The 72089-nt window shown below is 42.0% G+C and overlaps 2 protein-coding genes across 2 annotated transcripts; both read left to right on the top strand.

Moving 5' to 3' along the window:
* Positions 1–33375: 33375 nt before the first annotated feature.
* LOC123125840 (UDP-glycosyltransferase 91B1-like) lies at positions 33376–34782 on the top strand. Its single transcript, XM_044546288.1, has 2 exons — positions 33376–33560; positions 33744–34782. The coding sequence occupies exons 1-2, from the start codon at positions 33376–33378 to the stop codon at positions 34780–34782; spliced, it is 1224 nt and encodes a 407-aa protein (XP_044402223.1).
* Positions 34783–38266: 3484 nt separating this feature from the next.
* LOC123123322 (cleavage and polyadenylation specificity factor subunit 2) lies at positions 38267–45223 on the top strand. Its single transcript, XM_044543811.1, has 18 exons — positions 38267–38557; positions 39063–39231; positions 39376–39472; positions 39547–39673; positions 39753–39868; positions 40189–40283; positions 40366–40517; positions 40785–40842; positions 40908–41015; positions 41416–41668; positions 42164–42345; positions 42524–42619; positions 42729–42827; positions 43216–43347; positions 43685–43729; positions 44221–44385; positions 44533–44607; positions 44963–45223. Exons 1-18 carry the CDS (start codon positions 38409–38411, stop codon positions 45059–45061), a joined length of 2217 nt encoding a protein of 738 aa, XP_044399746.1. The 5' UTR covers positions 38267–38408; the 3' UTR covers positions 45062–45223.
* Positions 45224–72089: the final 26866 nt, after the last annotated feature.

Raw genomic sequence — 72089 nt, 5'->3', positions numbered from 1 at the left:
GATGGGGATCAAGGTGTCGAGCCGGTGACGATGGAGATCATGACGATGCTTTGCAGATGGATTGCATGAGATCTTTATCCTTTATGCATCTTATTTTGCTTAGAACGGCGGTAGCATTATGATACGTCCATTTTGAATCATGTTTACCTACTGTTATTTATATTGTTTTTATGCATAATAATGCTTTTTGGAGTAATTGTAATGCCTTTTCTCTCATAATATGCAAGGTACACACAAAGAGGGAGAATTCCGGCAGCTGGAAATCTGGACGTGGAAAAGCTACGTCAGGCCACCTATTCTGCAAAACTCCAAATGAGTTGAAACTTCACGAGGAATTTTTATGGAATAAATAAGAAATACTGGAGCAAATAACTACCGGAGGGGGGCCACCTGGTGAGCACAAGACACCAGGGCACGCCTGGCCCCCCAGGCGCGCCCGGGTGGGTTGTGCTCAGCCTAGCCCACCTCCGGGGCCCATCTTCTGGTATATAAGTCATTTTGACCTAGAAAAAATAAGGAGAGGACTTTCGGGATGGAGCGCCGCCGTCTCGAGGCGGAACTTGGGCAGGAGCACTTTTGCCCTCCGGCGGACCGATTCCGCCGGGGGAGCTTCCCTCCCAAAGGGAGAAATCATCATCATCATCATCATCACCAACAACTCTCCCATCTTGGGGAGGGCAATATCCATCAACATCTTCAACAGCACCATCTCCTCTCAAACCCTAGTTCATCTCTTGTGTTCAATCTTTGTACCGGAACTATAGATCGATTGGTGCTTGTGGGTGACTAGTAGTGTTGATTACATCTTGTAGTTGATTACTATATGGTTTATTTGGTGGAATATTATATGTTCATATCCATTATGCTATTTTAATACCCCTCTGATCATGAACATGTTTATCACTTGTGAGTAGTTACTTTTGTTCTTGAGGTCATGGGAGAAATCATGTTGCAAGTAATCATGTGAACTTGATATGTGTTCGATATTTTGATAGTATGTATGTTGTGATTCCCTTAGTGGTGTCATGTGAACGTTGATTACATGACACTTCACCATATTTGGGCCTAAGGGAATGCATTGTGGGGTAGTAATTAGATGATGGGTTGCGAGAGTGATAGAAGCTTAAACCCTAGTTTATGCGCTATTCCGTAAGGGGCCGATTGGATCCAAAAGTTTAATGCTATGGTTAGAAGTTATTCTTAATACTTTTCTCGTAGTTGCGGATGCTTGCGAGGGGGTTAATCATAAGTAGGAGGTTTGCTCAAGTAAGAACAGCACCTAAGCACCGGTCCACCAACATATCAAATTATCAAAGTAGCGAACACGAATCAAACCAACATGATGAAAGTGACTAGATGAAATTCCCGTGTACCCTCAAGAACGCTTTGCTTATTATAAGAGATCATTTTGGCCTATCCTTTGCCTCAAAAGGATTGGGCTACCTTGCTGCACTTTTTTTTTTACTATTATCGTTGCTTGCTCGTTACAAATTATTTTGCTATCGAACTACTCTGTTACTTACAATTCCAGCACTTGCAGACATTACCTTGCTGAAAACCAGTTGTCATTTCCTTCTGCTCCTTGTTGGGTTCGACACTCTTACTTATCGAAAAGGCTAAAATTGATCCCATATACTTGTGGGTCATCAAGGCTCTTTTCTGGCGCCGTTGCCGGAGAGTGAAGCGCTCTTGGTAAGTGGAAACTGTAAGGAAAAATTATTACTATGTGCTGAAATTTATTATCACTTGCTACTATGGAAAACAATCCTTTGAGGGGTTTGTTCGGGGTATCTTCACCTCGAACAGAACCACAATTAGTTACCCCCAACCTACTGCACCTACTGAAAATATTGAATATGAAATTCCTTCGGGTATGATAGAACAACTGCTAGCTAATCCTTATGCAGGAGATGGAGCCGAACATCCTGATATGCACTTGATATATGTGGATGAAATTTGTGGATTATTTAAGCTTGCAGGTTTACCCGGAGATGAAATTAAGAAGAAGGTTTTCCCTTTATCTTTGAAGGGAAAAGCATTGGCATGGTATAGGCTATGCGATGATATTGGGTCTTGGAACTGGAATTGGTTGAAATTGGAGTTTCACCAAAAAAAATATCCTATGCATCTAGTTCATAGTGATCGGAATTATATATATAATTTTTGGCCTCGTGAAGGAGAATGTATCGCTCTAGCTTGGGGGAGGCTTAAGTCAATGTTATATTCATGCCCCAATCATGAGCTCTCAAAAGAAATTATCATTCAGAATTTTTATGCTTGGCTTTCTCACAGTGATCGATCCATGCTTGATACTTCTTGTGCTGGTTCTTTTATGAAGAAGAATATTGATATCCGGTGGGATCTTTTAGAAAGAATTAAATGCAACTCTGAATATTGGGAACTCGACGAAGGTAAAGAGTCAGGTATTAAGCTTAAGTTTGGTTGTGTTAAATCTTTTATGAATACAGATGCTTTTCAAAAGTTTAGCACTAAATATGGACTTGACTCTGAGATAGTAGCTTCCTTTTGTGAATGTTTTGCTACTCATGTTGATCTCCCTAAAGAGAAGTGGTTTAAATATCACCCACCAACTAAAGAAGAAATCAAAGAACCGGTAATAGCTAAAGATAAAACTATTATTTATAATGTTGATCCAGTTGTTCCTACTGCTTATATTGAGAAACCACCTTTCCCTGTTAGGATGAAGGAACATGCTAAAGTTTCAACTGTGGTCAATAAAAGTTATATTAGAACACCTAAGCCAGCTGAACAAATCAAGGTAGAACCTATTGTAGCTATAGTTAAGGATATCCTGGAAGAAAATATAGATGGGCATCTTATTTACTTCTATGTTGAAGCTGCTAGAATTGCCAAACCTGATAAAAAGTATAAACATAGACCTGTTGTTGGCATGCCTGTTGTCTCAGTTAAAATAGGAGATCACTGTTATCATGGTTTATGTGACATAGGTGCTAGTGTGAGTGCTATTCCTTTTACCTTATATCAAGAAATTATGAATGACATAGCACCCGTTGAAATAGAAGACATAGATGTTACTATTAAACTTGCTAATAGAGACACCATCACTCCTCTTGGGATTGTTAGAGATGTTGAAATCTTGTGTGGGAAAATAAAATATCTTACTGATTTTCTTGTTCTTGGTTCCCCACAAGATGACTTTTGTCCCATTATCTTTGGTAGACCCTTCTTGAACACTGTTAATGCTAAAATAGATTGTGAGAAACATACTGTCGGTGTTAGCTTTGGTGATGAGTCTGATGAGTTCAATTTTTCCAAGTTTAGTAGAAAACCTCATAAGAAGAATTGCCTAGTAAGGATGAAATTATTGGTTTGCTTCTATTGTTGTACCTCCTACTGATCCTTTAGAACAATATTTGCTAGACCATGAGAATGATTTACATATGCATGAAAGAAATGAAATAGATAAGATTTTCTTTGAACAACGTTCTCTGCTTAAACACAATTTGCCCATTGAAACTCTAGGAGGTCCTCCTCCACCTAAAGGTGATCCTGTGTTTAAATTAAAACAATTGCCTGACACTTTGAAATATGCTTATCTTGATGAGAAGAAGATATATCCTGTTATTATTAGTGCTAACCTTTCAGAACATGAAGAAGAAAGATTATTGAAAGTTCTAAGGAAGCACCGAGCTGCTATTGGATATACTCTTGATGATCTTAAGGGCATTAGTCCCACTCTATGTCAGCACAAGATTAATATGGAACCTGATGCTAAACCCGTTGTTGATCACCAACGTCGGTTAAATTCGAAGATGAAAGAAGTGGTAAGAACGGAAATATTAAAACTTCTGGAAGCAGGTATAATCTATCCTATAGCTGATAGTAGATGGGTAAGTCCTGTCCATTGTGTCCCTAAGAAGGGAGGTATGACCGTTGTTCCCAATGATAAGAATGAACTTATTCCACAAAGAATTATTATAGGCTATAGAATGGTAATTTATTTTAGAAAATTAAACAAACCAACTAGAAAAGATCATTACCCTCTGCCTTTTATTGAGCAAATGCTAGAAAGATTATCTAAGCACACACATTTTTGCTTCCTTGATGGATATTCTGGTTTTTCACAAATACATGTTTCTCAACCTGATCAAGAAAAGACCACTTTTACTTGTCCTTTTGGAACTTATGGTTATAGACGTATGCCTTTTGGTTTATGCAATGCACCTGCTACCTTTCAAAGATGTATGACTGCTATATTCTCTGACTTTTGTGAAAAGATTATTGAGGTTTTCATGGATGCAATGTTGGGGATATCGCTTATCAGGCACTTATCGGTAAACCCATAATAAGGGGTAAATCGGCCAGTTTATCGGCATATCGGCCGATTTATCGCTATATCGACTGAATTATCGGCCAGACACAGGTAATCGATAAATCAGCCGATTTATCGGAATATCAGAAGGTATCTTGAACAGTGCATGGATTACTTTTCCGTTTATGCGAAGTCTTTTGATGATTGTTTAAGCAATCTTGATCGATTTTTGCAGAGATGTGAGCAAACAAATCTTGTCTTGAATTGGGAGAAGTGCCACTTTATGGTTAATGAAGGTATTGTTTTGGGCCATAAAATTTTTGAAAGAGGTATTGAGGTGGACAAAGCTAAGGTTGATGCAATTGAGAAAATGCCATGTCCTAAAGATATCAAAGGTATTCGTAGTTTCCTTGGTCATGCTGGTATCTATAGGAGATTTATCAAAGACTTCTCTAAAATTTGTAGACCTCTTACAAATCTTTTGCAAAAGGATATTCCTTTTGTTTTTTATGATGATTGTTTAGAAGCCTTCGAAACACTCAAGAAAGCCTTAATTTCGGCACCTATTGTTCAACCACCTGATTGGAACTTGCCTTTTGAAATTATGTGTGATGCTAGTGATTATGCTATTGCTGCTATTCTAGGACAAAGAGTTGATAAGAAACTAAATGTTATTCATTATGCTAGTAAAACTCTAGACAGTGCACAACGAAATTATGCTACTACTAAAAAAGAATTTCTAGCAGTGGTGTTTGCTTGTGATAAATTTAAATCTTACATTGTTGACTCTAAAGTTATTGTTCACACTGATCATGCTGCTATAAAATATCTTATGGAAAAGAGAGATGCTAAACCTAGAATTATTCGATGGGTTCTCTTGCTACAAGAATTTGATTTCCATATCACTGATAGAAAAGGAGTAGAGAACCCCATGGCTGATAACTTGTCTAGATTGGAGAATGTCCTTGATGACCCACTACCTATTGATGATAGTTTTCCTGATGAGAAGTTAGCTGCAATAAATGTTTCTCATAACACTCCTTGGTATGCTGACTATGCTAATTACATTGTTGCTAAATACTTACCACCTAGTTTCACATAACAACAAAAGAAAAAAATCTTCTATGATTTAAGATATTACTTCTGGGATGACCCACATCTTTATAAAGAAGGAGTAGATGGTATTATTAGACGTTGTGTACCTGAGCATGAACAGGGACAAATCCTATGGAAATGTCACTCCGAAGCTTATGGAGGACATCATGCGGGGGACAGAACTGCTCACAAGGTATTGCAATCTGGGTTTTATTGGCCCGCTCTCTTCAAGGATGCTCGTAAGTTTGTCTTATCTTGTGACGAATGTCAAAGAGTAGGTAATATCGGTAAGCGTCAAGAAATGCCTATGAATTATGAAAGGGAACGCGACAGAAAACAAAAAAATTCCGACCTAAGCACCAGCCCAGGACCACTATGGAGACTGCATACATGGTTTGATCTTTTTCGTTACCGACTCGTAGCGCAGCGGGAAGTAGAGTCGATGACGATCGGCGGTGCAGATCCCCGCAGCTAGGATTTACAACCTCCCAACCGCGAGGATGTATACCCTCATCTGCTCCTCAGACAGCCCTCCGGGAGGCGGTCGAACAGCCCCCCGGACGGTGTCGCGGACAACCCTTCGGGAGGACCTTCGAAACTCGAACGGTCACTCGGACAGCCCTTCGGGAGGACCTTCGAAACTCGGATGGTCACACGGACAGCCCTTCGGGAGGCACTCACAAACTAAGACCGAAACTACGATCTCTCTACAGAGTTGCACACATACGGTGTCATCTATCCGGTAGGGCTTCGCCGTCCAGAACTAGTTCCTGCCGGAACCCAGACAGCCTTACGGCTCTACGAAACTCTTTTCGTGGGAGGGAGAGAAGAAGCCAGATAATGCATGGCATGTGTATGAGAGCAAGGGATGAGTGTGGAGGGCTGCCCCTCCACCTCTATTTATAGGACATCCCAAGGGGGTAGGGTAGTTTCACAAAAAACCCAAAATGCACATGAATGAAGTCCTTCCACAAGGACCTAGGAGTGAAACCAAGGAACAAGAGGGTCCCCAAGGGGGGATACCCCATGTGGCCGGCCACACCCCCATGAGGGGCCCAAAAAATGGCTCATATCCTTCCATGTCATCCCCAAGATCTTTTGGAGCAAAGCCCCAAAAGGTGGCTTTCCATAAAGTAACCATAAAGCTGATTTTCACTATTCACGACGACATTTTTCAGCGTCTGATCGAACTGAAAATATTTATGTGGGCTAAGGACATTTCCAGTACCCACTAAAATGATTTTCAACGCGTTCCGAAACAATTCCGGTTTTAGTGATTTTCATCTGCGAAACGCATCTGAAGTGGCTCCGGCAGCTCCGGAACATTTCCGGTTTTTATCTCAGAAAATTCCAAAAAGCTTCCAGAATGATTCTGGCATCCTCCAAGAATTATCAGGCATGTGCCGAAACCAATTTGACTTAATGGTGTATCCCGAAACAACTTTTCGGTATCATCGAAACTTATCCGATGACCTCTCTCTGCGGTACGATTCCGCTGTCCGAAACTTTTCCGGTGATTTTCTCTCAGACTCCCTGTCTATCATTCAGCAGATAGATGACCCTTAAGCGTGTGACCCTATAGGTTCGGTGAAGTATAGACATGACCCGGAACCCCTTCCGATCAATGATCAACATCGGAGCCGTGGACACCCATATTGACCCCTACACCCACACGAATAAATATTCGAGTGAACCTCCAGTTGCCGTGTGCTATTCCTGTTGCTTCGCGATATGTTACAAATACCCGAGGTGAGACATGTTGGCATTCTCATGGATCAACAACTTGTCCACTATGCTAGTTACCTCGTTACCGGTATTGTTCTCTTTTCTCGTTATCGTGTTCCGGCATCCCCGTGATCAAATCACAAAGTGTCTGGCCAGACGATGATGGATACCGTAACACCGAGAGGGCCCAGAGATATCTCTCCATCATCGGAGGAGCAAATCCCAATCTTGAGCTATCAAGTTACTTGACACACTTTTCCATGAACCCGTAAGCCGCCGTAATAGCCACCCATTTACGGATGACGTTTAACAAACCCCAAAGTTCATGAAGCAAGCATGAAGAAACTCGATACTCTCATGGTCTAAGGAATCATGCAAACGTTAACCATCTCTGTGTTATGTACCAATAAACTTGTGACGAATGAATCTCATAGCATAACATCAATCCGGGTCGATTCAACACAAATGTTCTCTTAACATTGTGCCCTCAAAGTTGCTGGCATAGACATGCCCATGACCAGGAAAACAGAATCATCATGCAACACTTGAGCTAGTCTTAGAGGCCAGACTAGGAATACTTCTTACCGTTTATTATTCCACACGTGCATTTGAGTCTTCCTCCGAGCCTCGTGGATATTGCAGACTCGAGAATCATTGCAGTTATAGCATGGAACATAAACATAATTATGAACTCGGAGATAAATAATATCATTTATTATTGCCTCTAGGGCATATCTCCTACAGACTCCCACTTGCACTAGAGTCAATAATCTAGCTTATGCTAATGCACTTCACACCTGTGGCACACCGGTGTAAATATGCTTCGCTTGTGGTATAGCCTGATGTCCAACGGATTTGACGACTTCAGTTCCATGTGTATCTTTGCATGTCCTCGCGTTTTCACGTTTTCACAAAATTCATATTTTGTGTGGACTTGGCTTTGTATGTATGTGAATCACAGGTCAAACCTGGATTCCTCAGACTGAGTTATGGAGCAACTACCTGCAGTAGTGTCCCATTGTCAAAAGCCATCTTGGAACTATACTAAGTTCATGAATGAACTATATGATTCAACATCTTCTTCGTCGCTTCTAAAGCGTCAACATACTTAGCCCTTGTTATAGAATTCGCCACAGTAACTAGTTTGAACAAATTCCAACTAACTGTGCCACCACATTGTGTGTTACACAAAACCCTTAATTTAAATCGAAAATCGCATGGAGAAAAGATGAAGACTCTATCGATGTAACATTTTACAACGAACTCTTCATGATCTCTGCTTGCGAGAAAACCATGTCATCAGTACTTACTCTAGTACTCTGTGACATCTTTCACTGTTGTCCCATGATCAGTAATTTGATCACTTTGGTATCCATACTCGCAACACCTTGGGAGTATCGGACATATCTGGTTGTTTTACATACCATGGAATACATGATTAATCCAAACACAAAAGTGTGTGGAATCTGCATCATGTATTTTACTCATCAGTGTTTTGGGACACCGAGTCTTGCAAAAACTCTTTCCATGTGACTTTGGCAAGAATCACTCCTTGGCGTTTTAAATGCTAAAAGGTTTTAGCATCTTGTCAATATGTATTCATTGCTTAGCCCCATTAGGTAAATCTATCTCCATATATCATCATGCCTAATATTGAGGCTATTTAGCCTAAGCACTACATTGAAAAACTATTTTCAAATGAAGTCCTAATTTGTGTCAAGAAATTTATTTCCAATTACCAATGTGCCAAGCACATATGGTTTTTAGAAATATTATTACGCTCCCACTTACTTTCTTGAATTACAAGCATCTTCGTTACCCATTGATGAAGTCAAAACCCCTTTGACCATTTCATCAAAACACGAAGATTCCAACTCCATTTTGCTCTCTTTTGTCCATCGCTGGAACTTTGAAGTTTGCATACCTACTAGCTTCCTCTGGATCGACAAATTACTTTGGACTGTATCATATACAAGTCCTAGCTTTCATTTCCATCAGATGGAAATCCTTTTATCATCCATGTTTCATATCTCATGATTGAAATATGTATTAATTGCTAGTTCAACCCGAACCGACTTTAAGCATCGCTACGATGAAAACAACCTCATCGTATTATTTCAACAAGTCGAGCTTTATGGATAAAACATTTTATCCGTATCAGTTTTAAGTTCCATAAATATTCGTTAGACTCTAAGTCTTCCGAAAGGTGTATCAAGGTTTTAATCTTGAATCACTTATATGGAAACTAACTCGGGTTGTATTGGCATTTAGCCAATTCCGGAGTCAGGGCCCATCAACGCTTCCTTGTGTATCGTAGGTATAATGTTGTCTAACAACAATATCTCGTTTGCGCACCTGAGAGGTTTGCACGAGCCTTGCCTACGTGGTTCAGCTGCAAGTTCGACCGAAGTTCATACATTTTATTGTAGAGACTTCTGTATCAGTCGCAGTAGGAAACTCTGAAATTTCTTCCAAGGTCTCTTTCCTTTGATCTGATGAAGATACTGTTTATCTCGTCGAGTTGCACTATTCTCCCACTCACCTTTTAGAAAGAACCATTCTCTTTAAAAGCACACCGTTTCGCGGCAAAACTATTTGCCTCGGTATAGTGAGGGAGGAATACCCAACATTTTGGTATAACCTACAAAGTAGCACTTGTCTGATTTGGAATAGGTTTGTAACCTTTTACACAAGCCCCATATTCCAAATGTTAAGAAAAGATATAACATGGTTGGGCGTACCATACCATGGCTTCATTTCAACAGACCCGATGTAGCTCTTTTCAGTGTAAAAGCCGCAGTCTCTAAAGCATGACTTTAAAAGGGATAATGGCAAATTTATTTATGTCATCTTTGACCTTACCATGTCATAAATGGTTTGATTACATCTCCACGGACTTTCCACTTGCAGTGGTGTTCCGGGAGGTGCAAGTTTATGAAACCCCTTTCACAACTCATCAGACATTCGCTAAACATGTAACTCAAATATTCCTTTGTGCAATCAAATTGCAGAAACATAATTTTCTTGTTACAATAACTTCTACTTCATTTTTGAGAACCTTTCGAATGATTTCAAAAGATCCAGACTTACGTCTCATTAAGTAAATATCCATATATCTACTTGAGTCATTTCTGAAGATAAATAAATCCACCACTAACAACACTTATCGGACTACACACATCAAATGTATGATCACTAATAAGTTTGTTGTTCGTTCCTTATGGCCTGTGAACGGTATTTTAGTCACTTCACTTTTCGGAGGAAAGTTGCAAGTGTCAGATGATTCAAAATCAAAAATACTTCAAAATCCATCATAATGGAATTTTCCATGCGGGTTTCTCCAATGTGACCAAATGTAGTGCCACACTTGTGTGGTATTCTTTTAGTCTTGCGACATTTAGCGTCAGTGTTATGGATGTATCATATTACCCTCAATATTCATAACATACGTCCCATCGATGATGGAAGTATGGCCCTTATGTTATTCATAATACTTAACAACAATTGTTGTTTTTATGAACAACTCTTTTGCAACAAACATTGTGCAATGGGCTAGAGTGTATGAAACTCTAAAATGAATTATGAAAGTAAACCCAGAGGTATTGTATTATTATCAATATTCATAACATACATCTCATTCATAATGAAAGTATGGCCCTTGTGTTATTCATAACATCGAACATAAAAAGTTCTCTTATGAACAACCTTCTTGCAAGATGCCTTATGCAATGGGATAGAGTTTGTAAAACTCTAAATGAATTATGAAAATAAATACAGACGGCAATACACCGATGGAAGGTATAGTAACATTTACTATGTTCCTTGTGTATACCTTAACCTCATTTCTAGCTAGTCTTTCAGGCCATAGTAGTTCTTACATCGAGTTGCAACAGAATGCAATCGAGCGGGCATTTTTGTGATGAACTCACAATACCCAAGAATTAGTGATTAACATGTTTAACCATAATTCGCAAGAACTATATCTTTGACCAGCCTTCTATACATCAAAAACTTGTATGACATTCATACATGAGCTGGATATTCCAGTCTTCTTTCCTTTTGCCTTTATACTTCTAGCAGTTTAACTGTTAGTATTTCTCCTACTCTCAGAAGAAGCACCCAACTTAAGAGTGGCATTAGCCCCGGACTTCCTAGGCGTGTAAGTCATACTAACACCCTTTGGACACTTCCTTTCTCTTTAAGTTGTTGTTTTATTCACCTTTCATTATATGACAGGCGTTCTTCTGGATCCCTTTCCCAACAGTCAAATGCATAGTAAACACTTTTACTAATACTTGCAAACAAACATTGCTTTGTTTGTATCTGAAAATAATTTTCAGTTCCATGAATATCATATAACTATCCCAACTTTCGAAGTTTGGGTTTCATGGAAGCAAACATATTCCACTTGACCGTAACAGAATTCTAGCTTTTGGATCAAAGGACGAGAGTCACATGATCCATAGCATTAGCGGGAGGATACGAAAAGCATGCGATAGGACAAAGTCCTTCTCGGCACTTTTGAGGACAATCCTCATATTACGGTACCAATCGTAAAGTTTTAACCAGATATTTAACAGCTATTCAATTTTAACAGGGAAGGTGGAAACGCGAGCCATTATTCTACAACTATTTTGCATATAACACTTAGACAATGTTCATAATTAATTGCACTAAGAATTAAACATGTTAATTCAACAGTGCGCTCCCACTCAAATCAATATCTATCAATATTGATTGTGAGTGATACAAGACCCACATTTCAATTGTTCGCCATTGGTGTAACACCACTGATGACGAAAAATCTCAACCGGTAGGCCAACTTGCCAATCACATCTCTATGTGACTCTTGTTCATCTTTCGATGCATGTGTTCCGAGCTCATGACGGTCATGCCTGAACGTCAAGACAACCAAGTGATCTCGCTGCGAGGTCTCAACTCACCCGCCTCACACTTCTCTAATCGTTCGTACCCGTGTGACACGGCGCACCCCGAAAAGATAGGTGCCGTGACGATGCTACACTTGGGAGAACACTAACTACTTGGTATTTTAAGTGAGAGATCACCCTAGTAAAAGCGACTACCGCGCAATCAAGAAGGGTGCATCATAAGGGATAAACATCTCAGGCAATTCATAATAGCATGATATGGTATAGCCCTTTCTGACGGAGAAGTCTTTCATTTCTTCGTCTTCGGCATTCGCGTCGGTGTTCACCTTCGCGAAGATTGCCACCACCTTGTCGATGCACCAGATAATATTGCTATCTCTATAGCTAACAAAATAATGCATTACAACAAGGTTGACACGCAGGTCATTAAAGTGCAATCATATGGCTCCAACCATCATGCCGAATCATGACACGCAGGTCATGTTAATCAAATTACATCATATAGTCATCTCATACATAATCGAAATAGTATGAGCACTGCTATACCACATCATATGCACATCCTGCAAAACCAAGTTAGACGCCTCTAATCGGTTTATGCAAAATTTATTTTACATGGCTTCTAAGGTTTTGACTTAAACCGCAGCGACCAACGTTTTATCATCAAGTATGATTATTCAAGTTGCTAGATTAACATCTCGGGGTGTATGAAACACGGGATAATTAAATCTCGAGCCCCATACTAAACTTCGTCATACGCATGACCCCCGTGCAGATCATATCTGCAATGCCCTTTCATCTGCGAATTTCATCTTTCTTTTGACTACGGCAGAACCCAAAGAACTGATAGCACTTCCATGATCAATCAGGATCACGGATTGCCAGAACTTTGTCAAATTCCACCATGCTGTCTCGAGATTGAGCAAACGCAAATTTAGGGAAGCAACAAGAACCTCGGGTAACAGATTTCATCTGTCACCCGCATAAATAATTTTCAGCAATAGATCTCATCTACTACCTAATTATATTATGCAATACCCATACATCTCCATGTATTCTAGATCGAAACCTCCATCTACGCATAGCACGGCTCTTGATGCCACTGAAAGGGAACGCGACAGAAAACAAAAAATTTCCGACCTACGCACCAGCCCAGGACCACTATGGAGACTGCATACATGGTTTGATCTTTTTCGTTACCGACTCATAGCGCAGCGGGAAGTAGAGTCAATGACGATCGGCGGTGCAGATCCCCGCAGCTAGGATTTACAACCTCCCAACCGCGAGGATGTATACCCTCATCTGCTCCTCAGACAGCCCTCCGGGAGGCGGTCGAACAGCCCCCCGGACGGTGTCGCGGACAGCCCTTCGGGAGGACCTTCGAAACTCGGACGGTCACACGGACAGCCCTTCGGGAGGCACTCACGAACTAAGACCGAAACTACGATCTCTCTACAGAGTTGCACACATACGGTGTCATCTATCCGGCAGGGCTTCGCCGTCCAGAACTAGTTCCTGCCGGAACCCAGACAGCCTTACGGCTCTATGAAACTCTTTTCGTGGGAGGGAGAGAAGAAGCCAGATAATGCATGGCATGTGTATGAGAGCAAGGGATGAGTGTGGAGGGCTGCCCCTCCACCTCTATTTATAGGAAATCCCAAGGGGGTAGGGTAGTTTCACAAAAAACCCAAAATGCACATGAATGAAGTCCTTCCACAAGGACCTAGGAGTGAAACCAAGGAACAAGAGGGTCCCCAAGGGGGGATACCCCATGTGGCCGGCCACACCCCCATGAGGGGCCCAAAAAATGGCTCCTATCCTTCCATGTCATCCCCAAGATCTTTTGCAGCAAAGCCCCAAAAGGTGGCTTTCCATAAAGTAACCATAAAGCTGATTTTCACTATTCATGACGACATTTTTCAGCGTCTGATCGAACTGAAAATATTTATGTGGGCTAAGAACATTTCTAGTACCCACTAAAATGATTTTCAACGCGTTCTGAAACAATTCCGGTTTTAGTGATTTTCATCTGCGAAACGCATCTGAAGTGGCTCCGGCAGCTCCGGAACATTTCCGGTTTTTATCTCAGAAAATTCCAAAAAGCTTCCAGAATGATTCTGGCATCCTCCAAGAATTATCAGGCATGTGCCGAAACCAATTTGACTTAATGGTGTATCCCGAAACAACTTTTCGGTATCATCGAAACTTATCCGATGACCTCACTCTGTGGTACGATTCCGCTGTCCGAAACTTTTCGGTGTCCGAAACTTTTCCGGTGATTTTCTCTCAGACTCCCTGTCTAGTATTCAGCAGATAGATGACCCTTAAGCGTGTGACCCTATAGGTTCGGTGAAGTATAGACATGACCCGGAACCCCTTCCGATCAATGATCAACATCGGAGCCGTGGACACCCATATTGACCCCTATACCCACACGAATAAATATTCGAGTGAACCTCCAGTTGCCGTGTGCTATTCCTGTTGCTTCGCGATATGTTACAAATACCCGAGGTGAGACATGTTGGCATTCTCGTGGATCAACAACTTGTCCACTATGCTAGTTACCTCCTTACCGGTATTGTTCTCTTTTCTCGTTATCGTGTTCCGGCATCCCCGTGATCAAATCACAAAGTGTCTGGCCAGGCGATGATGGATACCGTAACACCGAGAGGGCCCAGAGATATCTCTCCATCATCGGAGGAGCAAATCCCAATCTTGAGCTATCAAGTTACTTGACACACTTTTCCATGAACCCGTAAGCCGCCGTAATAGCCACCCATTTACGGATGACGTTTAACAAACCCCAAAGTTCATGAAGCAAGCATGAAGAAACTCGATACTCTCATGGTCTAAGGAATCATGCAAACGTTAACCATCTCTGTGTTATGTACCAATAAACTTGTGATGAATGAATCTCATAGCATAACATCAATCCGGGTCGATTCAACACAAATGTTCTCTTAACATTGTGCCCTCAAAGTTGCTGGCATAGACATGCCCATGACCAGGAAAACAGAATCATCATGCAACACTTGAGCTAGTCTTAGAGGCCAGACTAGGAATACTTCTTACCGTTTATTATTCCACACGTGCATTTGAGTCTTCCTCCGAGCCTCGTGGATATTGCAGACTCGAGAATCACTGAAGTTATAGCATGGAACATAAACATAATTATGAACTCGGAGATAAATAATATCATTTATTATTGCCTCTAGGGCATATCTCCTACAAATTATTCACTTGCTGTTGAACCATTTGATGTTTGGGGATTTGATTACATGGGACCTTTTCCTTCCTCTAATGGGCATACTCATATTTTGGTTGTTGTTGATTATGTTACTAAGTGGGTAGAAGCTATTCCAACTAGTAGTGCTGATCACAACACCTCTATTAAGATGCTTAAAGAAGTTATTTTCCCAAGGTTTGGAGTCCCTAGCAATATTTAATGACTGATGGTGGTTCACACTTTATTCATGGTGCTTTCCGTAAAATGCTTGCCAAGTATGATGTTAACCATAGAATTGCACCACCATATCATCCTCAGTCCAGTGGTCAAGTTGAACTTAGCAATAGAGAAATAAAATTAATTTTACAAAAGACTGTCAATAGGTCCCGGAAGAATTGGTCTAATAAAATAGATGATGCACTTTGGGCTTATAGAACAGCATATAAAAATCCTATGGGTATGTCTCCTTATAAAATGGTTTATGGAAAAGCTTGTCATTTGCCTCTTGAGTTAGAACATAAAGCATATTGGGCAATTAAAGAACTCAACTATGATTTCAAGCTTGCTGGTGAGAAGAGGTTATTTGATATTAGCTAATTAGATGAATGGAGAACCCAAGCTTACGAAAGTGCCAAGTTATTTAAGGAAAAAGTTAAAAGATGGCATGATAAAAGAATCCAAAAGCGTGAGTTCAAAGTTGGAGAATATGTTCCTTTGTACAACTCTCGTTTCAGATTCTTTGCAGGAAAACTCCTCTCCAAATGGGAAGGCCCATATGTTATCGAGGAGGTTTATCGGTCTGGAGCTATCAAAATAAATAATGCCGAAGGTACTAACCCGAAGGTTGTTAATGGGCAACGAATAAAACATTATATCTCAGGTACGCCCATTAATGTTGAAAGCAATATTGTCCAAACTATGACAACGGAAGAACACATAAAAGAAACCTTCCGGAATACTCCAGAATCGTGAAAAAGAGGATGTATGTGATACGGTAAGTAAACGGACTCCAAAAAATCCGCAAAAATATGTTTTGTTAGTTTTGGAATATTTGAAAAATTAGGAAAATAAGAAACAACCAGGAAGGTCACCCTGGTGGGCACAAGACACCAGGGCGCGCCTGGCAAGCCATGCCAGGCGCGCCCAGGTGGGTTGTGCCCACCTCGGGTACCTTCCGGACTCCATTTTTCTTCCGTTCGCTTGTTTCCCAAGATAAAAAAATCTTTATATACCCCCCGAACCTATTGACCTCCGTATCACGGAGAAATCTTCTGTTTTCTTTTCTTGCTATTTTCCTAACAGATCCGAAAATATGTCATCTCAAGACTCGGAGGGTGAGAGCTATGTTTCTGATTATATCGCAAACCCCAAGTCTTATGGGGATGTGGAGCGCTATAGCTGTACTTCGGAGGAAGAGGAAGACTATGATCCTAAAGGGAAGGACGAGACGAGTTCAAACGAGGATGAAGTCCCACTGCCTCAACCCGGGGACATGCACGTGGAATTCAAGAACTCAAGCCTCCCCAACAAGGCAAAGAAGCCTAAGATCCAGTTTATACCCTTTCGTCTTTTGCAGGAAAACAAGGAAGATTTATGCAAAAAGGTATTGGAGCTTGAGCAGGAGATCGGTGAATTGAAGGAGGAAAATTCCATTCTCAAGCGTAAGCTAAGGAAGAAGGACATGATCTCTACTTCACCACCACCACCTCCTTCTTCATCACCAAAAGAAAATGGAGTATCGGGTATGGGCACTCCCCTTGGCTTGATCCAAGCTGGGGGGAGGTGCCCCCGTATCGTATCACCTCCACTATCTTTTGCCTTTACTTATCTTAGTTCGATCCATAGTTATCTTTTGCTTTAGATGAATAAAAGTTTAGTTCGATCCTTTCTTTTTGAGAGTTTGCTTAGTGATCTATCCTTGTAATCATGTGCGAGATATATAATAATGTTAGTTTGAGTTTTGCTTTCTTTACTTTCTTGTTCCAATAAAAAGAAAGGAAATAAATGAAATAGATCATATCCTAATCTTATGGTAAGTAATTACATCACATAAGGAAAAGTATAAGTAGAAAATTTTATTGAAGATTGACAAACATAGCATTGGTCAATGATGCAACTCATGAAAGAATTAATAAGGGAAGAGAAGATTCACATGCAAATACACTATCTTGGAAAATCTTTTGTGATTGTGAGCCCCCATCAAAATATTATATGCCAAAATTGTTGACGTTGGACAAGGAAGACAACGTAATGACTTATGTTTGTTCATATTCACATAGAAGTTATATTGTCATAGATCCTTCAACATGTGGTGCTTGCCCCCCATCTTTGCTAGCCAAAAATTCCGAACTAAGTAGAGATACTACTTGTGCATCCAAAAACCCTTAAACCCAAATCTTATTTTCAAGAGTCCACAATACCTACCTAAGGATTGAGTAAGATCCTTCAAGTAAGTTGTCATCGGTGCAATATGGCAATAAAAATTGCTTCTAAAAGTGTTAGATCATTTAGTGTAAGAGAAAATTGAGCGTTGTACGAACTTGTGATAGCAAAGAATAAAAGCGACAGACTGCATAATAAAGGTTGCTATCATAAGGGGCAATATAACATGACGTTCTCTTGCACTAAGGGATTGAGCATACAAACAAAAAGCGCATGGCAACCTTAGCTTCCCTCTGTGAAGGGCCTATCTTTTACTTTTATGTATTTACTTTCATGCAAGAGCCAAGTTTTCTCTTTTTTTTCCTTTTTTTCTCTTTGGGCAAGCATCATGTGGTGAGGAAAGATCTAGGCACATATATCCATTTGGATGTGGGTAGCATAAGTTATTGTTGTTGACATCACCCTTGAGGTGAGTATGTTGGGAGGTGAAACTATAAGCCCCTATCTTCCTATGTGTCCGGTTGAAACGTTTTGCTCATGTGTATGCGGTGAGTGTTAGCAATCATTGACGACTATATGATGGTTGAGTATGTGGACTTGCCTAAAGGCTCCGGTACGTGACCCTTCCTGAAAAGATGATGAATTGTAGTTGCAAAGTTGGCCGAGAACATAGTTTGTTGGTTTCCAATAGAGTTTATGCTTTACACTTCGATGGTGTGATGAATTGTTACTTATTTTATGTCTAAGTTTGTTGCTGTTATAATAATATACATGATGCTTCTATGTTCGTATTTTTTTTATCGCCACCTCTCTCTCTAAGCACGTGGGCATGTTTTTTAATTTCGATTTTCGCTTGAGGACAAGCGAGGTCTAAGCTTGGGGGAGTTGATACATCCATTTTGCATCATGTTTACCTACTGTTATTTATATTTTTTATGCATAATAATGCTTTTTGGAGTAATTCTAATGCCTTTTCTCTCATAATATGCAAGCTACACACAAAGAGAGAGAATTCCGGCAGCTGGAAATCTGGACCTGGAAAAGCTACGTCAGGCCACCTATTCTGCACAACTCCAAATGAGCTGAAACTTCACGGGGAATTTTTCTGGAATAAATAAGAAATACTGGAGCAAATAACTACCGGAGGGGGGCCACCTGGTGAGCACAAGACACTAGGGCGCGCCTGGCCCCCCAGGCGCGCCCTGGTGGGTTGGGCTCAGCCCAGCCCACCTCCGGTGCCCATCTTCTGGTATATAAGTCATTTTGACCTAGAAAAAATAAGGAGAGGACTTTCGGGATGGAGCGCCGCCGTCTCGAGGCGGAACTTGGGCAGGAGCACTTTTGCCCTCCGGCGGACCGATTCCGCCGGGGGAGCTTCCCTCCCGAAGGGAGAAATCATCATCATCATCATCATCACCAACAACTCTCCCATCTTGGGGAGGGCAATATCCATCAACATCTTCAACAACACCATCTCCTCTCAAACCCTAGTTCATCTCTTGTGTTCAATCTTTGTACCGGAACTATAGATCGATTGGTGCTTGTGGGTGACTAGTAGTGTTGATTACATCTTGTAGTTGATTACTATATGGTTTATTTGGTGGAATATTATATGTTCATATCCATTATGCTATTTTAATACCCCTCTGATCATGAACATGTTTATCACTTGTGAGTAGTTACTTTTGTTCTTGAGGTCATGGGAGAAATCATGTTGCAAGTAATCATGTGAACTTGATATGTGTTCGATATTTTGATAGTATGTATGTTGTGATTCCCTTAGTGGTGTCATGTGAACGTTGATTACATGACACTTCACCATATTTGGGCCTAAGGGAATGCATTGTGGGGTAGTAATTAGATGATGGGTTGCGAGAGTGATAGAAGCTTAAACCCTAGTTTATGCGCTATTCCGTAAGGGGCCGATTGGATCCAAAAGTTTAATGCTATGGTTAGAAGTTATTCTTAATACTTTTCTCGTAGTTGCGGATGCTTGCGAGGGGGTTAATCATAAGTAGGAGGTTTTTTCAAGTAAGAACAGCACCTAAGCACCGGTCCACCCACATATCAAATTATCAAAGTAGCGAACACAAATCGAACCAACATGATGAAAGTGACTAGATGAAATTCCCGTGTACCCTCAAGAATGCTTTGCTTATTATAAGAGATCGTTTTGGCCTATCCTTTGCCTCAAAAGGATTGGGCTACCTTGCTGCACTTTTGTTACTATTATCGTTGCTTGCTCGTTACAAATTATTTTGCTATCAAACTACTATGTTACTTACAATTCCAACACTTGCACACATTACCTTGCTGAAAACCACTTGTCATTTCCTTCTGCTCCTCGTTGGGTTTGACACTCTTACTTATCGAAAAGGCTACAATTGATCCCATATACTTGTGGGTCATCACATTATAAGATGATCCCTTCACTAAATTTCAAGATAAAAGTGTTCTCCCCGAGTATGCATCGTTGTCAAAGTTCATCGTTTCAAAGCACCTCGTGATGATCGGGTGTGATAGACTCTACGTTCACATACAACGGGTGTAAGATAGTTTTGCACATGCAGAATACTTGGGTTAAACTTGGCGAGCCTAGCATGTACAAACATGGCTCGAAACACTGGAGACCAAAAGGTCGAACATGAGTCATATAGTAGATATGATCAACATAGAGATGTTCACCATTTATGACTACCCCATCTCACGTGATGATCGGACACGGGTTGGTTGATTTGGATCATGTATCACTTAAATAACTTGAGGGATGTTTATTTAAGTGGGAGTTCATTAGTAATTTGATTAATTGAACTTAATTTATCATGAACTTAGTCTTATAGTTTTGTATATCTATGTTGTAGATCAATGGACCGAGCTACCGCTCCCCTGAATTTTAATGCGTTCCTAGAGAAAGCTAAGTTGAAAGACGATGGTAGCAATTACACGGACTGGGTCCGTAATTTGAGGATTATCCTCACTGTTGCACAGAAGAATTATGTCCTTGATGCACCGCTAGGTGACAGACCTGTTGCAGGAGCTGATGCAGATGTTATGAATGGCTGGCAGGCTCGATCTGATGACTACTCAATAGTTCAGTGTGCCATGCTTTACGGCTTAGAACCGGGACTTCAAAGACGTTTGAACGTCATGGAGCATATGAGATGTTCCAACAGTTGAAGTTAATATTTCAAGCAAATCCCCGGGTTGAGAGATATGAATTCTCTAACAAGTTCTATAGCTGCAAGATGGAGTAGGACAGTTCTGTCAGTGAACACATACTCAAAATGTCTGGGTATCGTAACCACTTGACCCAGCTGAGAGTTGTGATCCGGCTTGAAGCTACGTTGGTATTTCCCCAAAGAGGAAGGGATGATGCAGCATAGCGGCGGTAGGTATTTCCCTCAGATATGAAACCAAGGTTATCGAACCAGTAGGAGAACCAAGCAACACAACGTAAACAACACCTACACAGAAATAACAACTTCTCACAACCGACGTGTGAAAGGGGTTGTCAATCCCTTCTGGGTACGACACCTCAAGATAGGCAAAACGGACGTGAGGAAATTGTAGTAGATTGATAGATTGAACGCCAAATAAAATAAATAAGAATAAATTGCAGCAAGGTATTTTTGTATTTTTGGTTTAATAGATCTGAAAATAAATGCAAAGGAAAAGTAGATCGCAAAGGCAAATATATGAGAAAGAGACCCGGGGGCCATAGGTTTCACAAGTGGCTTCTCTCGATAAAAATAGCAAACGGTGGGTGAACAAATTACTGTTGGGCAATTGATAGAACTACAAATAATCATGACGATATCCAAGCAATGATCATTATATAGGCATCACGTCCAAGATTAGTTGACCGACTCCTGCCTGCATCTACTACTATTACTCCACACATCGACCGCTATCCAGCATGCATCTAGTGTATTAAGTTCATGGAAAAAACGGAGTAATGTAATAAGAACGATGACATGATGTAGACAAGATCTATCTATGTAGAGATAGACCCCATTGTTTTATCCTTAGTAGCAACGATACATACGTGTCGGTTCCCCTTCTATCACTGGGATCAAGCACTGTAAGATCGAACCCACTACAAAGCACCTCTTCCCATTGCAAGATAAATAGATCAAGTTGGCCAAACAAAACCCAAATATCGGAGAAGAAATACGAGGCTATAAGCAATCATGCATAAAAGAGATCAAAGAAACTCAAATACTTTCATGGATATAAAAAGATATAGCTGATCATAAACTCAAAGTTCATCAGATCCGAACAAACACACAACAAAAGAGTTACATCATATGGATCTCCAAGAGAACATTCTATTGAGAATACAGCGAGAGAGAGGAAGCCATCTAGCTACTAACTACGGACCCGAAGGTCTACAAAGAACTACTCACGCATCATCGGAGAGGCACCAATGGAGGTGGTGAACCCCATCCGAGATGGTGTCTAGATTGGATCTGGTGGTTCTGGACTCTGCGGTGGCTGGATCAATATTTCGTCGACTCCCCTAGGGTTTCTGGTATATTGGGGTATTTATAGAGCAAAGAGGCGGTCCGGGGGCACTTGAGGTGGGCACAACCCACCAGGGCACGCCTGGGCCTCCTAGCGCGCCCTGGTGGGTTGTGCTCTCCTCGGAGCACCCCCCCAGACGCGGCCAGGGCCCATTACGTGTCTTCTGGTCCATAAAAAATCCCCGTAAAGTTTCATGGCATTTGGACTCCGTCTGATATTGATTTCCTGCGATGTAAAAAACATGCAGAAAACAGCAACTGGCACTTGGCACTATGTCAATAGGTTAGTACCAAAAATGATATAAAATGACTATAAAATGATTATAAAACATCCAAGATTGATAATATAACAGCATGGAACAACCAAAAATTATAGATACGTTGGAGACGTATCAAGTTGATCTTCAAGTTGATAGTGTTATTGAGAGAGTTCTTCAATCACTGCCACCAAGCTACAAAGTATTCGTGATGAACTATAATATGCAAGGGATGAACAAAATGATTCCTGAGCTCTTCGCAATGCTTAAGGCCATGGAGGTAGAAATCAAGAAGGAGACTTGGTGGACATAATACATACCGATGTATGCGGTCCGATGAGTGTTGAAGCACGCGGCGGGTATCGTTATTTTCTGACCTTCACAGATGATTTGAGTAGGTATGGGTATATCTACTTGATGAAACACAAGTCTGAAACATTTGAAAAGTTCAAACAAATTCAGAGTGAAGTGGAGAATCATCATAACAAGAAAATAATGTTTCTACGATCTGATCGCGGAGGCGAATATTTGAGTTACGAGTTTGGCCTTCATTCAAAACAACGTGGAATTGTTTCACAACTCACGCCACTTGGAACACCAGAGCAAAATGGTGTGTCCGAACATCGTAACCGTACTTTATTAGATATGGTGTGTTCTATGATGTCTCTTATTGATTTACCACTATAGTTTTGGGGTTATGCATTAGAGACAGTCGCATTCATGTTAAATAGGGCACCGTCTAAATCCGTTGAGACGACACCGTATGAACTGTGGTTTGGCAAGAAACCTAAGCTGTCGTTTCTTTAAGTTTGGGGTTGCGACACTTATGTCAAAAGGCTTCGGCCTGATAAGCTCAAACCCAAATTGGAGAAGTGTGTCTTCATAGGATACCCTAAGGAAACAATTGGGTACATCTTCTACCACAGATCCGAAGGCAAGATTTTTGTTGCTAAGAATGGATCCTTTCCAGAGAAGGAGTTTCTCTCGAAAGAAGTGAGTGGGAGGAAAGTAGAAGTTGATGAGGTAATTGTACCTTCTCTCGAATTGGAAAGTAGCACATCATAGAAAACCGTTCCCGTGATGCCTACACCAACTAGAGAGGAAGCAAATGATAATGATCATGAAACTTCAGATCAAGTTACTACTGAACTTCGTAGGTCAACCAGAGCACGATCCACACTAGAGTGGTACGGTAATCCTGTCCTGGAAGTTATGTTATTAGACCATGGCGAACCTACGAACTATGAAGAAGCTATGATGAGTCCAGATTCCGATAAATGGCTTGAGGCCATGAAATCTGAGATAGGATCCTTGTATGAGAACAAAGTATGGACTTTGGTGGACTTGCCCGATGATTGGCAAGCCATAGAAAATAAATGGATCTTCAAGAAGAAGACTGACACTAATGTTAATGTTACTGTCTACAAAGCTCGACTTCTCGCGAAAGGTTTTCGACAAGTTCAGGGAGTTGACTACGATGAGACTTTCTCACCCATAGCGATGCTTAAGTCTGTCCGAATCATGTTAGCAATTGCCACATTTTATGACTATGAAATCTGGCAAACGGACGTCAAAACTACATTCCTTAATGGATTTCTTAAAGAAGAGTTGTATATGATGCAACCAGAAGATTTTGTCGATCCTAAAGGTGCTGACAAAGTGTGCAAACTCCAGCGATCCATCTATGGACTGGTGCAGGCGTCTCGAAGTTGGAATATACGCTTTGATGAGGTGATCAAATCATATGGTTTTATATAAAGACTTACGGTGAAGTCTGTATTTACAAGAAAGTGAGTGGGAGCTCTGTAGCATTTCTGATATTATACCTGGATGACATATTATTGATTGGAAATGGTATAGAATTTCCGGATATTATAAAAGGATACTTGAATAAGAATTTTTCAATGAAAGACCTTGGTGAAGCTGCTTATATATTGGGCATCAAATCTATAGGGATAGATCGAGACGCTTGATAGGAGTTTCACAAAGCACATACCTTGACAAAGTTTTGAAGAAGTTCAAAATGGACCAGTCAAAGAAAGTGTTATTGCTTGTGTTATAAGGTGTGAAATTGAGTCAAACTCAAAGCCCGACCACTGTAGAAGATAGAGAGAGAATGAAAGTCATTCCCTATGCCTCAGCCATACGTTCTATCATGTCTGCTATGCTATGTACCAAACCTGATGTGTGCCTTGCCATCAGTTTGGCAGGGAGGTATCAAAGTAATCCAGGAGTGGATCACTTGACAGCGGCCAAGAACATCCTGAAGTACCTGAAAAGGACCAAGGATATGTTTCTCGTTTATGGAGGTGACGAGAGCTCATCGTAAATGGTTACGTCGATGCTAGCTTGGACACTGATCCGGATGACTCTAAGTCACAAACCGGATACGTATTTATATTGAATGGTGGAGCTGTCAGTTGGTGTAGTTCCAAGCAGAGCGTCGTGGCGGGATCTACGTGGAAGCGGAGCACATAGCTGCTTCGGAAGCACCGCACGAAGGAGTCTGGATGAAGGAGTTCATATCCGATCTGGGCGTAATACCCAGTGCACCGGGTCCAATGAAAATCTTTTGTGACAACACTGGAGGAATTGCCTTGGCGAAGGAATCTAGGTTTCACAAGAGAACCAAACACATCAAGAGACGCTTCAACTCCATTCGTGAAAAGGTCAAGGATGGAAACATAGAGATTTGCAAAATACATATGGATCTGAATGTAGCAGACCCGTTGACCAAGCCTCTTCCGCGAGCAAAACATGACCAGGACTCCATGGGTGTTAGATTCATTACAATGTAATCTAGATTATTGAATCTAGTGCAAGTGGGAGACTGAAGGAAATATGCCCTAGAGGCAATAATAAAGTTATTATTTAATATTTCCTTATTCATGATAAAGGTTTATTATTCGTGCTAGAATTGTATTGATCGAAAACTTAAATACATGTGCGAATACATAAACAAATACCGTGTCCCTAGTAAACCTCTACTAGAATAGCTTGTTGATCAAAGTTAAGGTTTCCTAAGCATAGACATGTGTTGTAATATAATAACGGGATCACATCATTAGGAGAATGATGTGATGGACAAGACCCATCCATTAGCTTAGCATATTGATCGTTCAGTTTATTGCTATTGCTTTCTTGATGACAAATACATATTCCTTCGACTATGAGATTATGCAACTCCCGGGTACCAGAGGAATACCTTGTGTGCTATCAAACGTCACAACGTAACTGGGTGATCATAAAGATGCTCTACAGGTATCTCTGAAGGTGTTTGTTGAGTTGGCATACATCGAGATTAGGATTTGTCACTCCGAGTATCGGAGAGGTGTCTCTGGGCCCTCTCGGTAATACACATCATAAGAAGCCTTGCAAGCAAAGTGACTAAGGAGCTAGTTGCAAAATGATATATTACGGAACGAGTAAATAGACTTGCCGGTAACGAGATTGAACTTGGTATGAAGATACCGACGATCGAATCTCGAGCAAGTAACATACCGATGAACAAAGGGAATTACGTATGTTGTCATAAGGTTTGACCGATAAAGATCTTTGTAGAATATGTAGGAGCCAATATGAGCATCCAGGTTCCGCTAGTGGTTATTGACCAGAGAGGTGTCTCGGTCATGTCTACATAGTTCTCGAACCCGTAGGGTCCGCATGCTTAACGTTCGTTGACGATATAGTGTTATATGAGTTATATGATTTGGTGACCGAATGTTGTTTGGAGTCCCAGATGAGATCACAGACATGACGAGGAGCTCTGGAATGGTCTGGAGGTAAAGATTGATATATAGGACGATGGTATTCGGACACCGGAAGTGTTTCGGATTGTACCGGGTAGTCATCGGAATACCGAAGGGGTTTTCGGATACCCCGGGGAGGGTGATGGGCCTATTGGGCCATTAGATGGGAGCACACCAGCCCACAAGGGGCTGGCGCACCCCCCCCTAAGGCATCCGACCCATGGGGGAAAGGAAGGAGGGGGATTCGGCCTCCCCCTTCCTTCCCTCTCCCACCTTTCCTTTCGCCCTCCGGCAAATAAGGAAGGGCGCGCGGCCAGGGCAGGAGGCCAAGTAGGATTCAGACCTACTTGGGGCGCCTCCTGGCTGCTCCCCTCTCCCCCCACCTATATATATGTGGGAGGAGGGCGCCACACATAACCACGACAATCTCTTAGCCATGTGCGGCACCCCCTCCACCGTTTACACCCTCGGTCATATTTTCGTAGTGCTTAGGCGAAACCTTGCGGAGATAGCATCACCATCACCATCACCACGCCGTCGTGCTGCCGGAACTCATCCACTACCTTGCCGTCTTGCTGGATCAAGAAGGCATGGACATCACCGAGCTGAACGTGTGTTGAACGCGGAGGTGTCGTACGTTCGGTACTCGATCGGTTGGATCGCGAGCCACCAACCGGGACTAAAGGGCTGGCACAGCGGTGTGGAAAGTTTAGTCCCACCTCGCTAGTTGAGAGGAGCTCGGAGCAGTTTATAAGCGCGGATGCGGCTACCCTCTCGAGCTCCTCTCTTATGCAGGCAATACATGCCTAGCTCTATGCCCTGTTGAGCCTGCTTGCACTGCGGGCCTGCATCCTGGCCCATATGTAGGGTTTCTAGTTGTATGCAGGCTGTGGTTGCTTAGTAGGTGGGCATTTTTTAAATTTTTTTGCATATGTTATGTTTTTAAATTTTTAATGTTATTTTTTGCATATGCTATGTTTAGTTGCATGAATTTTATTTTTTATTGATTCTTTTTAGTTGATTCCTCTTGCTATTAGAGTTTTATAAAAGCTTTTTATAATTTTGATAATTATTAGTTGCATAAATTTTATTTTTTATTGATTCTTTTTAGTTGATTCCTTTTGCTATTAGAGTTTTATAAAAGCTTTTCATAATTTTGATAATTTTAGTTGCATAAATTTTATATAATTTTAAGTTAATATTATTTTGATCATTACTAGAGGTTTGTAAAAGCTTTTTAGTTGATTCTTTTTGCTATTGAAAAATATTATAGTTTTCTTTTAGTTGATCATAACAAAATATTTTAATTGATTCTTTTTACTCCATTCTTTTTGCTATTAGGGTTTTATAAAAGCTTTTTAGTTCATTCTTTTTGCTATTAGTTCATTCTTTGAGCTAAATGACCCTGAAATTGAAAATCAGTACAAATGAACTCTGAAAAGGTTGAAACTTGGCATGGTATCGTAATTTCACCAACATAGCATGTGCTGAAAAGTTTACAGGGTTATGGCAAAAACTGGATGCACTTCGTGTACAAACTGGACAATCTCTTTCAAAGTATCAGGGTTTCGGACGAAAACTCATCTATTACAAAGGGATTTAATTTTTTAAACTTATTTTAACTCCAGACTTTTTGTGCATTCAATATGCACCATTCAAAGCCACATCATCAATTTTCAACCCTTTTATTACTTTATTTGCTATTTTCATGCATTTAATGGTTTTTTTGAGCTAAATGACCCTGAAATTGAGAAGCACTACAAATGAACTCTGAAAAGGTTGAAACTTGGCATGGTATCATAATTTCACCCACATAGCATGTGCTAAAATTTTGCAGGGTTACGGCAAAAACTGGATGCACTTTGTGTACAAACTGGATAATCTCTTCCGAAGTATCAGGGTTTCGGACGAAAACTCATCTATTACAAAGGGATTTCTTTTTTAAACTTATTTTAACTCCAAACTTTTTGTGCATTCAATATGCATCATTCAAAGCCACATCAGCAATTTTCAACCCTTTTCTGACTTCATTTGCTATTTTTATGCATTTAATGATTTTTTTGAGCTACACAACCCTAAAATTGAGAAGCACTACAAATGAACTCTGAAAAGGTTGAAACTTGGCATGGTATCATAATTTCACCCACATAGAATGTGCTAAAAAGTTTACTGGGTTACGGCAAAAATTGGATGCACTTCATGTACAAACTAGAAAATGGACAGATATGGTTTTCAGGGAATTATATGATGTTATCTTATTCTACATGATGCACCACTTGGCCTAAATCAATATTTAGACCATTTTAGCAGGTGTACCAAGTTTGAGCTCATCTGGACATGTTTAGCAATGTAAAGTTGCTCAAACTAGAAAATGGACAGATATGGTTTTCAGGGAATTATATGATGTTATCTTGTTCTCCATGATGCACCACTTGGCCTAGATCAATATTTAGACCATTTTAGCAGGTGTACCACGTTTGAACTCATCTGTACATGTTTAGCAATGTAAATTTGCTCAAACTAGAAAATGGACATATATGGTTTTCAGAGAATTATATGATGTTATCTTGTTCTCCATGATGCACCACTTGGCCTAGATTAATATTTAGATCATTTTAGCAGGTGTACCAAGTTTGAGCTCATCTGGACATGTTTAGCAATGTAAAGTTGCTCAAACTAGAAAATGGACAGATATGGTTTTCAGGGAATTATATGATGTTATCTTGTTCTCCATGATGCACCACTTGGCCTAGATCAATATTTAGACCATTTTAGCAGGTGTACCAAGTTTGAGCTCATCTGGACATATTTAGCAATGTAAAGTTTCTCAAACTAGAAAATGGACATATGTGGTTTTCAGGGAATTATATGATGCTATCTTCTTCTCCATGATGCACCACTTGGCCTAGATCAATATTTAGACCATTTTAGTAGGTGTACAAAGTTTGAGCTCATCTGGACATGTTTAGCAATGTAAAGTTGCTCAAACTAGAAAATGGACAAATATGGTTTTTAGGGAACTACTGAAAAAATAAATACATAAAGTTCATACATAGTTCTCATAGAACAACATACAACTCTCTAGGGCATCTAATTAAAACATACATTGAAACTAACATAAAACTATGTAAAGCATTTAAATGCAACAATCAATGCGATCAAAATCGCAACTAAGGTAACAGTTGATCCAACAGCATAATGATACCAAGCCTCATTATCAATGGCATATTTTCTAATCTTTCTGATCTTCAAGGGCATTGCATCCATCTGGATCTTGTGATCATCGGCGACATCGGCAACATGCAACTCCAATTTCATCTTCTCTTCTTCAACTCTTTTCAATTTTTGTTTCAAATAATTGTTTTCTTTTTCAACTAAATTTAACCTCTCGACAAGAGGGTCGGTTGGAATTTCCGGTTCACATACCTCCTGCATAAATACATCTATGTCAAGTTGGTCGGCATAATTGTCATAAACACTAAATGAAATGAATAGTTATAAAAGATAATATACCACATCTGAATCATAGACCGGACGAGAGCCGACGGAAGCGGATACCAAAACCATGGCACTATATAATAACAAACAATAATAAAAGTAAGAAAATCATACAAGTAGTTATCTAAATCATACAAGAAGAATTTTTTTCTTTTAAAAAAAAGACAAGAACAAGAGGCTCACCACGGTGGTGCCGGCGACGAGATCGGCGCGGGCGATCGACGGTGGTGAGGACTGGCACCGCCAAACCTAGACAAATCTTGGGGAAAATGTAGCTTGAAGGTCGAGCTTGGAGGAAGAATAGAGGAGAAAGCTTAAGTGTGGCTCGGACATTTCATCGAACACCTCATGTGCATATATAGGCACAAAACAGAGTAGCCCACACCCCCCACCCTTCCACGGCAAAAAAATAGAGGAGATGGGGGGCGTGGATATATATAGGCAAAACTTTAGTCCCGGTTTGTGTCTAAAACCGGGACTAGAGGCCTACCCTTTAGTCCCGGTTCGAGACACAATCCGGGACTAAAGGGCAGCAACACCTTTAGTCCCGGGTTGTGTCTGGAACCGTGACTAAAGGTCCCAGTTGAACCGGTACTGATGCCTGCCGAGGCCCGGCCGGCGTCCTAGCCTCTAGAACTGGGACTAATGCTGCCATTAGTCCCGGTTCGTATCACGACCGGGCCTAATGCTCTTATCTCGCAAGGACCAAAGCCATGTTTTCTACTAGTGTAACATAATGAATTCCTCCATGGCGACCTTCAAAGTAGTGTCGGCCCGTCGGCGGCGGTCGCGGCGGCGAGATGGGCCTGCTCCTTTATTGGCGCGGTGCAATCCCTCGAGAAATGCACGTACTCTTGGCAGTTGTAGCAGCAAACCTGGCGGATGTCGAAGGTGCTCTTCTTCTTGCCGGCGCCACGGCGGTTCTTGTCGCGAGCAAGCCACTCCTCCTCCGTGAGGAGCAGCCGAGGGCCGCCGTCGCTGCTGCCTGCCTCGTCCATGTCAAAGCTCTCCTCCACGGCCAAGAAGCGCCCCGTGAGCTCTTCAATGGTCAAGGTCTTGAGGTCGAGCAGCGACTGGATGGAGTGCGTGCGTTGCCGGTAGCATTGCGACACGCAGCGAAGAAACTTGAGCACCGCCTTGTGCTCGATGATGCCGTCGCCGAGGGCCTCGAGGTCGTTGACGATGCCAGTGAGGCGGACAACGAACTCCTCCAAGGTCTTGAGGTCGAGCAGCGACTGGATGGAGTGCGCGAGTTGCCGGTAGCACTGCGGAACGCAGCGAAGAAACTTGAGCACCGCCTTGTGCTCGATGATGCCGTCGCCGAGGGCCTCGAGGTCGTTGACGATGCCAGTGAGGCGGACAACAAACTCCTCCATCCTCTAACAATCCTTGAACCGGAGATTCTCGAACTCCAATCGATGCGTCTGCGCCCGGGCTTCGAGGACGTGCTCGGACCCCATCCTCAAGGTCTTGAGGGCGTCCCAAGCCTCCTTCGCCGAGTCCTTCGCAGCCAAGGAGCTCAACATCTCCGGCAGCACAGCCTGGAGGATGGTGCCCAAAGCTTCACGATCGTTGCGGTAGTCGATGATGGCGCCATGCTCGACCACCTCCCATAGGCATTGCGCCTGCAGCCGCACTCGCATGACGAGCGCCCACTCGGTGTAGTTCGTGCGGGTCAGCGTGGGGAGCTGCACCATCGACGAGGTCTGCCGGACGACGCGCTCGACGACATGAACCTCGCCGTTGCCGCTGCCATCGGTGAGCCGCGCCTTCGGTGGAGTCGCCGGCTTCCCCTTGGCCAGCTCCGCCGCCTTGGACGCATCATCTCCCTCGGTGCCGGCCATCACAACGAAGGATCAAACCGTAGCTCTGTATACCAAACGTTGGAGCAGCCCGAGGAGGAAGAAGCACACAGACAGGTCTGGAGGTAGAAGAGGACACACAGGGGCTTGGCACCGCACACAATTTGTGCCACTTTTCTGTATTTTCCTCCTCAACGCAAATGAACTGAGTACATGTGTTTAAGTACCAGACCTACACTACACACATGCACCCACTAACCCCACTACTAATCCCACTACGTTGCATGCAGACGCGACGGCCAAGCCAGCTGCTTGATCCGATTATTCCCCATGTACAGGCTTGAGTCAAATCCAAGTTTGCAGCAGACTTGAGCTTGCCCACAACGGCACACTTGACGCACGCCTCAACTGATTGCGTCCGCTTCTTGCTCCACGCTGATCTGCCGCCGCACTCGGCCGCTCAGACTCCGCGGAGCTGTAGGCCCATATATTGCTAACAACCACATCCATGCAAACTACACGACGTGCATGGTACTGATCAGCTAATAATGCTAACTCAACTAACTAACTACGCACTATTCAGCTTGCATGTGTACTCGTCTCCACACTTCTACGAGCACGCTGACTGCCGCAGCCTCAAGCCTTCAACTTAACTACATGCATGAACGAACTAATGCGACGAAATAAATGTTAGAATTAATGGGCTAGGCCCATAGCAATTTCTGAAATCTCAAAGCCCATGTGTAAAATGGCAAGAGGTGGTGCTAAGTTTAGTCCCACCTTGGAAGTTGAAGAAGAGTTGGACCTCTTTATATAGTGGGTTCTCTCCACCACTCTAGGTGGTGTGTGAGAAGAGAAAGGGAAAACCACACGCGCGCGCTCGCTCGCCTCGCCTCGCCGAGGCGGCGCGTACGTGCGACATGCACGTGAATGGTCCGCCGAAATCCGGTCTGTCTCCTTGCAGGAGCGCAGCTTCTTTTTGCCGTTTTATTTTTATGTCTTGGCAGACAAGTTTTTGATTTCTTGTCCGGTAAGTATACGAATTAGAAACCGAGTCGGTTTGGGATTGTGATCGCGACACAATACCGCCTCTGGTCCTAATATAACAGCTAACTCAACTAACTAACTACGCACTATTCAGCTTTGATCTTGTCTTGCTACGTGTGATGTTACCTATTTATTTTTTTGCTACCGCCATCTTTTGGTTTGCTGGAACCAGTACACGTTCGTTTTTGCTACCGTGAGCTTTGGCTGCGAGCGATGCCGTCGACACCTCCATTGCCATTTGATGCTGCAACCAGGGGTGGGCAGCACCGGCGAGGAACGGTGTCATGGTCGGCGCCGTGGAGACCATCATGCTTGCAACAGGGAGATGATGAAAAAGTTGCAACGGGGTCAACGGACTTTTGTTATTTTGCGATTTTGACGGCGACGAGCTTTGACGGCGAGCGTCAGGGGCGAGGGCAGTAAGGGCGGCCGGCCCCGCCGCTTGACACGAGGGAGTGGAAGGCGCGCAGCGTGACACGGGGGAGAGAAGGGCGGCCGCCATGGCCTGTGCTCTTGTGTCTTCAGATGCGAAGAGAAGGGGTGATAAGACGATGGAGAACGAAGCATCTAACGGCCACGCGCGTGACGATTCGGTCAGTCCATCGGCACCTATCACTGGTCAATTTCAAATGGTTGTTAGTGGTAGTAGATCACACGATGCTTACAGCCATACCGATCTCAAAACTTAAACTATCAGCCACGAGAAGCGCCAGCTCGTGCTCCATACATGTCGCACGCCGCACGCCGGCTCGATCGCCGAATATATCTATATAATAATCCTATCTACATCCACGGTCGCCATTCTCATGCTGCGCCACCGGACTCCACCACCTTGATTCAGTTTGCCTTTTCTCCGGCCTCCATTGCCGATCAGCTCACATCACATCCATGGAGGAAGCCGGCGGACGGCTGGAGGTGGTGATGTTCCCGTGGCTGGCGTTCGGGCACATGCTCCCGTACCTCGACCTGTCGACGCGCCTGGCGGCCCGCGGCCACGCCGTCGCGTTCGTCTCCACGCCGCGGAACCTCGCCAGGCTCCCGCCCGTGCCGCCGCACTTGTCGGGCCGCCTCCGGTTCGTGCCGCTGCCGCTGCCGCGCGTGTCGACGGGCTGCCGGAGGGCGCCGAGTCCACGGCCGACGTGCCGCCCGGGGAGCACGGGGCCCAATGGACGGGCTCGCGGCCCCTCTCGCCGTGTTCCCTGGCCGGAGGCCGGACTGGATCGTCCATGACTTCAGCCACCACTGGGTTCCGCTAGTCGCCGACGAGCACAAGGTACCCTGCGCAATATTCCAGATCGTCCTGGGCTCCTGGCCGGCGTGGCCGCCTTTATGGGACCGCGAGGGGCGAACACGGCGCACCCGCGCACGACGTTGGAAGACTTCATTGTTGCGCCCGCATGGTATCCCTTCCCTTCCACCGTGGCATACCGCCGCTACGAGGCCGAGTGGCTCGCCGGCTCTTTCCGGCCCAGCGCGTCCGGCGTTCCCCACATGCATCGCATGTGGCAGATCAACGAGCGTTGTCGCCTCACCATCTACCGCAGCTGCGACGAGGTCGAGCCCGGGGTGCTCGCCCTCCTCAGCAACCTCTACCAGAAGCCTTCCATCGCTGCCGGGGTCCTGCTGCCCCCTCCGGACATCGGCGTTGCTAACCGCGGTGTCCGCCCGGATATGTTTCGCTGGCTGGACGACCATCCCCCAAAGTCCGTCATCTACGTCGCGCTCGGAAGTGAGGCACCGGTGACTCTAAAGAACCTGCACGAGCTCGCGCTCGGGCTTGAGCTCGCCGGCGTGCGCTTCCTCTGGGCTCTCCGGTCGCCCGGCGCCCCATCCGACTCCGGCACCGGCGTGGACGACCACGGAGTGCTGCCCGACGGGTTCGAGGAAAGGACGCGTGGCCGCAGCATGGTCGAGACTGGGTGGGTGCCGCAGGTGAAGGCGCTCGCCCACGGCGCGGTGGCCGCGTTCCTGACGCACTGCGGTTGGGGCTCCACCGTGGAGAGCTTCGCGTTTGGGCACCCGCTGGTGATGCTCCCGTTCGTCTTAGACCAGCCGCTCGTCGCGCGGACCATGACGGAGAAGGGCGTCGGCGTGGAGGTGGCGAGGGACGAGGGCGACGGCTCGTTCGACAGGGACGGCGTCGCCGCGGCGGTGCGGCGCGTCATGGTGGACGACGAGGGGAAGGTGCTCGCGAGCAACGCCAAGAAGCTGCACGAGGTTCTCGCCGATCAGGAGCGGCAGGAATGGTACATCGACGACGTTGTCAAGCACCTGAGATGTTACAAAGATGCATAGTTTAAGTGGCTCGGTGCATTGTGTGTTGTGAAATTAATTGAACTCGTTTTCTTGTGTTGCATCAGTGGATGCATGTTGACAATCATAATTCATTACATTGTCTTCAATGTCCAGCTTAAATTTTTTAATCAAGAAAATACACATTGAGTTCACAGTCATAAAAAATGTCTAAGATAGTATATATAAATGATATGAATATAGTATAAGAGGGTGTTTGTTTCAAGGGACTTATTGGTTTAGGGACTTAAAAAAGTCCCTATAAGTCCTATCTAAACCAAACAGGAGGGACTTATAGGGACTTATTGGGGTCATTTGGGACTTATCAAAAAAGACTCTCAGGAAGAAAAGAGAGAGAAGTGGAGTAAAATGGATTCAAATGCCGGGAGGAACTTATTGGGACTTATCGATCTGGACGCACCTACCCCGCATCGCCCCGCACGAACCCCGCCCCGCTCGTTCCCCTCCTCCTCGCCTCGCTCCTTCCCTGCCTCGCCCCAATCGCCGCCGCTGCTCGTTCCCCTCCTCCTCGCCTCGCTCCTTCCCTGCCTCGCCCCAATCGCCGCCGCCGCCGGCACCCTCAATCGCCGCCGCCATGGCCGATGAGGAGGACGAGATCCCCTTCTTCTCTCAATTCCCCTCGTCTCAACAGACATCCGAAGGCTCATCCGCCGGTGCAAATCTCGGGAGGGGAATGGGTTTCTTGGATCTCAACAGCAACGTCGATGGCTTCCCGGAGTTGGGCTCGTACCAGCAACTCCTCTTCGACCAGTCGGCCGGTCATGGCCTTCCTCCTCTACCGTGTTTTATCAACTTATAAGTCCCTGTAAACAAACAGGCAGGGACTCGGGACTTATAAGTCGATGTAAACAAACAGGTAAGGACTTATGACTTATAAGTTGGGACTTAAAAAAGTCCTATGACTTAATTAAACAAACAGGGCCTAAGTACTTCAAAAAATATAGATACATTTAAGACGTATCAGCTACCGGTTGGAGGGACCGGTGATAGGCTATGGTCGGTGTTATGGTGTTCGGTAGACGCGACCCGAATTCTAGATCATGTGGTGGACAGGCCAACGTTTCATTTGAAGCCGAATTAGCGAGTGTCATCCATCTTGGATTACCTCGCCCCCATACGAAACCCTCCCTTTCTTCGAGGGGTGTTGTTGGGTGGTAACTAGACGACCAAGCTCAAGGCGTCCGTCTTACTTGGTTAGATGATGATGGAAGCCAATGACTTCCTTCCCCTTGTCAAGCCTTCGTGATCAGTGAAGCCGGTTTCCTAGTCTTTGATGGTGTGGTGTTGATGTGGTACTATTGTGGCGATGTTGTGTGTTTGTCTGATTAGTCCAGTCTTTGTAGTGTGTTCTTCTTCATCAATGAAATACAAACACCATTGCTTTTTGTCAAAAAATCGACGCCCATGACCACAACCTCTCGGTGCAGCTCCCGGCGGCACACCTCTCTTAGGTACCAGCGGTGGCCAAGGACTAGAAAAGCATGTGTTCGCATCTGGATACCCTTGACGAACGAAGCATGACACGGCATCCTCTCGCTCAAATGCGGCATAATTCGCCCCCGAGGAAATCAGTAACCGTGCGAACGGGATGATATATTATCCATATATATTGCATTGTATTCTTCTAAATATACCATATCTATGTATTAGTCCTTGCATATCACACTCAAGCCATCATTTTTTGGGCAAACTCACTCAAGTCATCATGGTTTCCATACTTTTTAATTTAGACCTAAATTCTATGCATTCATGAGAAAGTCCTTGATTTATAGAAACAGGCGAAACAAGCCTCGGGTTGTTTTCACAACACTCTTCTTCATAAGTTTCAGTGAGAAAGAAAGCGAGGATTTCGTGGTGATCAAATAGACAAGCAGGTTCCAAAATTAAGCATTGATGTCAAGGGGAGTGGGGCCTCAAGCTATTTCACGAGGAAAGGATGAAGACATGAATTTTGGAGCTAACCCTATGCGTCGATACTCTAGCCGGTACATAACGCCAGCAGGGGAATGTTGAGGGGACATACGCCACAACAAGTGTCACATGGTATTATGTATAGTGAAAGGACACACTGATACATTTTTGGCTGAGTCAGTGGAAAATCAAAAGGCCATTGCTATAAACAATTTCTTACATGTTATAGGTAGGAAATAAGATAGACACATCGAAGAAAATAAATCAGCGACGTATCATTGTCGGTAGATATGAGGATGAATGGACAAGGAGAAAACCTTTACATGATAGGTTTCCTAGATTACATAATGTTACAAGTAGTTGCCAAAATTTAAATTATGGTTGGAAGAGTGTTAAGTTTAGGAGGATTTTGAGAGGTGTTTTACTTGATAGTTTTTTTTTTGCGAGAAACTTTCAATCTATCCATCTTCAATCGTAGCAGTACAAAGAACAAGAGAGGTAATAAAAATTACAACCATGACCGTCGACCACCTAACGGCGATTATAAGCACTGGAGCGAGCCAAAGGTGCTCCACTGGCATCACCCCTTCCTCACTGGAGTCGGGCAAACCGTATTGTAGTAGACAGTCAGGAAGTCGTCGTGCTAACTGCTAAGGCCCCATAGGACCAGCGCACCAGAGTAGCATCCATCACCAATTAAGAAAGCCGTAGATCAAAAGGATCAAACCTGTGAACACCCAAACGAAGACGAATGAAGACCGGATCCAAACAGATCCACCAAACACCAACACCGACTGAATCCGACAAGATCCGATGGAGATAAACCTCCACACGCCCTCCGAAGATGCTAGACGCACCATCGAGACGGGGATAGAACGTGAGAAACATTATTCCTACTAAGGGACATCGCCGCCGCCACACAAACCTAACCAAGACGCTGAATCTAACAAGAACAAGAATGAGGTCCCTCCTGCAGGCGGGGGACCGAGATCCTCCACACCTCCATGACCTAGAGGCCATCGGAGACGGGGCGGACTGGCGGAGACGCCGAGGGGAGGAGAAGAACTTTTCTTGTGGAGGAGGAAAGAGATGTTTGTAATTGTTTTACTTGATAGTTGATGAAATAGAGTGGAAGAATTGATTAAGGATGTGCTTCTCACTAAGGAGAGTGATAGATGTAGATGGAAGCTTATTGTTTCAGGTAATTTTTTGGTTAAGTCTTTATGTAAAATCACCTCCGATTCAGAGTATAAGGTCCATCAGTTTCCGTGCAAGTCATTATAATAAAATATTAACATCTATAATATAATACAAAATGAATAAATATATGAAAATACTTTTCGTGATGGTTCCAATAGTACAAATTTGGTATTGTAGATATTGACACTTTTTCTTAAAAACTTGATCAAACATACACATGATTGACTTTTGAAAAAACTAATATACTCCCTGTTGTGGTTTAGTTCAAAGTTGAACTAAAATCACGACAAAAATATATGAAACGGGGGAGTACCTTATATTTTAAAGCGGTAAGTTGAGGCAGCAAACTAATCGAGCCCTATGGCCCGTATCGCCTAGCCCGGGCCAAGTTTCACTTCCATACCAGCCGGCCCAGCAGCTTCCTTCAACCTCAAACCCGCTCGAACCTCCGGCTCCACTCGCCGTCGCCGCCGCCGCCGCCCACCGACGACGAAGGGATGGGGACGTCCGTGCAGGTGATGCCGCTGAGCGGGGCGTACGGGGAAGGTCCCCTTTGCTATCTGCTCGCCGTCGACGGCTTCCGCTTCCTCCTCGACTGCGGCTGGACCGACCACTGCGACCCCGCCCTCCTCCAGCCCCTCGCCAGGTAGGTACCCCCACCTCCCTCAACCACCCCGTCCCCGCCGCGGGCTTGCTTCCCCTTCGATTCGGTTGCCTCCGCGCCGCCGCGCGTGTGTGCTCGTGGGCGCGGTTGGTTGCCTCGCCGGGCGCACGCCACCTGCTCGACGAATTGTGCCAACTAGGCCGAGGCACCCCCATCTTTAGCTTGCGCTAATCAGTAGCATCAATAGACAATCTCGTGCCTGTACTCTCAGGCTGTTGTACACCTAGAAGGAAAAATTAGCGGAGAATTCTGCCTTATTCGTTTCCCTGGGCTGGTGACACGAACCTACATGGATATAGTAGCAACTGTTTCTACAGATTCACAGTCAAATGCAATTTTTCCGTTTAGGCTTTTAAATATATATGCCCACAGATGGTAAAATGTTGTTGTTAGATTGCTTCTGTCGCTCGATTTTTTACGCAGATTTTGACTTGTTTCTTCCAAACGTATTTGGTACTTTTGCTTATGCATGTCTTGTATCTTTCAGGGTTGCGCCAACAATAGATGCTGTTCTTCTGTCTCATCCTGACATGATGCATCTAGGAGCTTTGCCCTATGCTATAAAACATCTTGGATTATCTGCACCAGTATATGCAACAGAACCTGTGTTTAGACTTGGCCTTTTAACCATGTATGATTATTTTCTATCTCGATGGGTAAGCTTCCTCAGCCCATTGTTGTAATTTGTAACTACGTATGCATATTCAGTTTTCAATATCCTCCTTGCTGCAGACTGCATTTTCATTTATCGCTCTTCGTCGTTTATCGAGGACTCTTACCATTTTTATTTTCTCTTGCAGCAAGTTGCAGACTTCGACTTGTTTTCTTTGGATGATATTGATGCCACATTCCAGAATGTTGTGAGACTGAAATATTCACAAAATCACCTTCTTAACGGTCAGTGAGACCGTGTTGATGTACACAATTTTAGTATGCTCAGTTGTATGCCGTCAATAACCGTTTCTCAACAGATAAAGGTGAAGGAATAGTTATTGCGCCACATGTGTCGGGCCATCTTTTGGGGGGTACAGTATGGAAGATAACAAAAGATGGAGAGGATGTCGTCTATGCTGTTGACTTTAACCACCGAAAAGAGAGGTTAGATCCTTTATTGTGTCCGTCCTGTACAGATTAGGCACTCTTTTGCTTAAAAAACACACTAATGTGCTCTTTTCAGGCATTTGAATGGTACAGCCCTTGGATCTTTTGTACGGCCAGCTGTTTTGATTACTGATGCTTACAATGCCTTGAACAATCAGGTCTACAAAAGGCAGCAGGATCAAGATTTCATTGGTATGTCACTGGACTAGCTACCAATAAGTATTCTCTTGCATTAGATATGCTATTCTCCCCCACCCCCCTCCGTCCTTGTTAGCTTGAGCTACCAGCTCATGATGAAGTGCAAATTGTTCTTATTGTTACGCATAGAAATTAAGAAGATGCACTGATACACATTATTTTATTTTCCAAATTTGCAACATTTGGGATTTTCCTTTTTACTTTTAATTCATGGTGAAGTGCCATGTTCAGATACGATGAACAACTTAAAATTGTTATTTTACTTGCATTGTATGTCAAAACCTCTTGGTTGAAGCGTCAACTTTTTTATACAGATTCAATGGTGAAAGTTCTATCAAGTGGTGGTAGCGTATTACTGCCTGTTGATACAGCTGGTAGAGTACTAGAACTTCTTTTAATAATGGAGCAGGTGATATCTTGATTGTATTATTATTTCTCCTTTTCCCTGGTATGTTAATGATGTGCTAAACTTTTATCTTGATACGTTGCAGTACTGGGCTCAACGACATTTGGTCTATCCTATCTACTTTCTGACAAATGTTTCTACTAGTACTGTTGATTTTGTCAAGAGTTTTCTTGAATGGATGAGTGATTCGATCTCAAAGTCTTTTGAACACACTAGAGATAATGCCTTCTTATTAAGGTATAACGATTGCCATGTCATGAACATGCTTCCCCTCTCTTGCTCCTAGCAGAGTCACACTTATTTGTTATCACTTTTTGGTTGTTCTGTTCTCAGAATACTACGCAGCCATCTTAACTGTGCTGCACTTCAGTTTTAAGATGTTTTGCGTCTATTGAACTTTGTGTTTAAGAATCCTCAAGAGAGCTTTCTTAGGTTATGTACAGTTGTCCACATAATTCTTTTGTTTGATTGGTAATAATAACTATTCTCCTTCCGCTGTTGCAGACATGTCTCACTGATAATTAACAAAGAAGAGCTAGAGAAACTGGGAGATGCTCCAAAGGTTGGAGTAACAATATATATGTCTGCCATACTTTTGGAATCTTGAACTTAACAAATATTTTGCAGGTGGTTCTAGCATCCATGTCAAGTTTGGAGGTTGGCTTTTCTCATGACATTTTTGTTGAGATGGCAAATGAAGCTAAAAATCTAGTGCTTTTTACTGAGAAGGGTCAGGTACGTCCATGTGTGCAGCCTCTTCAAATGGGTCACACTTCTCTTCACTCTTCACATGTTTTCAGTGGCTTGCCACCTTAAATAAATTGCCATAAGAACTGTGGAGCTTTGAAGATATAAATGACTAGATGCCTTGTGAACACTTAATGAAACTTTCGATATGTAAAGAGCATTAGCCGAAGCCTGAAGGTGTTTTTGTGAATTAATACTTGCTGAATTTATCTTTTATTACTGGTGGAAAGTATAAAGCCCCATTTCCATAAAATTTACCATTATAGCTGTGTCATGTCCCATAGATTTGAGCGCAAAAAGTGATGAGAAACATCTTTGTTTAGTACAGAATTCTTGCATTGTATGTATATATTTACAGACATCTGATTACAAAATATTCCCCTTCCAGTTTGGGACACTTGCTCGCATGCTTCAAGTGGATCCACCTCCCAAAGCCGTAAAAGTCACTATGAGCAAGCGAGTTCCTTTAGTTGGTGATGAGCTGAAAGCTTATGAAGAGGAACAAGAACGCATAAAAAAGGAAGAAGTGCTAAAGGCTAGCATCAGCAAGGAGAAGGAGCTAAAGGCTTCTCATGAATCAAATGCAAAGGCTTCTGACCCCATGGTTGTTGATGCAAGCTCGTCTCGTAAATCATCCAATGGTATAAGATGGCCACACTTTTTTGCGGCACTTACATTGGCTGTTTTACCTGATTCATCACATTTGCAATTGCATAGCACAGTTTTAAATATTATGTCTCTCCTGATAACCAGTTCTAATTCTCCTAAAGACTGTCTGTGACTGTTTTTATGACTATTCTACTTCTGTTCCTTTTCTCCTTATCTTGTATGTTGACTTGATGTAGTTCAATATCTCTGTTCCATTCTTGTTTACTATACTGAAAAATCAAATTGATGGTAACACATCTTTTGTTTCACTTCTATCTGTTTTCCCCAAACTTATCATGTGTTTAAAGTCTTTTACCATCTGATTCTAATGTAATATGTCGTACTACCTCCGTCCAGAAACTACTGTTGCTCAAATGCATGTATCTAGACGTATTTCAGTGCTAGATACATCCGTTTTGAACGACAGTTATTTCTGGACGGAGGGAGTATGCAGCTAACGGCGCTTCTTTACTTTCTGCTTCCATCAGCTGGCTCACATGTTGGCGGGAATGTGGATATTCTAATTGATGGATTTGTCTCTCCGGTGACCAGCATCGCTCCAATGTTTCCTTTCTTTGAAAATACTGCTGACTGGGATGACTTCGGCGAGGTTATCAATCCTGATGATTATATGATGAAACAAGATGAAATGGATAATAATATGATGCTCGTAAGTTTGCTTATGTGCTTGCTGTTCTTTTTGGCTACTCAAGAAGCTTTAATTGTGAAGTGGAAAAACAGGAAATTTCCTTGCCATCTTCAGGGGTGCTATTTTTTTTTACTTAAGGTGAAATAGTCTTATATAGTTTCATGTACTCCTAGATTACTAAGGGCATGTTTTCTTTCAGGGTGCTGGAGATGGCATGGATGGTAAGCTTGATGAGAGTTCAGCACGCCTTCTTCTTGATTCAGCACCGTCAAAAGTTATTTCCAACGAGATGACTGTAAGTTCTCCTGTCTCTTCATTTTGTCTCTGCATCTATATCAAAGTTATAGCTGTATGTTTACCCAAACTGAACTTCCCATCTGTTTACATATATTGCCATCTTCCAGGTGCAAGTGAAATGCTCATTGGCATATATGGACTTTGAAGGTCGGTCCGATGGACGCTCCGTTAAATCAGTTATTGCTCATGTGGCCCCACTGAAACTCGTACGTGTCTTTAGTTGGAATATTGTATCTTATAATATACATGGCTTTGATTTTTCAGTTTTGACTTACTTGCTCCCTTCTTTGTTTGCCCATGTATTTTATCCTTTTCATGGTTAAAGATTAAAGATAGTTCTGAATTCTCTCCAAGCCAAGCACTTGCATCATTGAATCCAAAACTAGTTAGATCATGTGAATCTAGCATTGCGTATTTATCCACTTGAAGGTGGATGTGCCACCATAGACGTTGTGTAGATACTCTGGCTATTCTTGCTTTGATTTACCATGTGTGATATCAGTGACCTCCTGCAGTTGCAGTGCTTGTGGCCAATACTTTCTCTGTATGTGGAAATCTGTAGCACACTCTAAACCTCTTCTCATTTTTTTCCAGGTTTTGGTGCATGGATCAGCAGAAGCTACTGAACATTTAAAAATGCATTGTGCAAAAAACTCTGACTTGCATGTTTATGCTCCTCAAATAGAAGAAACAATTGATGTAACATCAGATTTATGTGCTTACAAGGTTAGTTTGTTAACTGAAAAACTCTTTCGTAGCAGAGCTTCTACTTAAGAGATCATGAAAGCAAGGTCATCCTCAGATACTGTTGTATTAATTCTTACATCTGAAGTCAATGCACCGACCACCGCAATGCTTCATATTAGTGAATATAATAGCCATTGCCAATTACTAAGTCATTGCACCATCAGGACGCTAACAATTAGTCAGCAACAAGAACTTTCTATATGCCATTATTTATTTAAGCTAGGGAGGCTAGTGTAACTTTGCAACCAATCATATATGCATATGATATACGCAGACTTGCTAATTTTGTAATTTCTGTGCTATTATAAAATTTCAGGTACAACTTTCCGAGAAGTTAATGAGCAATGTCCTTTCTAAGAAGGTATGAGCTATATTTGATTCCCTTAGTGTTAATTTATTTGTATCTCTCTATTGATGTTAAAGTCATATTGATGTGGAGCTTATGCCATCATTTAAATTTGAGATAAGTAAAGCACCAATCTAATGGTTCTAGTTCTCTCTTGGAATAACTTCTCCTAAAGTACACAGAGCCCATTCAGATCTCCATAATTAACAAACAAAAAGAAAATGGTAGAACTTCTTTTGCTGTTCAAAATGAAAAAACAAAAAAATGAACAAAAAGGAAGTGTTGTTGCTTCCAACCAGGCAGCTCATTCATTCCATTTCCCAACTAGTCACCAGCCATAGGAATAACTAATGTTAAACCAGTTGAATTTGCTCAACCCTGAGCCATCCATGCAAAATCTTGGCCAGTAACCACCGGAAACCACCTGATCTCAGTCTTCAGCCACATTTACTTGCTTTGAGTTTGTTGAAAGAAAGCACTGGCTCTGACACCCGCATTTTCTGCAGTTGGGTGAGCATGAAATTGCATGGGTTGATTCAGGGGTTGGAAAGGTGGATGAGAAGCTCACTCTGCTACCCCCCTCATCAACTCCAGCAGCCCACAAGTCAGTTCTTGTGGGTGATCTGAAATTGGCCGATTTCAAGCAATTCCTAGCAAATAAAGGTTTACAGGTAGGTCTCTGTTTTTTATTTTGAATTTATGATGTTGCATCCCTTGGTCATCCCATCCTTCACGTTTTGGCTTTAGAATGTGCATCAAACGGATATCTCTGGTTATATACTTGAGACCAAAATCTAATGCTAAGAAATTCCGTCCAGGTTGAGTTTGCTGGGGGCGCTCTACGGTGTGGGGAGTACATCACTGTACGCAAGATTGGCGATTCTAACCAGAAGGTAAACTAATTACTAGAGCTGCTATACATTTAGTAGCAATTTCATCAATCATATTTTTTTTTGTGGCCAGAACTTTTATTTTTTGCGGGAAAACTTCTAGTCTATTCATCAATCATGAGAGTACAACGAATACCGGAAATAATAAAAATTACATTCAGATCCGTAGACCACCTAGCGACGACTATAAGTACTGAAGCGAGACGTAGGCGCGCCAAATTTTGGTTGGCATGGTCCTTGAACAACGGAATGACACGATGAACGATACTCCAGATCAAGCATGATAAACTGCTTTTTAATTTAGATCGTGTATGGTTTTAGTTGGTGTGCCTGTGACACGCATGATTGTGCATTGCAGGGTAGCACGGGTTCTCAGCAGATTGTGGTCGAGGGTCCGCTGTGCGAGGACTACTACAAGATCCGCGAGCTCCTTTATTCACAATTCTTCTTGTTGTAGAGGTCAAGTGCTGCACCATTGTTGTGTGTTGTACAAACCGACTGGTGAATAGACAAGTGGAAACTGCCTCGCTAACGTAAATTAATCCTGGGGATGCCAGCTGTACCTTTTCTTATTGAACACCTTGTCCGTCGCTAACGTCATTTGTGCATTCCTCTTTCAGTTCATTGATTTCATATTTCTGTGGTATGTGTGTTGCCACCTGCGACCGCGAGTAGCTGACTTCATAATGAGATTGTTTTTTTATTGTCGTAATACGTAACTAAGGGGGAAAACTAAATTATGTAGGGAAACACAACAAATGTTTCATTACGGCAGTATGTTCATGTTTCGGCGAAACACCGTTTTTTGTCTTTGCCAATGCTTGAACTTCCAACCTTTTTTCTTTTCTTTTTGCGGGATTATCTTCCAACTTGTTAACCAGTGAACTTATAGGGTTAATGGAGCAAAGCTTGCTTGTTTTTTGGGCATCATTGGTTGAGAATAAACCTTGCAGGACCGAACTAGACACAAGCTAATGTTGAACAAATTAGTATATATACTACCTAATCATTGATATATACTACATATTACACGTACATACTCTTGGTTTCGACAGATACTACATACAACATACAAAACGCAAGTGGTGGTAACTACCACTGCTTGTAGGAAATATTTGTCCATCCATCCTACCACCCAGTGGTAGTTACCCCACATATCTCATATACTACCAAGTGGTATTATATATACTATTTTATTATTTTAAATATGTTCATATACTATATCTAAGATATTTCAAAGCAAGTTACGTGAAAAATTGCATATGAGCCCATAGTTTTTGTTATATTTATGAAATACGTACATATTTGTACGTAAAAAAGAGCATACTAAAAATGGTACATACTACCTAAAAATTAGTATATATACTACCTAATCATTGTTATATACTATATACTACACGTACATACTCTCGGTTTCGACAGATACTACATACAACATACAAAACGCAAGTGGTGGTAACTACCACTGCTTGTAGGAAACATATATATATATATATATATATATATATATATATATATATATATATATATATATATATATATATATATATATATATATATATATATATATATATAGTGTTACTATTCATCACACAGGGTGCAGAATAAGTTATTCTTCACCTAAGGTAATCTTACGATCATTTCATAAATAAATTATATTTGAAATACAAACAGTTACATTCATATTGATTTACTGCATAAAATTTGGCATAACAAAAAAAATATAGGTTAAAAATTGTATTTTCTGTACATTTTACACTATGTTTTTATATTTGTAGTTTTACATAACATAAAATATTTTTTTACGACGATTATAGGTTTTCTTACATTCTCTTTTTATGTCTAAAATAAGACAAAATTTACGAAACGTAAAATTACGGTGCATAGATGTTAAAATAGAGGTGGGTGAATAATAACTATTCCTCGCCCAGGGTGACGAATAGTCAATCCATATATAGACTATGTCTTATATAAATCGTGTTGTGGCCACGGAGATGGATGTATAGTTTGTCCTTGTTTCTTGTTAGAATACTTCCTATGTTCCTAAATATAAATCTTTTTAAAGATTTCAATATGGACTACATACAGAGCAAAATGTCTGAATCTACGCTCTAAACTATGTCTTGTAAATATCTGTATATAGTTCATATTGAATTCTCTAAAAAAACTTATATTTAGGAACGGAGGGAGTATTTCGGAACACTAGCACAAATATAATTTAGATCTGGTTGTAAACGAGACCATTCAGGACTAACCCTTGAAGGCATATTTTTGTAGAAGAAACTTTAAGCACCATGGCCACTCCATGGCTCGAGCTCTCGTGAACTAGCTAGCTTCCGTGCTATCCTTGGCACTGTGTTCTCATCTGGTTGTAAACAAATCAGGAAAAGAAGGAAGAACCCACTGTAGTCAAATTTCTCCAACACATGGCATGAAAGTGCTTCGTTCACGCAACTTCCAGACGCACGGCTCATCGGAGATCGACGACGACTCTAGCCTGCAGCAGCATGGCTTCAAAGGACATGACACCAAGAACAATGAGTCGTTCACGGATCTGAATATGAATTTTGGCTACTCTGAATAAATAATGCAATTTTGTTTGTAATCTTAAGTCCAAAATCCTGCAAAAAAGAAGAAGCTCAAGTCTAAACGCCAAACTTGTTCTTACTCTTGTCTAAAATGTATATGCCCAAGTCAACGCCACATGGTCCTGACATGTGGGGTCACCCTGTAAAATCAATTTTTCGATGTAAAATTATGTAAAAATATAATATAGACTTACTTGTAAAAAAATACAATACAAACTTATCAGATGGTGTAATAGAGTTAGAAAATTAGCACTACCACATCTTTTCTTTCTCCTCTCGCAAGGTGACTAGGGAAAGATGGGTGAGGTAGGACTTCACATCAGAAACAATCGGTTGCCTTGAAGTTCTAGTAGAACAAGAGTCATATGGTGATATGATTGGCAAATGATTGCCTACCGGTTGAAACTCGCATCATATGAGATGCTACCATCCATGGGTGTGAATGAGATCAGGATCTTGAATCACTCACTTTCAATTATGAGAGATACTAATTTGAGTGGGAGTGCACTTTATATTAAAATTTGTTTAAACACTAGTGCAACATTAACTATGGGTAAATTTCCAAATGAATTTGTGTCTATCGTTGTAGATCAATAGCTCGCTATGTGTTCAACTTAGACCCTATGTTAGAGAAAGAAAAGTTGGCTGCTAATGATGGGAACTATGCGGATTGGATCCGGAACTTGAGATTTGTTCTCAGGAGTGCTGAAAAGGAGTATGTGTTGGATCAGCCCCTAGGTGATGCTCCTGCAAAGGATGCACCACAAGAAGAAGTTGCTGCTTATGCTGCTCGTAGTGATGCCTATGATTCAGTCCAGTGCCTCATGTTAACTTGCATGGTTCCTAAACTACAAAACCGTTTTGAACGATCTACTACTCATTTTATAATTGGGTCAGTGGAAGTTCTGTACAAGAAGCAGGCATGAATTGAATGTTTTGAATTAACCAAGGCCTTGATTGAATGCAAGATGGAAGAGGGTTCCTCAATGAGTGAGCATATAGTAAAGCTTGCTGGCTATGTTAGACTTCTCTGGAATTTGGAATTCCTCCAACACTCGGTACAAAAATTGTGATTGCTTCACTTCCCCCATCTTACGATGGCTTTAACATGAATTGTATGGATAAAAGTGCAAAATGTTTGCTATGATCAAAATTGCGGAAACTGGAATGCAAAAGAAGAAAACAGTGTTGATGGTCAATAAGACCGCCAGTTTCAAGAAGAAAGGCAAGTCCAAGAAGAAGAAATCTATTGAAGCCGGTAAGATTGAGCCTTAGAAGAGGAACAAGGGCGGAGCCAATAAGGAGACTGAATGTTTCTACTATAAGCAGAAGGGACATTGGAAGCGTAACTGCAAGAAGTTTTTGGCGGATAAGAAGAATGGTTCTTCCGGTAAAGTATAATTGGTATATGTTATTCTACTTGTAAATTTCTTTATGTCATGAGTATTTGATACTGATTGATTGCTCTCATTTTTGCAAACCGATACAGGGACTACAAAAAGCTCAGAAGGAGAGAAGAAATTAAGTCATGATACGAGTCGGGAATGGTGACGGGATCGCTGCTCGGAGACCGTCAAAGTCATGTCTTTATTTTATCTTCAAGGTTTATCTTAGAACTAAAATAATAGTTATTTTGATTTAGAGTTATGTAATGCGTTATCCTATGGATTATGCGATGGATATTCTTGTAAGTATTAAACAATAGTTGTTCATTTTATTATGAGAACATGGTTTGATTAAATATCTAATTTATGATGGTTTATTCATGATGAATTTTGAAGTTTGCTATATATAACATTAAAGCTAAACAACTTGAGAAGATCGATAAAACTAGTGTGTGGCACTGCTTGGTTATATCAGATGAATTGACTAAATACATTGTGATGTATTAAGTTCGATGGATATAACAGGGCGCGGTGAATATTTTTCATCAATGTAATGAGTAAATATGATTTACTTGATAAAAGTCAAGGACTGAAATATTTGAAATAGTTCAAAGAAATTCAAGATGAAGATATAATATCATTATGGCAAAAGATAAACAAGATTCTTCTTTCAAGAAGAAATATATCTAAGTCATAAGTGTAGCAAGCAATTGAACAATTATGGAATTATTACAATTATCGATATGATCTTATTTTTTGGGGGGGGATTTATAATTGAAATAGCAAATTATTCACTTAAAAGAGCCAGCATCTAAAAGTCTGATAAAAATATAAAGAGTTATATAATTTTTTAGACCAATGTTTGATCGTAGTTTTCTGTTCCTTACACAAAATTTAAGGACAAAATGTTTGTCAGAGAATGAATGTTTTTGGAAAAGGTTTACTCGTTAAAGGAGTAAGTGGGAGGATGATAGAGCTTATTGAGATTATTGAATCTCTGGCTTAAGTTGAAACAAAATTGAACTAGGAATGTTTTGGAGCAATTTGTCCATAAAACTGAGCAAAGAATATACTACATTAGATGTAGGAGCTTCAGCTAAGACTGTAACAAAATGCAAAGGTCAGGAAAGATTATCATATCTACTGAATACTTCATTTAGTAGAAGATGAACCTACGCAGTACGAGGAAGCAGTGATGGCGCCCGGCTAGAGAGGTATGGCTTAAACCATTGAAATCCAAAGTGAAGTCCATATACAAGGAACAAATTTTGAACTTGGTGAAACCTTCAGAAGGTGTGCTAGGCACAAAAAGTAAATGGATTTTCGAACATTCATGGATAATGATCCTAGAAGAAAAGTTTTACAAAAAGGGTTTTGTAGGGAGTTGATCTGATCAAATCTTCTTAATGGTAGCAATACTAAAAGTATAAATGGATTACAATACTGAGGGTTGTGTATTGTTGATATATAACAGATGAGTAACAAAACTATTTTGAAAAGATTTCAAACAGGATGTATATAAGATACAACCACAAGTTTTTTTAGGAATACAGGAATGGTATGAATATTTCAAGCTATGTATATGGTTTGAAATAAAATATCATGTAGTTGGAATTTGACAAAGTAATTGGAGAATTTAAATTTTATCATGAAACCTGTGGATGTAGTAAGTTTAGCAGGAGTTCTATAAACATTTCTGATCTTACATATGTATGACATATCACTTGACCAGAGATAATATAAAGTATATTAGCACAAAATATTAAAATTGATGTTTCTAAAAAGACATAGAATTATTGGATGAAAATCTATACAGATAGATTGAAACATCTCATTATGCTAAGACATGTACTATGACAAAGTTTTAAACAAGTTTAAAAGGAGAAAATGTTTTCTCAAAATGTCACATTGCATAATGCTACTTCTTGAGCTTGCATTGGTTTTTTCCTTGAAGAGAAAAAGGTGATGCAGCAAAGTAGAGATAAGTATTTCCCTCAGTTAAGAACCAACGTATCAATCCAGTAGGAGGAACACACAAGTCTCCAATGATAGAACCTACACAAACAAACAAATACTTGCACCCAATGCGATAAAGGGGTTGTCAATCCCTTCATGGTTATTTGCAAGGATGAGATCTGATAGTGATAGATATAAAAGATAAGTAAAAGTGCAAAATAAGATAAAAGTAAATAAATTGCATAAAGGTATTTTTGGGTTTTTGATTTTGTAGATATGAAAATAATATGATAAAAGATAGACCCGGGGGGCATAGTTCTCACTAAAGGCTTCTCTCTTGAAAGAAAGCATATGGTGGGTAAACAAATTACTGTCGAGCAATTGATAGAAAAACGAATAATTATGAAGACATCTAAGGCAATGATCATATATATAGGCATCACGTCAGAGACAAGTAGACCGACTCCTGCCTGCATCTACTACTATTACTCCACACATCGACCGCTATCCAGCATGCATCTAGTGTATTAAGTTAACAAGAACGGAGTAATGCCTTAAGCAAGATGACATGATGCAGAGGGATATATCCAATAAATATGAATAAACCCATATTTTTATCCTTAATGGCAACAATGCAAACATGTGTCTTGTCCCTTTCTGTCACTAGGATTGAGCACCGCAAGATTGGACCCATTATAAAGCACCTCTCCCACTACAAGAAAAATCAATCTAGTTGGCCAAACCAAATCAATAGATCGGAAAGAAATACAAAGCTATATAAATCATGCATAAAAGTGTTCAGAGAAGACTCAAATAATATTCATATATAATCTGAACATAAACCCACAATTCATCAGATCTCAACAAACGCATCGCAAAAGAAGATTACATCGAATAGATCTCCAAGAACATCAAGGAGAACATTGTATTGAAGATCAAAGAGAGAGAAGAAGCCATCTAGATACTAGCTATGGACCCGTAGGTCTGTGGTAAACTACTCACACATCATTGGAAGGGCAACAAGGTTGATGTAGAAGCCCTCCGTGATCGAATCCCCCTCCGACGGAGTATAGGAAAAGGCCCCAAGATGGGATCTCACGAGAACAGAAGCTTGCGGCGGCGGAAAAGTATTTTTGGTGTGCCCCTAGTCTTAGGGGAATATTTGGGTATTTATAGAAGACAAATTATGTTTGGAAGTGCCACGAGGGGCCCACAAGCTTAGGCCCCCCTAGGGCCCACCCTCCGAGCTTGTGGCCATCTCGTGGCCCTTCTCGCCTCCTCCCGAAGCTTCCTGGGTGTCTTCTTTTCCAAGAAAAATTATCAAAAAGTATCGTTCCATTTGGACTCTATTTGGTATTGATTTTATGTAAAGGCAAAAACAAGGAAAAATAGCAACTGGCACTGGGTACTAGGTTAATAGGTTAGTCCCAAAAATGATATAAAATAGCATAATAATGCATATAAAACATCCCAGATGAATAATATAATAGCATGGAACAATAAAAAATTATAGATACATTGGAGACGTATCAAGCATCCCCAAGCTTAATTCCTGCTCGTCCTCGAGTAGGTAAATGATAAAAAACAGAATTTTTGATGTGGAATGCTATCTAACATGTTTATCATGTAATATTTCTTTATGTGGCATGAATATTCAGATCCGTAAGATTCAAAACAAAAGTTTAATATTGACATAAAAACAATAATACTTGAAGCATACTAAAAAGCAATCATGTCTTTTCAAAATGTCATGGCTAATGAAAGTTATCCCTATAAAATTATCATGCTCCATCTTCTTAACACATAAGTATTTATCATGCACAACCCCGATGACAAGCCAAGCAATTGGTTCATACTCCCTCTGTCCCAAAATAAGTGACTCAACTTTGTACTAACTTTAGTACAAAGTTAGTACAAACTTGAGTCACTTATTTTGGGATGGAGGGAGTACTTTTTAACGCGCTTCAGCTTTTTCAACTCCCAAGCAAATACATGAGCGTGAGTCATGGATATAGCACTATGGGTGGAATAGAAGGTGGTAGTAGACAAAAAGAAGGGAGAAATTCTCACATCAACTAGGAAAATTAATGGGCTATGGAGATGCCCATCAATCAATATCAATGTGAGTGAGTAGGGATTGCCATGCAACGGATGTACTAGAGCTATAAGTGTATGAAAGCTCAAAAAGTAAACTAAGTGGGTGTACATCCAACTTGGTTGCTCATGAAGACCTCGGGCATTTGAGGAAGCCCGTCATTGGAATATACAAGCCAAGTTCTGTAATGAGAAATTCCCACTAGTAATATATGAAAGTGACAAAATAGGATACTCTCTATCATGAAGAACATGGTGCTACTTCGAAGCACAAGTATGGAAAAGGATAGTAACATTGTCCTTTCTCTCTTATTCTCTCATATTTTCCTTTTTTTTCTTTTTGTTGGGCACTTTGGCCTCTCTTTTTTGTGGGCTCTTTTGGCCTCTTTATTTTTCATTTTTTATATTCGTCCGGAGTCTCATCCCGACTTGTTGGGGAATCATAGCCTCCATCATTCTTTCCTCACTGGGACAATGCTCTAATAATGAATATGATTATCATCACACTTTTATTTACTTAGAACTCAAGAATTACAACTCAATGTGAGAACTCAAAATAACGGAACGGTGGAAGTTGCATGGCAATATATCTTGGAATGGCTATGGAAATGCCATAATAGGTAGGTATGGTGGCGGTTTTGAGGAAAGGTATAAAGAGGGTTTAATGCAGCGGCGAAAGTTGCGCGGTACTAGAGTGGCTAGCAAAGGTGGAAGGGCGAGAGTGTGTATAATCCATGAACTCAACATTACTCATCAAGAACTCACATACTTATTGCAAAAGTTTATTAGCCCTTGAAGCAAAGTACTACTACACATGCTCCTAGGGGGATAGATTGGTAGGAAAAGACCATCGCTCGTCCCCGATCGCCACTCATAAGGAAGACAATCAATAACAAATCATGCTCCAATTTCATCGCATAACGAGAGACAATACATGCATGCTTCCGGAATCACAAACCTAAACACAAATATTCTTACTAAACCAAAATTATAACTAGCATTACTCTAATATCACCATCTTTATATATCAACAATTGCAAGGAATCAAACTTCTCATATATTCAATGATCTTCATGAAAGTTTTTATTATATCCCTTTTGGATACCCATCATATTAGGATTAAATTCATAACCCAAGCAAATTGCCATACTATTTATAAGACTCTCAAAATAATATAAGTGAAGCATGAGAGTTCATCAATTTCTTTAAAAAATAACCACCACCATGCTCTAAAAGATATAAGTGAAACACTAGAGCAACTGCCTAGCTCAAAAGATATAAGTGAAGCTCAAAGAGTTCTAATAAATTCACGAATAATGTGTGCCCTCTCAAAAAGATGTGTCCAGGAAGGTTGATTGTGGCAAACTAAAAAGCAAATAAATCAAAGACTCATATAATACACGACGCTCCAAGCAAAACACATATCATGTGGTGAATAAAAATATAGCCTCAAGTAATTTACTGATGGATTGTAGACAAAAGAGGGGATGCCATCCGGGGCATCCCCAAGCTTAGACGCTTGGTTGTCCTTGAATATTAACTTTGGGTGCCATGGGCATCCCCAAGCTTAGGCTCTTGCCACTCCTTATTCCTTAGTCCATCGAAACTTCACCCAAAACTTGAAAACTTCACAACACAAAACTCAACAGAAAACTCGTGAGATCCATTAGTATAATAAAAAAAATCACCACTTTAGGTACTGTTGTAATGTAACATCCCTATTTTCAATTTGGATGTTATTCATTAGGTCATCAGATGCATCCATGATTTGAGCATTTTTTTGAATTTATTTATTTGGACATTTTGATCCTAGAAGCCTTAAGCAACTCAAGGAACAATTGAGAGAGTTGGAGGTATCACAAAAATCCATTTTTGAATTTTTCAAAATTGGTAAATTGGATCAAAGTGGTTTTATTCAAATTATTTTTCCAATTATTTCAATTTAAATAAATGAGAGAAGATAATATGACTTCTTCAAAACAGCTAGGAAATGTTGGAAATTTAATTTTGAATAAAATTATATTTTGTTTGGATTTTATCCGAAAGTTTATTCGGTTAAATTTGGGAAAAATATGGATTTTTAAAAAATTGCATTTAGCCTAGAAAAATGTTCACTTTGTCCTAAATATTAGGAGAGGACGGTGAAAATTATTTCTAGAATTTTAGGATTTTTATTTTGTTTTATTTGGAATTTTCTTCGCAGCGAAATTTATTTATATAAAAAGTTCCGGACAGAACTGGGCCTAAGGCCCAGCCGGCCCGTCGCCGCCGCCTCCCCAGCGCGTGGCCAAGCCGGACTCCCGCCGGAGTCCGAGCCGCTGACGCCGTCGCCCGACCCCCTCCCAAGTCGAAGCCCCCCGACCCCCTTTAAAGCCGCCGCCACCCCGGCCCCCTCCTCTCGTGAGCCTCGCCGCTGCAGCCCGCCTTTCACGGAGCTGCGCCATCGCCGCCCCGCGCTACCGGTCCCGCGCCGGAGCACCACCGCCGCCACCCGATTCGCGCTGCTGCCAGTTTTCTCTGCCCGAACCGGTATAACCGCTAAAACCCGCCCTTTTTTTTCGGTTTTTATCGTTAGATCGGTTTAATTTTATTAGGTTAGTTTAATTAGCGAACGTTCGTTCGTTTAGATCTGTTAGTGAACGTTTTCGTTCGTTAGTTTCTGTCAAGGAACGTTCGTTCGTTAGATTTTTCTTTTTAGTTTTATTTTCGGCCAGGGACCTATCCGCGATTATTTTTCTTATAGATTAGTCCCTGATCTTTAAACCCTCACTACTTTTTGCTCGTTTATCCAAATGCAACGAAACCAACGCCAAATTCTTCATCTTGTTCCCCTCTGTTCAGATAGACAACTTGAATATAATTTTGAAAATTTAAAATTTGGTTTCAAGCATATTTGATGTCGAACTTCGTTTGATCGTAGTTTGAGTTTCGTATTTCCGATTTGATCGATTCTTTTTGCAAATCGATGTTCTTCACTTTTACTTTCTGTTTAGATCTTTTATTTTGGTTTTACCTTTGCATCTTATGCTTGAGTGCTTATGTATGCTATTGTTTGTTCACGATAGAGTTTCCGGAGTGCGAAGCTTGCTACTACGAATCTCTAGGGTTTTCTGATCGTCTGCAAGGCAAGTAACCTTTGATCATATCCATTTATTACCCAGTTTTTATGCATTAGTTTCAACCCTCAAACATTGCATGATTAGGTTTGGTAACATGTGTGAACCTATTGTCTTTGATCAACCATGGGAATATACGTTATGCTCATATTGCTTGCTATGCTCGTAGACGTGGTTTGGTATGAGAGATTCATGCAAGATGTGAGAGATATTAACTAAGGGAAACTTAAGGTGGCAACTTTAATACACATCTAGGTGGATTGGTTGCGGGCACCTGGAGCAATCCAGTGATGTCCTACGATATCTCGGAGTACCCGTGTGATCATCCTATGGAATGCCACCCATGCTCAAAGGGATCATAAGATTATTCATGCTAGAAACTTCCGTGTGCAGCCACAAGCCATTATGGTCTCTGGCATAGTTGAGTATGTTGTGTGACCTCTTTCAGTGGTAGGCTAGCAGATGTAGGGGAAGTAGGTGGTATTGTCTACCCAGAGTAAAGAGTTAATGCTTTGGAAAGACCGTGTCTCGATCATCCGTTTCTCAAACATCATGTAGTGCGAGAAATTCAACGGAGGAGATCGAGTCTTGTGGGGAAAAGTGCCCAAACCTCTGTAGAGTGTATAAACTAATCATGGCTAGCCGTGTCCCCGGTTATGGACATCTTGAGTATCTGGTACTTGAATTATTGATTTGATCTCATCACTCTACTTAATGAATTTGTTGGGTTATACTTAATATTTTGGGATTGAGATGGAGTAAACTTCTCATTAAATGACATGAACTTGGTAGTTAAATAAGATCTATTCCTTTGTTGTAGGAAAAAATTGGCTTTATGCAAATATTAAACTTAGAGCCTCCACCAGCCATATATGCATGTAGTGATAGTTGTTTTTGCATCATTACCTATATGGTGTTATCTTGCCAGCATATTCCATGTGCTGACCTACACGGCTGCAACGTATCATGTTGCAGAACTCTCAGACGAAGAGTAAGGTGCGCTAGGTCGTTGTCATGCACTCAGTATTGCTGTGGAGTTGGATGGACTTAATTATCTTCGATGCTTCCACACTTATCTTACTTAGATGGCCTTCAGCCATGTTATTGTAATAAGTACTCTTTTTGAGACACTCGATGTAATAAGTGTGGGATTGAACTCTGCTATAAATCCTCGAGTATTATGTGTGTCAGCAATACCGATCCAGGGATGACACTTAAGCACAGAGACTTCAATCCATTCGGGTCGGGTCGTTACAAGATGGTATCAGAGCACACGCTGACTGTAGGATGCGACCACTAGGACAAAGCCACATGATATTCTTCTCTCTCATTTCTAACTCTTCTCTATTTCTACTCTATAGATGGCGGACCCAAGAAACAAGTTTACACAACCGGATGACGACACCCCTTTCGGACGACACTTGAAGGAAGTCACTAGGTACCTGAACATCGGCATACCCAGCTTCACCGGAAATTTCACCGCCACTTTACCAGAAGAGGAGCGCTGGACGATTCAAGTTCGTGTTCCAGGAAGGACTTTTGCACCAATTACCGAGCCCATCGAGTTTTCCTTTGATGCACCAACCAGGATTTTAGGAAAGAGCATGGCCGCCCACATCGCCATTGGACGCATAGGCGAGGTGTACAACAAGGATCTTAAGGACACCATCTACCAGATATGTGGACGCCGAGATGCGCAATGGGAGATGATTTGCACCAGGAAGGATAAATATATTGCAGCCTACATACAGGAGTTGAATCAGCACATTCGTCTTTATGAAAACCAGATGTGCGCCAACATGATAGACACGAAGAAGGTGATGACCCGGAACATGGAGCTGGAAGAAGAACTGAAAGCTACGCGCGATGGATATGAAGAGGAAATTGCTGTACTACTGGAGAAGAATGAAGACCTGAAGAAGAAGCTAGGAATATTCATGGGTGATCTCGAACTTGAAGTGGATATCCGTACTTAAGACTACATCGTACTAGACGACACAAACTCCGACCCCGACAGCGATGATGATTATGAAGACGAAGCTGGAGCAGATAATATGGAGTCTTCCACCGACCAAAATTTCTAGTTGACCACCATATTGCCATTGGAAGTTCTTCCATGTATATAGTAATAGTCTGCGAGATTTTGTAATGGTAGCCTAGATCGATTGTATGCTTCTTGTTTGATATTGAGTGGTGTGGAATGATATGTTTGTCTCATGTGCATATGGGTAGTGAAATATCTCCTTAGACCCTACTCTATTCTGTTCTCACCCCTCTAAACATATCAGATGCCTCCGAGACGTGACCCCGGATTCGTTTTCCCGCCGGAGCTCACTCAGTTGATCCAACAGCAGAATGCCTTGATGCAGTTGCTAGTCCAGAACCAAGGCAACAACAACAACAACAACAACCCACCGCCACCACCCCCAGTTGACAACTTAGCCCGCTTTCTAAGGTTGAATCCGCCGGTGTTCTCTAGTAGCACAGAGCCGATTGTTGCTGATGACTGGCTCTGCAAGATTGGAAGGGAGCTGACCACAGCAGGTTGCACAGATGCTGAGAAGGTGCGCTTTGCCGCACATCAACTGGATGGACCCGCAGCCTCATGGTGGGAGAACTACACCGCCACTTTCCCCATGGCCAATGTCACTTGGGATCAGTTTCAACAAGCCTTTCGCACCGCACATGTCTCAGCCGGAGCCATGAGTATGAAGAAGCGTGAGTTCCGCAACTTATGCCAAGGGAATCGTACCATCGCGCAGTACGTGGATGAATTCAGCAAGTTAGCACGCTACGCCCCAGATGATGTGGCCACAGATGCTGCGAAGCAGGAGAAGTTTCTAGAGGGACTGAATGATGAGCTGAGTATGCAGTTGATGGTGGCAACATTCACCAACTATCAGGAGCTGGTAGATAGGGCCCTCATGATTGAAAGCAAGCAGCAGCAGATAGAGAGCCGCAAATGAAAGTATGGACAAGGGAAGTACAACTCTGGAGCTCAACAAAAGCCTCGCTATACCCCGTACTCGGGAGGACACACTCATACCCATGGGGGACGTAACCATGGATGCCATTCCCACAATGGAGGAAATTCACACAACCACAGTGGCCCTAAGAAAGGTAATGGGAATGGAGGAAACAACAGCCAGAACCGTCCCAACCCCGCTACACCCGCTAAGAAGGATCTGAGTCACATTACTTGTTTCAAATGCGGGAAGACTGGACACTACACCACCGAGTCTCCTGAAGCAAAGACTGGTAATGGTAATGGAAGCTCAGGAAAGAAGCCAAACCCCTTTACCAGAGGTCAAGTGAACCACATCAACGTGGAGGAAGTTGAAGAGCAGCCTGACGCAGTTATTGGTAAGTTTTTGATTTAGTCATCTACAGCCCTCGTTCTTTTTGATACTGGTGCGTCGCATTCATACATATCAAGGGGATTCGTGGATAAGTTTGAGTTGGAAACCTTAGCCCTTAGGTCACCCATGTTAGTGAGCTCACCAGGAGCGGAATATATGGCTAGCCGATGGTGTTGTCAGTTGCCATTGACCATAAGTAAGCACGTTTTCCCCTCAGACCTCATTATTTTGGAATCACAAGGATTGGATATAATACTATGCATGGATTGGCTATCGAAGTATGGAGGAAACATCGATTGTGCCAGTAAGTCAATACTTCTCACCACCCCAGAGGGAAAAAGGATCAAGGAGGACTCAAGTAAATTCACTCTCTAGAGTTGTTCAGGAGGAAGTGCTAGTTGTGAAGGATTATCCCGATGTATTCCCAGAGGAATTACTAGGCATGCCACCAGACCGAGACATAAAGTTTTTGATTGAACTATTGCCAGGCACCGGACCAATATCTAATAGACTGTATCGGATGCCCGCAAATGATCTAGAGGAAATTAAGAAGCAGATTAAGGAGTTATTGGAGAAAGGGTATATTCGACCAAGTTCATCACTGTGGGGAGCCCCAGTGCTCTTAGTTGAGAAGAAGGATGGATCCTTGAGAATGGTTATTGATTATCGTGCATTGAATGAGGTGACGATAAAGTACAAATACCCACTACCGATGATCAATGATTTGTTTGACCAACTACAGGGAGCTAAAGTATTCTCCAAGATCGATCTTTGATCAGGATATCACCAGTTGAAGATCCGAGAACAGGATATACCCAAGACAACTTTTACCACAAGGTACGGGCTATATGAGTACACGGTCATGTCATTTGGTTTGACTAACGCCCCTTCCTACTTTATGAGTATGATGAATAAGGTGTTCATGGAGTTCTTGGATAAGTTTGTTGTGGTGTTCATTGATGATATATTGGTGTACTCGAAGAATGAAGAAGAACACAAGGAACATTTGCACTTGGTTCTCGAGAAGCTCAGGGAACATCAGCTATATGCCAAGTTCAGCAAATGTGAGTTTTGGTTGAAGGAAGTCGGATTTCTCGGACATGTTATATCTGGAGAAGGTATAGCAGTAGACCCTTCCAAAGTTAAATTAGTCACCGAGTGGTTGGCACCCACTTCAGTTGGAGAGATACGCAGTTTCCTTGGACTCGCAGGATATTATCGGAGATTCATTGAGAATTTTTCCAAGATTGCGAAGCCCATGACGGAGTTATTGAAGAAGGATACTAAGTTCAAATGGACCGAGGAGTGCGAAGCTAGTTTTCAGGAGCTGAAGAGATGTTTGGTTACAGCCCCAGTGCTAATTCTTCCAAATATACGCAAGGATTTCCAAGTATATTGCGACGCTTCACGCCAGGGCCTTGGAGGCATTCTTATGCAAGAAGGAAGAGTTGTTTCATATGCCTCACGTCAACTTCGACCGCATGAGTGGAATTATGCCACGCATGATTTGGAGTTAGCAGCCGTGGTGCATGCACTCAAGACCTGGAGGCATTTTCTCATTGGAAACCGTTGTGATGTATACACGAATCATAAGAGTTTGAAGTACATCTTCACGCAGAAGGAGTTGAACCTCAGGCAGAGGAGATGGTTGGAGCTCATAAAGGATTATGATATGAAACTGCATTATCATCCAGGAAAGGCCAATGTTGTAGCAGACGGGTTGAGCCGCAAGAGTTATGTTAATACTCTAATAACCGGAGGATTACCTCAGGAGTTAGCCAATGATCTCAGAGAACTTCGCTTGGAGATAGTTCCGAGAGGTTTTGTTGCAGCGTTGGAAGTACAGTCCACGTTGTTGGGAAAGATTCGAGAAGCTCAGAAGACCGATAAGGAGATTGTGGACATAAAGGAAAAGATGAGTAAAGGAAAGGCCAAAGGTTTTCATGAGGACAAACACAAAACTTTATGGTTTGAGGATCGTATCTATGTGCCCAATAACTCAGAGATTAGGAAGTTAATTCTTCAGGAGGCTCATGATTCGCCATATTCGATTCATCCAGGAAACACCAAGATGTATTTGGATTTGAGGGAACGTTTTTGGTGGACAGGTATGAAGAAGGATATTGCCGAGTATGTAGCAGTATGTGACGTATGTCAGAGAGTTAAGGCAGAGCATCAGAAGCCAGCAGGATTACTTCAGCCTTTGCCGATACCCAAATGGAAGTGGGATAAGCTTGGCATGGATTTCATCACCGGATTACCCAGGACACGATCAGGATATGACTCCATCTGGGTAGTAGTCGATCGTTTGACCAAAGTGGCTTATTTTATCCCCGTGAAAACCACTTATACAAGCGCGAAGTTGGCCAAGCTATATATGACCAGGATCGTATGTCTGCATGGAGTTCCGAGGACCATCGTATCAGATAGAGGAACACAATTTACCTCAAAGTTTTGGAATCGGTTGCATCATACTTTGGGTACCAGGCTAGAGTTTAGTACAGCCTTTCATCCGCAAACAGATGGACAGGCCGAGAGAGTCAACTAGATTCTGGAGGACATGTTGAGTGCTTGTGCGCTAGATTATGGACCTAGTTGGGATGATAATTTGCCTTACACAGAGTTCTCATACAACAACATCTACCAAGCCAGTTTGAAGATGGCCCCTTTCGAAGCCTTGTATGGAAGGAGGTGCAGGACACCATTGATGTGGGATGAAGTTGGAGATCGACAGTTGTTCGGACCAGATTTGATCAGAGAATCTGAGAAGAAGGTCAAGTTGATTCACGATAGACTGAAGGTAGCTCAGTCCAGGCAGAAGAGTTATGCCGATACTAAACGCAAGAGGTAACATACGAAGTAGGAGACAGAGCATATCTTTGTGTGTCACCACTTCAAGGAGTTAAACGATTTGGAGTCAAAGGAAAGTTAGCACCACAATTTGTAGGACCATACCAAGTTTTGAAACGTATGGGAGAAGTTGCCTACAAGTTGGAGTTACACGAAGGTTTGTATGGAGTTCGTGACGTGTTTCACGTTTCACAGTTGAAGAAGTGCCATGCAGAGATGGCTAATATTCCTCTGAGGGATACAGTGCCCCTGGAAGCAATTCAGTTGGAGAGTGACCTGACCTATGAGGAGAAACCCGTCAAGATTCTCGAGTTTGCCAATCGAGTTACACGCAACAAGGTCATCAAGTTTTTCAAAGTTCAGTGGAGCCACCATACCGAAGAAGAAGCCACCTCGGAGCGAGAAGAAGACCTCCGGAAAGACCACCCACACCTTTTTGCTAGCCAACCCGAATCTTGAGGGTGAGATTCATCTTAAGGGGGGTAGGTTTGTAACATCCCAATTTTCAATTTGGATGTTATTCATTAGGTCATCATATGCATCCCTGATTTGAGCATTTTTTTGAATTTGTTTATTTGGACATTTTGATCCTAGAAGCCTTAAGCAACTCAAGGACCAATTGAGAGAGTTGGAGGTTTCACAACAATACCTTTTTGAATTTTTCAAAATTGGTAAATTGGATCAAAGTGGTTTTATTCAAATTCTTTTTCCAATTATTTCAATTTAAATAAATGAGAGAAGATAATATGACTTCTTCAAAACAGCTAGGAAATGTTGGAAATTTAATTTTGAATAAAATTATATTTTATTTGGATTTTACCTGAAAGTTTATTCGGTTAAATTTGGGAAAAATATGCATTTAAAAAAATTGCATTTAGCCTAGAAAAATGTTCACTTTTTCCTAAATATTAGGAGAGGACGGTGAAAATTATTTCTGGAATTTTAGGATTTTTATTTTGTTTTATTTGGAATTTTCTTCACGGAGAAATTTATTTATTAAAAAAAGTTCCAGACTGAACTGGGCCGAAGGCCCAGCCGACCCGTCAGAGCCGCCGCCTCCCCACCGCGTGGCCGAGCCGGACTCCCACTGGAGTCCGAGTCGCCGACGCCGTTGCCCGACCCCCTCCCCAAGTCGAAGCCCCCCCGGCCCCCTTTAAAGCTGCCGCCACCCCGCCTCCCTCCTCTCGTCAGCCCCCCGCCGCCGCCTGCCTTCCGCCGAGCCGCGCCGTCGCCGCTACCGCCGCTCGCCGCCTTGCCGCCGCTGCCGCGCCGCAAGCCGCTGTCGCCGCCGCCCCGCGCTACCGATCCGGCGCTGGAGCACCGCCGCCGCCGCCCGATCCGCCGCTGCCACCCGATCCGCGCCGCCCCCTGTTTTCTCCGCCCGAACAGGTATTACCGCTAAAACCCGCCCCAGTTTTTTTGTTTTCGGTTTTTATCGTTAGATCGGTTTAATTTTATTAGGTTAGTTTAATTAGTGAACGTTCGTTCGTTTAGATCTGTTAGTGAATGTTTTCATTCGTTAGTTTCTGTTAGCGAACGTTCGTTCGTTAGATTTTTCTTTTTAGTTTTATTTTCAGCCAAGGACCTATTCGCGATTAGTTTTCTTACAGATTAGTCCCTGACCTTTAAACCCTCGCTACTTTTTGCTCGTTTATCCAAATCCAACGAAACCAACGCCAAATTCTTCGTCTTATTCCCCTTTGTTCAGATAAACAACTTGAACATGATATTGAAAATTCAAATTTGGTTTCAAGCAGATTTGATTTCGAACTTCTTTTGATCGTAGTTTGAGTTTCGTATTTCCGATTTGATCGATTCTTGTTGCAAATCGAAGTTCTTCACTTGTAATTTTTGTTTAGATATTTTATTTTAGTTTTACCTTTGCATATTATGCTTGAGTGCTTATATATGCTATTGTTTGTTCACGATAGAGTTTCCGGAGTGTGAAGCTTACTATTACGAATCTCTAGGGTTTTCCGATCGTCAGCAAGGCAAGTAACACTTTGATCATATCCCTTTATTACCCTGTTTTTATGCATTAGTTTCAACCCTCAAACATTGCATGAATAGGTTTGGTAACATGTGTATTTGGGAAGTAGTTGTTGAGGTAGGAACCTATTGTCTTTGATCAACCATGGGAATATACGTTATGCTCATATTGCTTGCTATGCTCGTACACGTGGTTTGGTATGAGAGATTCATGCAAGATGTGAGAGATACTAACTAAGGGAAACTTAAGGTGGCAACTTTAATACACATCTGGGTGGATTGGTTGCGGGCACCTGGAGCAATCCAGTGATGTCATAGGATATCCCGGAGTACCCGTGTGATCATCCTATGGAATGCCACCCAGGCTCAAAGGGATCATAAGATTATTCATGCTAGAAACTTCCGTGTGCAGCCACAAGCCATTATGGGCTCTGGCATAGTTGAGTATGTTGTGTGACCTCTTTCAGTGGTAGGCTAGCAGATGTAGGGGAAGTAGGTGGTACTGTCTACCCAGAGTAAAGAGTTAATGCTTCAGAAAGACTGTGTCTCGATCATCCGTTTCTCAAACATCATGTAGTTTGAGAAATTTAATGGAGGAGATCGAGTCTTGTGGGGGAAAGTGCGCAAACCTCTGTAGAGTGTATAAACTAATCATGGTTAGTCGTGTCCCCGGTTATGGACATATTGAGTATCTGATACTTGAATTATTGATTTGATCTCATCACTCTACTTAATGAATTTGTTGGGTTATACTTAATATTTTGGGAGTGAGATGGAGGAACCTTCTCATTAAATGACATGAACTTGGTAGTTAAATAAAATCTATTCCTTTGTTGTAGGAAAAAATTGGCTTTATGCAAATATTAAACTTAGAGCCTCCACCAGCCATATATGCATGTAGCGATAGTTGTTTTTGCATCGTTACCTATATGGTGTTATCTTGCCAGCATATTCCATGTGCTGACCTACATGACTGCAACGTATCATGCTGCAGGATTCTCAGACGAAGAGTAAGGTGCGCTAGGTCCTTGTCATGCACTTAGTATTGCCGTGGAGTTGGATGGACTCAATTATCTTTGATGCTTCCGTAGTTATCTTACTTAGATGGCCTTCAACCATGTTATTGTACTAAGTACTCTTTTTGAGACACTCGATGTAATAAGTGTGTGATTGAACTCTGCTATAAATCCTCGAGTACTATGTGTGTCAGCAATACCGATCCAGGGATGACACTTAAGCACAGAGACTTCGATCCATTCAGGTCGGGTCGCTACATGTAAACTCATTCCAATTTCATATTTGAATTATATATAGTGTATTCTAAATTCACCATGGCTCATACCCCCTGATACTAACCATAGATTCGTCAAAATAAGCAAACAACACAATAAAAGCAGAATCTATGAAAAACAGAACAATCTCTAGTAATTTAAACAATGACCATACTTCTGTAACTCTAAAAATTCTAAAAAAATTAGGACAGCATGGTAAATTTGTATATCAATCTTGTGCAAAACATTCAAAGTAAAAGCAGGTTTCTGTGAATTTACAAAATTCCAGAACTGGGTGCAAAAGTTTCATTTTTTTCACAGAATCAAATCAACTATCTTCCAAATCATCCCAAAGGTCTTACTTGGCACAAACACTAATTTAAAACACAAGAACACCATCATAACAGAAGCATAATGTCATATTTATTGGAAAACAGAATAAAAAACTATTGGGTTGTCTCCCAACAAGCTCTTTTCTTTATAGCCATCAAGATAGGCTTGAGATTTTTTTGATGTTCACATGAAAGATAATAATTGAAACACAAAGAGAGCATCATAAAACATGTGACAAACATATTTAAGTCTAACATAATTCCTATGCATAGGCATTTTATGAGCAAACAAATTATCAAGGGAAGCAAAAACTAGCATATGGAAGAAAGAAGAATAAAACATTGGCAATATCAACATGAAGAGAGGTAATTTAATAACATGAAAATTTCTACAACCATATTTCCCTCTTTCATAATAGTTACATGTGGGATCATATTCAAATTCAACAATATAGCCATCACATAACATATTCTCTACATGATCCACATGCATGCAAAGTTGACACTCTTCCAAAATAGTGGGATTATCATCAAATAAAGTCATGACCTCTCCAAGCCAACTTTATCAAAAATTTCATAGGATCGATCATTATCCAAAGTAGCGGGATCATTATTACCTAAAGCTGTAGACCCGGGGGCTATAGTTTTAACTAGAGGCTTCTCTCTTCAAAGAAAGCATACGGTGGGTAAACAAATTATTGTTGAGCAATTGATAGAAAAGCGAATAATTATGAAGACATCTCTGGCAATGGTCATGTATATAGGCATCACGTCCGACACAATTAGACCGACTCCTACATGCATCTAGTACTATTACTCCACACATCGACCGCTATCCAGCATGCATCTAGTGAATTAAGTTAACAAGAATGGAGTAACGCCTTAAGCAGGATGACGTGATGTAGAGGGCTAGATCCAATCAATATGAATAAACCCCATCTTTTTTATCCTTAATGTCAACAATACAAATATCATGTCCCTTTCTGTCACTGGGATTGAGCACCGCAAGATTGGACCCATTACAAAGAACCTCTCCCACTGCAAGAAAAATCAATCTAGCTGGCCAAACCAAATCAATAGATCAGAGAGAAATACAAAGCTATATAAATCATTAATAAAAGAGTTCAGAGAAGACTCAAATAATATTTATAGATAATCTGAACACAAACCCACAATTCATCGGATCTCAACAAACGCACTGCAAAAGAAGATTGCATCGAATATATCTCCAAGAACATTGTATTGAAGATCAAAGAGAGAGAAGAAGCCATCTAGCTACTAGCTATGAACCCGTAGGTCTGTGGTAAAATACTCACACATCATCAGAAGGGCAACATGGTTGACGTAGAAGCCCTCTGTGATGGAATCCCCCTCCGGCGAAGTACCGGAAAAGGCCCAAAGATGGGACCTCACGAGAACAGAAGCTTGTGGTGGCGGAAAAGTATTCTGGGTGTGCCCTCTGGTCTTCGAGGAATATTTGGGTATTTATAGAAGAAAAATTAGGGTTGGGAGTGCCATGAGGGGCCCACAAGCTTGGGGGATCCCCCTAAGGCGCGCCCTCCGAGCTTGTGGCCACCTCGTGGCCCTTCTGGCCTCCTCCCGAAGCTTCCTGGGTGTCTTGTTGTCCAAGAAAAATCATCAAAAAGTTCCATTCCATTTGGACTCCGTTTGGTATTGATTTTTTGTAAAGGCAAAAACAAGAAAAAAATAGCAACTGGCACTGGGCACTAGGTTAATACGTTAGTCCCAAAAAATGATATAAAATAGCATAATAATGCATATAAAACATCAAAGATGAATACTACAATAGCATGGAGCAATAAAAAATTATAAATACGTTGGAGACGTGTCACATAACACTGTGCAGATATCCATATTGAATACAATTCATAAGCATGTGTGGACGGATAGAGTTCAATTTGCTTCAGAGCTTGAATTCATCATTTATGCTATCAAATGTACATAGCCATATGTTTCGTATAAACTAATTGTTAGTAGTAAGTACTATAGTGGTCCTAGAGAGGTTCACGAGGGTGATTGCTTAAAAGACTAAGTACCTCAGGTGGATGAAAGTTTTTTTCTTCTTGTCCATGGTGGAGATGAAGAGATTCTTGTAAATAGTTACTGAAATTGTTTGTTGTAAAATTAACACAAAACAACTTCATGAATGATATAAATTAACCACCGGGGTATAATTTTTTTTGAAATAGTTTCATAAAAACAAACATGATTATGGATTTTACATATGATATATTGAGGCTTGAGAAGTCTTCAATAGAATATAATCTGGATCAATAAAAGTTAAATGATATACTATGGTGTACTTCCAAATATTGACCATGTGAAGATATAGTAAATGGACTATACTGAGATATAGTGTTACTATAAAATGGAATATATGGAGATATAGTGTTACCATTAATATACGATAAGAATTACACAGGAAAAACCAGATATTACAAGTTTAAGGAGTGTATAAAGTCATGGAAACATTGCGGCGGTGGAGTGGTGCCTATTGTTGGGAAACGTAGCATGCAATTCCAAAAAATTTCCTATGCTCATGCAAGATCTATCTAGGAGATGCATAGCAACGAGAGGGGGAGAGTGTGTCCACGTACCCTCGTAGACAGAAAGCGGAAGCGTTTGACAATGCGGTTGATGTAGTCGAACTTCTTCTCGTTCCAACCGATCAAGTACCGAACGTATGACACCTCCGAGTTCTGCACACATTCAGCTCGATGACGTCCCTCAAACTCTTGATCCAGCAAAGTGTCTATGGAGAGTTTCGTCAGCACGACGGCATGGTGAAGGTGATGGTGAAGTGATCCGCGTAGGGCTTCGCCTAAGCACTATGACAATATGACCGAAGGCGTAAACTGTGGAGGGGGGTGCTGCACACGACTAGGAATCAATGTTGTGTGTTCTAGCGGTGCCGCACCCACATATATATAGGTGGGAGAGGGAGAGGGGCAGCAAGGGGCGCCCCAAGTAGGAGTAATCCTACTTGGGTGCCTCCTCCAAGTCGGCCTCCCCCCTTCCATAAGTGTCGAAGGGGTTAGGAAAGAGAGGGGGGAGGGGAAGGAAAGGGGGAGGCCGATGTCAGTGTCAAAACCGGCAGATCTCGGGTAGGGGGTCCCGAACTATGCGTCTTAGGATCGATGGTAACATGGACACGGGATTTTTCCCAGCTTCGGGCTCTCTCGAAGAGATAATATCCTACATGCTGCTTTTGATTGTATTCGATGTGTATGATTACAGAGTTGATCTACCTCGAGATCATATGTTGTGGTCTAAACCCTAGAGGTATGATGAGTAATGTCATGATCATCTATCGACTAGCCTGGCCTCGGCTTATATAATGTACCAGAGGCCTAGGATAACAAGAGTCCTAGTCGAATACGCCGGTGGAGAGGAGTCCTTGTCTTGATCACCAAGTCTTGTGGAATCTTCCTCATGTATACATCGGCTATCCGAACTGGCCGATGAGCAAACGGCCATGGGGGTCCTCGGCCCAATCCAACTGATCAGGAGACGAGGTGGTGAGTACCCCCTAATCCAGGACACCGTCAGTAGCCCCCTGAACTGGTCTTCAAATTGGGAACGCTCCTCGATTCTTCCGAACTATTCTTCATCTTTGGTCGTCGGTCTTGAAAACTGGTTCAACAAATCATCTCATCTTCGATCTTGAGGATCGCCAAAGTGAATCCAAAGAGTTTACACGTCGGGTATCCGAGGAGCCCCTTTAAGTTCTCGGCCTTTATCAGTGCCTTGTTATTATTTTTTACGCCACATCTCCGGTTTGAATTTGTTCCTGTGCGGCGGTGTCCTCTTGCATCCGAGCTCCAACGCCGGACTGCATTCGAGATATCTTTTGCAGCCGAGCACCAATGCCAGATTATATCCGAGCTCCAACGCCGGACTATATCCGAGGTGTCATAGATCACCTTGGCTTGAAAGATTTTGAAGGAGGTTATCCGAGTTTAACGCTGAAAAGTTCTCTATGGAACGAGCCATTCGAATCCGAGCTTTATGCCGGACCACTTCCGAGCTCCAACGATGGTCAGCGTTCGAGGTGTCGTAAACTACCTCGGTCTTTTAAAAGATTGAACGAATTCTGCCGAGCTTAATGCCGGAAATACCCTCTATGGAGACAGCCATTGGTGCCCGAGCTTTATGCTGGACTGCTTCCGAGGTGGTGCACCACCCCGACCGCGGGCTGATTTTTTTGTGAATATTTTTTATTGGTGCAATTTATTCTCTACCGAGATATCCAGTAGCCCTCAAGGTGTGTGTCGGTCTAAAACCCGAGATGCACCTGAAGGAAAACATAAAACTGCTGATCCTAGTAGCCCCTGAGACTCAGGTCGACTCGTGAAATTGACCTGAGGATCAACTCCTAGCTCGGCAGCATACGTAGGAATAGAAACACAGTGTAATATATTAGAGGTAATAGTGATCGGCGGACGGGCCCCTGAGAGAGGGTCGTGAGAAGTCACCGTGATATATTAGCTTGATGCCGGATAAGTCCCAGATGGTACTTATTGTTGTCCGAAGACGTGCTTGTCCATAGTTCGGTCATACCGAACACTGAGCACTTTGAATTTTGTGCATTGAATAGGCAATACAGTAGCCCCCGAGCCACTGTGGTCGGGTGGCAACACCAGAACAGGGGATCGATGTGCCCCTTTAATATTTATAAATAATGAGCGCGAAGTCCAGTAGCCCTCGAGCCTTAATGTGGGCACAGGTGGCCGAATTAAGGATCAATATCCGTTTGACAGAAAAATTTGTTGTGTTTAACACAAACTTCTCGAGAAGAGAATAAAGATCTCTTAAAGGATCTTAGAGCTGGTCGAAATCCGAGCTCGCCAAGGTAGGCCCCAAGGGGTTTAAAAGATGGATTGCAGTAAATGGATTTTACTCGCAATTTTTATGTGTGATGATTCTATATATCCAAGTACTTTACATCATTAATGCTCGGATCCGCATTGTACAAAACTTTGTTGACCGACCATCGGCTTCAACCTCCTCGGCCAGTAGCTTGGGAGTGTTTGTCCTACTTTACAAAGCCTTTACAAGGGCAAAGTTTTATGACAAACAAGGCAATCCAGCCATATGGTTTTATAAACAAAGGTATGCGGAGAGAATGTTATATTACTATTTGATGTGAGAAACATCTCCCAAAGAAAATAATTCCGCTATCAGTTCCTTTCTTTGGGTTGTCATGCCGACCATGATCATGAAACCTCAACTCCAATCGATGCAGGAGAACAATATTGAGGATTTAGTTCGAGGTAAGTTCCCGATCTCTGTGGCTTTTAATGGACCAAAATTTTCACTTCCGTCGTTGCCGACCAATTATATTCTTTAAGATGGCTAGCTTTCGGCTTCTCCCAGTCTAAGGTACTAACACGAATGACCCAAAAGTAACAATCACAGAGGTGCTCCCTTTACCTCCTAGCCAAACAATCGGGAACATAGGGTAATCACAGGAGCCAGGCAACCCAGCTTGGACGAAATCTTAAGTCAAATTGATGCATATTTATGGCTTTATAACGATGATTACGGAAGGCGGCCCTTGTATATCAAATACAAATGTCGATGATATGTTTATTTTGACTCCGTTGCAACTGTTTATCAGTTGAAAGTGGCCCATCGTCGGCTTCCACCCACTTGTAGATGCTACGCAGGGTGTTTCCGCAATAACAAACAACCCTTAGCCGATGTCTCGGTGCCCGAAGGCGGTTGTGTTAGCGGAAACGAGGCAATCAGATATGCGGATTTTATAACTTTCACTTAGTCATAGGAGCTTAAAGTTGGGAGGCCATCTACTAGCCCCTGGTTAGTGTTTGACGACAGCCGAGGTCAAGCCGTAAACACTTCGGCCAATGTTATGAACGGCCCGTCATTTAACACAGTCATCGGATCGCTAACCAATTTACGCTTATTGTGACAATCAGTTTTCGGCTTTCTCCACTGAGGTGCTTAACCATGCAAGCTAGAAGCACAATCGCAGTGGTTCTCCCTTTGCACACCTAGCCGAACAAACCGGAACGTAGGAGGCAAGCACAGGAGCCGGGCAACCCAACTATTGACCAAAGACACAATTCGAAACCGATGCATATATAGCAATATCCGAGAATGTTTTTACAGAATCTCTAAAGGTGTCCGACATTGCACTACGAGACTTATGTTGGAAACACACCAATAGTTTAAGAGTGCCATAGGCTCGAAAAGCCAAAAACTTATGTAAAGGCTTGACGTCCGGACTAAACCGAGATTTTGGTGCAAATCCGGAAATTGGTCTTAAAAAAATTGTGCTTCTGTCGTGCTTTACCATGACACATCCGATCTCAAGACTTCAAGCGGGTCAGCCTACGGCTTCAAGCTCCTTATCCCGAAGGCGGAGTGTTTCTCCGAGGCCATTTTAGCGAACTAAACTCGAGCGGCTTTAGAGAGAAGCTAGGCTATCTGGCTATTGACCATACACTCGAGTCAAAAAAGGAGCGGTAGAAAGACTTTGCAACGACCAAGAAGAAAACACA

Source organism: Triticum aestivum, chromosome 5D (genome assembly GCF_018294505.1).
Source record: "Triticum aestivum cultivar Chinese Spring chromosome 5D, IWGSC CS RefSeq v2.1, whole genome shotgun sequence".
Taxonomy (NCBI): domain Eukaryota; kingdom Viridiplantae; phylum Streptophyta; class Magnoliopsida; order Poales; family Poaceae; genus Triticum; species Triticum aestivum.
The sequence above is the reverse complement of the archived record's forward strand: the minus strand, read 5'-3'. Positions and strand labels throughout refer to the sequence as shown.

Coding starts and splice junctions, on each gene's coding strand:
- LOC123125840 (XM_044546288.1), top strand. CDS start 33,376: ATGGAGGAAGCCGGCGGACGGCTGGAGGTGGTGATGTTCCCGTGGCTG. Junction 33,561..33,743: donor CACTTGTCGGGCCGCCTCCG/GTTCGTGCCGCT, acceptor GGGTTCCGCTAG/TCGCCGACGAGCACAAGGTA.
- LOC123123322 (XM_044543811.1), top strand. CDS start 38,409: ATGGGGACGTCCGTGCAGGTGATGCCGCTGAGCGGGGCGTACGGGGAA. Junction 39,869..40,188: donor GCAGGATCAAGATTTCATTG/GTATGTCACTGG, acceptor TTTTTTATACAG/ATTCAATGGTGAAAGTTCTA. Junction 40,518..40,784: donor GATAATGCCTTCTTATTAAG/GTATAACGATTG, acceptor CCGCTGTTGCAG/ACATGTCTCACTGATAATTA.